Source organism: Haemaphysalis longicornis, unplaced genomic scaffold, assembly GCF_048455015.1.
Source record: "Haemaphysalis longicornis isolate Haplotype H1 unplaced genomic scaffold, Haemaphysalis longicornis Haplotype H1 scaffold_8, whole genome shotgun sequence".
Taxonomy (NCBI): domain Eukaryota; kingdom Metazoa; phylum Arthropoda; class Arachnida; order Ixodida; family Ixodidae; genus Haemaphysalis; species Haemaphysalis longicornis.
The window spans coordinates 930,596-1,002,684 of NW_027526445.1; the positions used below are offsets into that span (position 1 = coordinate 930,596).

The window sequence follows — 72,089 nt, forward strand, 5'->3', positions numbered from 1 at the left end:
ACTTGCACAATGGTACTTTTCTTTATCTATTTTTCTTTCCACCTTTCGTTAAAATTGTTGCGGCACCGCCTTAGTTACAAAGTGTTGCTCATGCCCAAAGTTTCTGGGATACGTGAATGCAATTAAAAATAGTTTCCGTGCAACCAGGTCGTATGTCGTACTTGCAGTGCACCGCCGCCAGCTGAGGGCGTTTGAAAGCACGTGTGTTTTAATTTCTGCGCACGAAGTTTTCCTTCCCCCGCGGCATCCATAAAAGGCTTATAGCAGCACGATAATAGGCCTTTTAGGGCGCGTCCCTTAAAACTACATGTCGACAGCTCCCTGTTCAAGGTGGAGACGGGTTGTATGAATAAAACTTAGACTACAACACATTGCAACCACCTTAAAATTACCTACGCCTATAACGAGCCGCAAAACGTCAAAAATACCTGACCAGAAAGAAATGCGGCCCTTCCTTTGCGAAGGGTAAATGAGCTATGGTTTCTTGCGTCCGACGAACGAGAACTCTGTAAAGCTGAAGCGTCTCTTTGCAGCTATTATAAAGTCACTTCCCAAAAATCAGCTGCACTGTTAGATTGATATAGATCAGTGACGCGCTAAAAAAGTGGGCGATCTACAGCGTATTTTCTTGCGGTTCAAGTTTGAGGTGGCTGAGAGTTTCAGCTTTGCTGCACGAATGAAGTTTATTTAAATGCAGATCATTTGCTTTTTAGGGTGTGCGTGATCTTAGCTTGAGCAGAGGCACAAAACACTCGTTTTATTAGTCTGGAAGCGTTAGATTTGGCCTTCGGTGCTTTCGAGTGCTGTTGGAGCTGGCCTTTGGTCCATCCTTCTGAATCTGTCCTTCTATGTGGGCTTCCTTACCATTCGTCTTGCTGGTGTTTCTTTTTGTTCCCTCACACGGCGTCGGGTTTCTTGACGCTGTGGCGTCTGCGGATATATGCGAACAAATCCTGAGTTTGCAACTCACCTCAGTAATGGATAGCGGCTGGCGATACGAGGGCTGATTGCAGCACATTCAGCAAATGGTTACTCTTCCTCCATTCTCAACGAATGAGGCAGAAGATAGCAGAGGAACCTGTTAAACATATGAAAAGGATAATTCGAGGTGGCCCATGCGCATGAAACTAAAATTTTGATCATATGGGCAGCCCTTCGGCACAGCGATGTCTCGGATCTATCTTTGTTCTCCTGACAAGATTGCGGCTTAAATCCTGCGCTGAAACCTTGCACAGATTATTCTGCGGTAAAAGGTATTTCAGGGGCATTTAAGAGGGGCAGGAATATTCCAGGACTTTCGTGGACTCCGATGTTTGGCGGTCAGCGTGGTTGGAATTTTTTTAATTTTAAGGAAAAAACCCCTAGTCGATTCTATTGATTGACAGAAATCAGTCAGAGCTGCACTGACCGTAGCAAGACACTAGAAAATTGGCCATGTGTTATCTTTTGAGAGCTTTCATAGAAAGAATGAGACCTGCAACTATCCGCGGTGACTGATGTGGGTGGTCCTCTATACCAAGCTTTTAGCGACAACGGCGGGAAAGCGTCTATCGGAATCTTCAATTGACAAAAACGACTTTATCGCAGTGATAAGGAAGTACAAGCATAGGGCCAAATATTAGCGAGGAGAACACAATAACAAAATAGCGCTCTCTTCCTGAGATATGAATACAGCGAACTGAGAAAAAAATTAGTGCCCTTTCCACTCTGTAAAGAAGGATGACCTGCAAAGCTGAACGCAGTCCACGGAGTGCTCGAAACAAAACACGTTTATAGTAATTTTCGATGGAGCATATTTCCTAGCCAATTAGCTGAATGAACCTCTGAAAGATCCAAGCTTTGTTCTTACAGATAAACATGAAACTGCGTGTGTCCCTCCCGCGTCGTAAGCGTCTTACTGTTTGTGTAAGGCCGAGTAAGGACAGTTGCCGCAACTGTCGTAATGACTTTAAAGAATGACGTTATTTCACGTCTCAGCCAACCCAACTTTGTGACATGGCATTTTTTTACGTACATAGACCACGATACGTGTTTTCCGTCGGTAATCTAACATAGCCTAACACACAAACCCAATCCATTCTACCACTAAGAACTCCGTTTAACATCCGCGTTTCAATCTCGTACCAGCGCAACCGACATGTCTCCCATCAGTACGGGCATGAAGCCTATAGCTGCACGTGCTCGCCTCCCTCCTCCCTCCCAATAATCTTCACTACAAACCTGCGCATGCAATAACCGGCACCTCGCCTTCCGGGAACGGCGTCTGTTTATATCCGCGTAACCGAGTGAGTGAACGCGGCAGTGACGAAAGAAATAAACCGGAGAGGAGCATCTAGCGAAGGGTAAAGTGCAGTACGACACGTGCGGCAACGGCGTAATCTCTCACACTGCCTTTCCCTCACACATGTTTCATGTGTCGCCACACAAGAGCTCCCTCCCCCTGATACTTTCCCCAGACGCTGTTTCATGCTCCGTTAATCCAAAACGCGTGACGTTTGCGCGGGAGATTCAAACAGGATTTGCAACATGCTGGCCGGAGGCGGCGGCGCACTGCGAGGTAGTAGAGGTAGTAGCAGAGTAGCGCACGCCGCCGTACGTTCGCCGATCCGCGAGCACTTCCTGACACGCAGCAGAAATGCATCGTGACCAACAAGGCTACAGCTTGCGCTGCGCACAAAATTAATATCAGGAAGTGTAGCAATCATCAGTGCATTTTTATGCCCATCTGTGGTTCAGTTTATTTTTCGCAGCGATCTGATACTCGCATATCGCCGTTAGCTGCCGACTGCGCGACTTACCAAAGGGGCATCGGTGGAGGCGAAGAGAAAATAGTTGAGAAAGAGGTGTCAGTGGTGGTGAGGAGGAGTCCCGGCGCGGCGCCCAGTAACTCGAGGACACCGGAATGAAAACGAGGGGGGGGGGATTAGAGATATACTGCTTTGCAGCAAAAATGGCTGACGGTTACTATACTCCCCAATGAGAATATTTGTGCGCAGCGCGAACTGTCTCGGTGACAGCGCGTAGCTACTGCGTCTCGGGAAGTGATCACGTGATGATCGAACGCACAGCGGTACAAGCTACTCTGCAATCACCTGGCAGCGCGTGGCCTCAGCGGAGAATTTTGTTGTAAATCGCAATTGAACCTCCCACGTAAATGGTACGTATTTCGGATGAGCCTTGCAATGTGGTTGAGAGAGAGAGAGAGTTGCCTAATTGAAAAAGAAAGCTGCAAAGAGGAGGACCACGAACGACATATGTACCGCAACAAATCAAAACTTTACGGAGCAGACAATGGCACTTTTACGGTATTTCTCTTCTGCTAGCAGCCCGTCAAACTACCGCGCACATGCAAGATGTCGTATAGTTACTGCAGTAATAAAAATACGGCATATAGTACCCCGGGATGCCGTGCGGCAGAGCGATAACACAAATTTTCTGCTTTCGTGGTCCGTAATCGTTTTGTATTGGTTGTACGTGCATCCCACCGCGCTCGCTGGGCTTCTGTGGCGCCACTTCGGCATACCGGCCTCCCCCTCACTCTTTCCGCCAAGGTTTTTCTGCTGCCTTCGAGTTTCCTTCGATCGCTCGTTTACGACGTTGAGGAAGCTGCCAATTCCCAACAGCGGACTTGTAAGGTCACTTATGAGATTAGCGGCCAGGCGCCCCGGCAGCGCGTGAGACCCCGCAACTCTGTCTGGTGGCCCAGCACTGTAGACTCTACGCTGCAGCCGTCGCCAATTCGTCACTGCGCGCACGGGCGACGGATTGTCTGGCCCACCGCATACCACAGCGATAATCCCCCATTGAGAAAGCAGATGGCGCCGCCGGATTCCGGGGACCGTCTGCGTGACGCGCGGAGGCGGTGGGATTTCCGGCGTCGAAGCGCGCTCCGCGCAAGACACCATTGTCAACGCGCCCCGGCCGGCACAGTGCACTGTCGCCACCTTTCGCTCTCACCCCGCGGGGTAACACGCACCTGCTCATCTGGGAGCGTGCCTTTGACCCAAAGATGCCGGCACCTCATTGAATATTCCATGGCGTGCTGAGTGACAGCTGTCTACGGTGATTTGGGCACTACTTTACGCGTGTACGAAAGCTACAGGGGCGTTCCCGAGAGAGGGTGATCTCGAGGTTTTAAAGGCCGAACTTGGCCATTGGAACTCGTTCTTGTCTGAGCGCCGAGCTGGGCAGTTCCCGGCGGGACAGGGAGTCTCGACCGTTGAAGCTAGGTTGGGATTTGTGAGCCCCCTTGGTTAGAGGTTAAGATCGTGTCGGAGGTTTAGGGTAAAGCGCCGTACCGGGCAACTAGACGAATCTTGCCGCGAAACAGAGTCTCGGCCGTCGTTTCTCGAGCGGTTTGTGTACGCTCCGAGAACAGAGTTAGACGAACTTAAGGAGCTCGAGTGATTTGTGCGCACTCGGAGCTAGCGTCTAGCTGAAGGTTGAAGTTTTTCCTTTTACTGCTTATGTACCCAGTCATCCTACTGTAAATAGCTGTATATAAACCTTCGTTTCACCTAATCAACCCCAACGCCTCAAGTTCGTCAATTTGACCGCCATCTCCAAGAACTTCAACACCATCGCCCTTCCAGCCTCCTGCCAAATCAACCGGAGCCCAGGCGATTGGGTTCCTGATCGACACCGGACTTCGGGGAAACGAACTACAGGACCATCTTTACTGGCGCAGCCGACAGGATTTGCCAGAAGTAATCACCAGGCCACAGCCAGGGGCAGCAAGCGGACGCAAGCCCGCCCTCATCGGCAGCAACCGAGCTTCGCGCGGAGTGGAATGGCAGAGCCAAGCCAGCGCACGGGGACAACGACGCGGCAGCCGACCACCGAAGGTGCGGGTTAATGGAATTTCTTGCGTTTCGTTGTGGCGGTGTAGGCTGAGTATTAGGGTGCATGGTAGTCACGCGGATCATGCTGGCGAACATGGCGGAAGGAGACGTAAATTGTAAGACACGTGAGGCGCCACCTCGATGAGGCACGATGGCAGAGGGGGTTGCCCAAACAAAATCCGAGGCGTTCATTCTTAGACTAAGGGAACTAGAATCTCAAATACTGAAGCTCCTAGCGACGGAGCGGGAGGGAACAGAAGCACGCGATGCGGCGGAGCCCGAGAGGCGAGAAGTGCGGGAATGGAAGGATCGTGTACAAAAACTGAAGCTCGAATGTCAAGAACGGTTGCGAAAGCATGAGTTGGAGCTGGAGCGGAGGAGGCAGGGCACCGCTGGGTTGGACACCATTGAGCAGAAACAAGGGGGCATGGACCCAGCCAGTTGTATGGCGACAGCGAAGTTGAATGGTTCCGGCCAATGTGTGGAAGTTGAACATTGCGATGACAAAGTAAGCCGCCGTGACTTCTTACCCGAGGCTAGCATTTCCGCCGGTGTCGAACGAGTGGAGACGGATGTTGGGATGAGGAGCGTCGAGGTAAGCGCGTCCGGGTACACCGTAGAGCGGTGTAATGAAGCGATGCTCGATCATGACGAGCAGCCTCGAAAGCAAAGTTTGGGGATGGAGCTGCAGCGCATAAGGCAGAACCCTTCGAGCAGGCCCGGTTATGCACTGACAGCGAAGTTGAATGGGAGCAGCCTGTTTTAAAGCAAAGCTTTTTACCTCTACCCCCCAAGGGTTCTTTCGCGACCGTTGGTGTCACCCGAAAACTCCAGCGAACAAATAAAAGAATTTACTGGCACTGCCGGAAATCGAACCTGGAACTAGAGAGAGAGAGAGCGAGAGAACTCTTTAATGAAGCGAGAGCCCGTTATCGTACCGAGTTAGCTACGAGCCCACACGAAGACGGCGAAGACGGGTGGTGTACTCACCAAGCACATCTACGGGTGTACCCCCGGCGTTCTCGCTGAATGCCACGTGAAAGCGTCACGCGACCACTCACGCCCATCTAGCGGCCCTGTGCTCACCTTGCTCATGTGCTAAGAGTTACAAAAAATCGAACCGGCCGAGAGGAGTTGCGCAAAGCGAGAGAATGGAAAAACATCCCCCTCGTGAGGGGCACGATCAGATGCAGAGCATTTCCGCGGGGGGCGCGCCTGCAAGTCGTATGGATTACTTATTGGTTGTTGTTGTTGTAATTGTTGTCTTCCAGCGTAGACATTGTCGATGAAGTCGATGGTGAAACGTGAAACGTGCCGTGAACCCCCTGCTGCGACAATGACACAACGTGGAGCGGCTATGACGCAACGTGGCGCGGCTCTGACGCAACACCATCCAACACAATCCACTTTAATCCAATCCAATCCAAATCTAAACCAATCCAAGCCAAGCCAAGCCAATCCAAGCTAATCCAATCCAATGCCACTTCGCGAAAGAGTGTTATAGCGCCGAAATCGTGCCACCACACGAACGCGTGATGTTGACGTCACGATCACGCCCCAGATGTTAGCGACTCGAGCGCGCGCGAACGACATATGTGCTTTAAGCACGAACCGACCGCGGCGAGAGAGCGCGATGCGAGCGCCCCCACCTGTTCTTGCGCGCGAACCAACTGTTGCTCAGCGCGAACCCAACGCGGCGAGAGAGGGTGTTGCGCACGTCCCCACCTGTTGTGCGCCCGAACCGAACGCGGCGAGAGATGGCGTTGCGAGCGGAGAGAAGGCGAGGAGGACGCGGGGGAGAGGGCGCACCTGTGGCAGACGGTTGAATGAGTCAAGGATATAAGGCGTGTTCGTAACCTTCCATTCTATGTCGGCTTTGTGGCGCAGTGGGTAGAGCACCATGTACCTTGCGTTCCGCCCGCAGAGTCGTTGGATCGAAACCTGGCGCCGGTAAGTAGTATTTTTTTATATAGTGTAGGGGGAGCGATGCGGACTATGGACGTCAACGCGGGTGACATCGTGAGTTACTGAAATGCTCTGCATTTCAAATTAATGGACGCTCACACCAATGCATGGCATCTCACTTCTAGTACGCCGAAGTGCTAAAGCTTGAGGCCTCAATTCACATAAAAAAGTTCAGCTCCTTGTCGTCCGCCCTCACGCCAAACCAAGCAATACATTCAAATACTCCTTGATGGCCAGGCCATCACTGCAAGCCCCAGCATCAAGATCCTGGGCCTACATCTCGAGGCTAACATCAAGAGTGACGCCTCCTTGCAGTGCCTCAAAAACAGCATTAATCAAATCATACACATGATCAGGCGAGTTGCCACCAAGAAGCGAGGCCTAAAGGAATGCGGTACCTTTCGATTAATTGAAGCTTTTCTCCTCTCGAGAGTCACTTACGTCAACCCCCTGTCTTCTTCTCGACAAGGAAGACATAGAGATGCTTTATATAATGATTAGAAAGGCGGTCGAGCAGACCATTGGTCTTCTCATGAGTGCGCCCACACAGAGGCTGCTTAGCACGGGGCTCCACAACACGGCGGAAGAGCTAATAGAAGGCCATCTTTCTAACCAGAAGGTCCAACTCAGAACTGCTGTGGGTAACCGCATGCTTCCCCAGATTGGCTGGGCAGCCCAGAATGTCACTCCACTTGACGTGCTCTCAGTCTCTTGGCGACTAAAACTAAAAATGCTCTCTTTGCTTAGAAATATGAACCCCTCACATGAAGAGGGCCCCCGAAAAGCACGGGCTCAAGCGCTAAGCACCACCCTCGGTGGGGATCATGCCGTTATCTACACAGACGCCTCCAAACATCGAGGGCAGCAATACGCCATCATCGTGGCTACCTCCAGAACCAACCTCCTTGCGTGTACATCGCTTAGGACCCAAGAAATGACGGCAGCAGAAGAGGCTGCCATCACGTTGGCTCTCACTGCACCAGGGGTTCGGAGGGTAATCACCGATTCGCAGCAAGCCTACTGGAATTACCAGTCTGGTTGGATGTCCTGACGTGCACTGCGCGTGCTAAAAAACCACTCCCCAAACGGTTCCATTCAGCTTATCTGGACACCCCCTCACGCTTCAATGGAGGGCAACAAATACGCCCACACAACAAGCCTGCGCCTTTACCTCCCGTGCTATGGAGCTGCACGAGGACAGTCACCCGCTTGTCACGTTCAGAGAGATAACCCGGCATTATCGCCCTCTGAGACAGACCATACCTTCGCCTTACCCTGACCTTTCCACAGAACATCAAACTAGCCTACGGCTCATACAATCCGGGATCCTTCCCACAACCTACGCGTCTTCACTTAATGTATCCCAATCGCCACGACGCGTAATGCGAATTTCGCTCAGAAGTAGGAACACTCCGCTCCGTAATCGGGGTGTGCGACTCTAGCCCTGAGCACCCTCCTGTCTTTCCGTCAACTACCCAACAAGAGCAATGGGAGATGCTGCTGTCCAGGCCCCCTCTACCTACCCAGCTTCAGCGGGTGGACAGAACACAGGCCGCGCGGACTGCATATTGGCCCCACAGAAGAAGGAATCACTCCCCAGGGTTGCACTCTGTACCTTTCAGAAATCTGAACAGAAGTATTTCTTCCTCCTCCTCCTCCTTCTCTGCCGCAAATCTCGTCGCCTCCGTCCGCGACGCAGAGACGGAGAAGTCAGATCGTCTAACACCGGGTTGGAGCTTACTTAAATTTTATAAAAAAAGTTTGAACTCTTGTGCTACACCTATACAACTCAACCAAACACCGTTCATGCATCATGCAGTGACTTAACCTTACCAAGAATATCTCTTTGAAGTAATAAATGGTGTGGTTAAGTGCATTTCACTCCTCTCTGGTTTTACTATTTGTAGAGCGATGTGAGTGAATTTAGGTGACGTCGCATGGGTATTCGTTATGGGTGCCGTTTACAGCTTTGCTTTCCAACCACATTCAAGGGGTGGATTGGCGCGATTTTTTTCAATTTGAAGCCGCGCGAGAACGAGATAAGCGGCCGTGGCTGCGCACAGGAAGCGAGCGGCTGAGCCGGGAACAGGTACATGGAAAGGGAAGCGAGCATGAGGAGTATTCCAGCGCGCGCGTCCGGTATAAGAGCAGAGTCAAAAGGGAAACCTGTTGTTGCGAGTGTAGGGCCGCAAGTTACGTTTTCACCAGACACTGAGCTAATTCATGCCGAAAGGGCTACCACGGGCAGTACCCAAACTCTAATCCTTGGACCGGAAGAGGCTGGCGTCGCACAGGAAAGTCTTGGGGCCCGCCGCGTTCCAAATTACGCTCGAAAGTTCCACGAGAAAGCGAACTCCGTGTCGGGCGTTCAGGAGCTCGCCCAGAAGAGAAAGGAAATAGAAGACGAGAAAGCATGTGACGAGACGAAGCGAAAAAGAGACTGAGTTGACGATCAGGTTGAGGAAAAGCAGGATGTAAAGGCGGATAAGGGAGCTGAGAAGGTAGACTGGGTTGAACATGTAGAAAATGGAAGAGGAAGTGAGAGAGAACGCGAGAAGACGAAGGATGAGAAGCTCAGAACGTTTGAAGAGGGTAGGAACGATACGGAGATGTCGCGTTGGTTTTGGTAGGCTCGATTGTGAGAGTGTAACCGGGGAGGGCGATGGAGAACACAAAAACGCATGCGTGGAGATTTCAAAACCAAGAATGAGAGCTCCAGAGGAGGCTGCGAAGGAGAGGGAAAAACCATGTGAGGAGGCAGGTACAGTTGAAACAGAGGAACGAGACGCAATCGGCGATCTCGCGAAACCAGTGTCTGAGATAGTTCGTAGCTGTAGTGTTGGTTACGGCAATTACCGAGATTTAGTCGGGAGCCGCGCTGGATGGGTTGACGCACTAAGTTCTGCGACCTGGCAGTGTGGCACAGGCCGTAGTTCTGAGTTGTGCCAGGATGAGTGCATGCTGGGACAGCCGAAAAACTGTCTTTGTCAGGCCGCTGCTCAGAATGCACCTAGCGTGCACGAGCAGTTTGTGGTAATGACAGGTGCTTGTGAGGTTGTTGTCGTGGGGCAATCTGTGCGTAGGGTCAAGAACGATCTCGAGAAGGTCGTCGCATTCCCGGGCCGCCATTACGCTCTAGCATCAACCCTGCGCTGACGCTGAAAGGGGCGCAGCATTGCCTTACGTTGGGGCATTGGAGAGGCATGGCCACTCGGCCTATGGGACAGGAAGCGAAGTCGCATTGTGCGATACCACTCCGTCTTCCCCGTAGTTGTGTTCGCCACATGGGGCTAAATTGTCGAGACTTGCATTGACATTGCAACGCTCCATGGTCGGGGCCAGTTGCAGAGGGTTTGGAAATACGCGAATGCACTACCTAGTTTTCGGAATGTTGCTTGGGGAGGCCACTATTGAATTGCTTCCCAGCCTTAACACCGCCACGACGGACGTGAACGTTCCCGTTCACCCGTACTTTTTCGTTGGCGGTGTGTGTGTGTGTATGCCGTGGTTGTGCGCGACGAGATGCCTTGGGTGCTCGATCCGTGCACCGAATTGATCGATCCGCGCACTGAACTGAACTTTCTGTGCATCGCAAGTGAGCGAAAGCACCACCGAACATTCTTGAAGGAACGTTATCAGGCTACGCCGTCAAGGAGGACATTTGCGTGCGTGTGCATACTGACAATGCAAACTTTCTTAACGTTTTATTTTCGTTGACTGCAAAATTTCCCGTGTTAATTGCCAGTCCTTATTCCTTTTGTTCTTGTTGTCGAGTGCCGGGATGTTTGTGCGTGGTTGCAGTTATAGCGCGCATCAGTGTTATAGGTTGAGTTGTTCCGTTGTTCGTGCCGTTTAAGCGCTCCGGAGACACAACCCAATTTCTTTTTACTCGCACTTGGTGTTTTTAGCATTTTTTGGAGTGTTTCCGGTTTGCTAGAGTATTCCGTCCCGTTTGAACGGCTAGTGAATAGGTTGTGTTTGTAGCTTAGGTGAGAGAGAGTTCGGATAAGCTGAATTGCAGAAATGGAATGGGGCTCATTTGTGGTTATACCTAGCTCCTTCCACCTGTTTTTTTTGTTTGTTTGTTCCGCTGTTATTGCTGAAGGAAAGATGAAACGAGTGGCCCTTTTAAATTATTTTCGGATTGACTGAACCAAGAGGTGCAGTAACTCTCTTAAAGGAGGGAGTTGTGAGGTCAACTTCTGAGATTAGCGGCCAGGCGCCCGGGCTGCGCGTGAGAACCCGCCACTCTGTTTGGTGGCCCAGCACTGTAGACTCTACGCGGCAGCCATCGCCATTTCGTCACGGCACCCACGGGAGACGGATTGTCTGGCGCACCGCATAACAGGGATAATCCCCCATTGAGAAAGCAGACGGCGCCGCCGGATTCCGGGGACCATCTGCGTGACGCGCGGAGGTGGTGGGATTACCAGCGTCGAAGCGCGCGCCGCGCAAGGCAACATTGTTAACGCGCCCCGGCCGGCACAGTGCACTGTCGCCGCCTTTCTCTCTCACCCCGCGGGGTCGCACGCACCTGCTCGTCTGCGAGCGTGCCGTTGACCCAAAGATGGCGGCGCCTCGTTGAATATTCCGCGGAGTGCTGAGTGACAGCTGTCTACGTGAATTTGGGCACTCAATTACGCGTGTACGATAGCTACAGGGGCGTTCCCGAGAGAGGGTGATCTTGAGGTTTTAAAGGACGAACTTGGCCATTGGAACTCGTGCTTGTCTGAGCGCCGAGCTGGGCAGTTCCCGGCTAGACAAGGAGTCTTGACCGTTGAAGCTAGGTTGGGATTAACCCCGCGGTTAGAGGTTAAGATCGCGTCGGAGGTTTAGGGTACAGCGCCGTACCGGGAAACTAGACGGATCTTGTGGCGAGACAGAGTCGTGGCCGTCGTTTCTCGAGCGGTTTGTGTACGCTTCGAGAATAGGAGAGTTAGACGAAGTTGAGGAGATCGAGTGATTTCTGCGCACTCGCACCTAGCGTCTAGCTAAAGGTTGAAATTTTTTCTTTTACTACTCATGTACCCAGTCACCCTACTGTAAATAGCTGTATATAAACCTTAGTTTCACTTAATCAACCCCTACGCCTCGAGTTCGTGAATTTGACCGCCATCTCCAAGAACTTGTACACCATCGCCCTGCCAGCCTCCTGCCAATCAACCGGAGCCTGGGCGATTGAGTTCGTTATCGACACCGGACTTCGGGGAAACGAACTACAACAATCGTTACTGGACTCTTAAATGCTGTACTGTAACAAATTTTAATGATTTTTCAGCGGGAAAATGTCCCAGTAAGCAGTAATTGTAGACGGTGCACAATACGACATTTCCAAAGGTATCCAGCGAGTCTGACCTAACCTCTATATAAATGTCATAGACAGTGCATTGAAGATGAACCTGCATCACCGCATGCCTGGAAGGAGACATCCGTTTTGAGGCTGGAGGGGTTTTGTGTAATGGTGGTCCAAAGACGGTGGTCCTTGCAGATGACGGTGCGCTGTTCCAAATGAAACTACAGGGCATACAGGTAACGTTACCTTTCTACGTACACTAATGTGCTCGTTAGGCCCGTTCAGGTCCCACAACATTCTACAGGACCGCTAAACGACTCTGGTAGCAATTTTCCTACTTTTTCATAATTTTTGCCAAAAAGCAAACATTGGGCAATTTCAGGCAGAAAATCAATACATCAGTGATAACTGCAGTGTATATAATTTAAAAAGACATAACAGCCTACGTTTTACGATAGAACCTAAAGAATACCTCGTGAAAAGCAATGTTTTGACCCAAAATTACAAGTCGCTGTCGTGCTGTCCTCTACTTGCCGCAATCAGAGAAGTCCAACAGTAACAAAAGGTTTCAGCCGAAGGCCCGCGAGAACTGCAACCCGGCAAAGTTGAATTGATTTGAAAGCAAATCTTCTCTGTAAGGGTCTTATGTTCCCGTCATAATTCATGATTGCATGCCTAGACAGGCAACGGGGCAATGACTTCGCGGGCATAGAGTGTACCATGTAGAGTGTACCGTGTACCTCTTGTGTACCATGGTTTGGGCCCTCATTGCAAGACGGAGGCAACCGCGGCTGCTGCTAGGTGGGTGACCGCACTTTGTTGAGCGAAGTTCCACGCTGTGGTCGCAATGCGCAGGCGGGCCGAAGTAAGCGCTAGGTTGAGGGGCGTGTATTGTGGCGCGCGCTTGCACACGGGGTCCGCAACAGTCAGGGGCGTGGGGAGCGCGGTCGGAACGAGCGCGACCTCTTCCCCGAATACGACGTTCCTGCGATTACAAGAGCGCGCGGTTCCGGCAGACCGGGTTGAGTCGTGTTTCGTCGCTGACGGGGTGCCGCGGGTACATAGCGACCAACGGCCTCAAAGCATCTTGTTTGTAAACAACTGTAAAAAGTGTAAACAGAAATGTTTTCGTTTCGTCTCAACGGGTTGTCGCCTTCATCACTGCCGCAGCGCTGCACCAAAACGGTGTGGAGGGTGAGCAGGAACACCAACGGTCATCACCACCGCCCGCCTCACAAGGAGGCGAATTGGAGGAGAACAAACATTACTCTCTCTCCATGTTCAACGGGAAGTGGGGGGGAGCAACAGGGGAGGGGCAAGACCGTGCGAGATAGGTGGGAAGAACCACTGCCATTTTTTTTTTAGCCGAAGTGCGGCGTGACCCGGACGGGTGGTGGTTACGTCATTGTCGACTGGCTGCACACGGTTCTGTAATGGCACTCTGAGTTTTCGCCTCGCAAATTTTCACGTGGTCTTCTCCGTTGATTGCAAAAGGAGAGCGGTGCTATGTTTTTCCTGTTTTACTTTTGAGGAGCCTATTTGTTTACCTTGAGGCACGTGTTCAGGCTGTGTGCTGTTTATTCGCTGTTTTGCCCGTTGCCCCGTTTCGCTATTTTTTCGCCCCGGCCTTCGGCTTATTTCGTTTTGCGCTGTTGGTTGTGACGTTCGCCAGCGTGGCTTTATTGTGGCTTTTGGTCGCGCTTTGCAACAACTGCCGTTGAGCTTCCAAGAGAATATGCGCGAGCTGCCGCTGTTCTGCGATAAAACTCGTTTGGCAGGTGTTCTGAAGAAAAAAATATTCCATGGGTGTTGGCGTAACCTGTGCTCAGGGGAAGCGGGGGGGGGGGGTGGCGGTGCGACCTTCATAGGCCAACGCTTTGCGTTTGTTCTGTTAGACTGAAGGCCAGGCACGTGCCGGAAAACAGGGTTTGAATTGTATTTACTGGCTGTGCGTCGAGTGGGCTTTTTTTATGTATAGGTGCTGTCGAGTACGGGGACCTGACGGCTGCAGTGGGTTCTATCAAAGCCGAATTTAGTGCCTTGCAGCTGGCTGCGTCGCATAAACTCGGTGACGAACTCATGCAAACAAAATATGAAAGCCAGAAATGGTCTGCAAAAAAAAAACAAATCCTGCTTCTCACCCAATTTTTTTACGTTCTGGGAACCTGATTTCCGCCCAGTCATCAGTTTTTAGAGCGCATGGTGAAGGTACCAGCATCGCCTCAAATAAAAGAAAAAAAGCGGACATGTGCGGGGTGGTGTAATCTGGCCGTGGCGTTAAAAACAACACGGTTGGAATACACTAAGCATTTCTTGCGGCGACAGGGGCTAATCGGGTCGGCGCAGGGAATACGAGGTAGGAATTTTGTTCCAACATGTAGGTTTAAAGCAAAGTTTTAACAGATACTTCGCCAACTGAGCAAGCTCTCGCTTGCTCTTGCAGAAAATAGTGTTTAAATGTCATCATTACCAGAAATAAACAGATTTGAGGACCTCGCTAGCTATTAATATTGTTGGTACTAGCAGGTGCTTAGAGTGTGGCGTTGTCTCAACCTTAATTACCCTTTCCCAACACTGATGTGAGGTTTTGAAGACTTCGGACGTTTCGCTGTTATTTGCAGCCAACGTGTTTTGCGCCACAGGAGGTTCACGTTTCAAGGTAAAGGTCGTGGGCTGTCCAAAATTACTGAAGGCGCTTTTCGTAGAATAGATTTCAGCAGAGTTAAAAGGGCCAGTTTGGGCTGATTCACGTTTGATAGCTCTAAGTGTTTAAAAGAGAAGCAGACGAAATTTGCCTCTGCGCAAACGCAATAACATTATCGCAGCGATAGATGATGCTTATTGAAGGCGGCTTGACATCAATAACACGCGTGGATGCATGTTAGCTTCTTTCTATCACCCTCAACAGTACGTATATAACCTCAAGTTTTCGTTAATAAACTGTGCATAGTTTGTGCTTGCCTTGTGTGTACTCCCCAGTGTTCGTCGTCGTCACTTACAAACAGTCCACGCAATGAAACATGAATGTCTCCATGAAACCATTGTCGCATTCTAGTGCAATTTTGATTGTTCATGCGAAACCAATTAGTTGTTCCAGAAGGCTACGCAAATTCCTCCACGTAATATTGATTAGAAGGCATTCGCCTTCAGTGTGGCGTGCTATGAGTGGGGCCTGTAACCAGTTATTTTAACCAAATGACAGTGAGTAGACAAGAAACTAGAAATCAGGTGGTTTAGGCGTAACCATCAGTACGACTTTCCGGGCGCAGTTTGTGAAAAAGCGCCGTTCCCACATCTCATTGCTGCCAAGTGAATGCGAACCTCCAAGACCAAATTACTCTTCACTAGTAACGCGGGCATGCGTCAGTCAAACGCCGCCCCAATTGTTGCCAACATGCCACCTTGCAACGAACGACTGTTCGCGTTTCGTGTAAACTGTATTACGCACTGTCGTACCCAGGCAATCGCCTTAGACTCAATGACGTCCCTATTTGCGATGACCGCAGTATGCGCACTCACGACGTCTCGACATACAGTGTCCAGTCATGCTTCTGAAGCAAAATTTGGGGAATGAGGATGTCGAAATACATTCAGCAGGAGTGCTGGCGCAGTAACTAAATGGGTACCAGTCATTAATGGTCTGGTGTTAGCCCTAACGGCCCCTCCTATTGTCTGAAGTGTTTTCAGGCGTGCCCACCCCTAACTTCTTTGCTGTCTAATTTGTTAAAAACGCACGTTATCCAACTCGTCGAAACCAGCAAGTTAAACGCAACCTCTTATAAAGGTTCTGTTGGCTAATAGCGCGGTTGCATGCTAGTCTACACCGGCATTGTTGTGGAGTGTACATTCGGCTTTGAACGAGAATTTACACGTCAGTGATCTCGGCAAGGCGCCGGCCTTGTCGTACACTAATTTTGGCTAATATGAGAAACTCTTTAGGGTCAATGGTGATGTTACTTAGAGTCACGCGTATACGTAGCATAAACAACGGTGATAACTATTTTAGAAGCAATCATAATGAAGACAGAAAAAGTCCCTAAAGTGATTGTGTGTTTTGTGATGTGATAATCATAGGCACTAAACACCGCTGTAGAAATTTCAGCGACTCTTAACTCAATAACGTGACTTGGCGGTATATTCTAAGCGAGAACTTATCGTAGCGTATTTTATGATCATCAAAAATTTAAGGTGTCCCTCTTAGTTTTTATGATTGATTTGCACTCATACAAGCATTTAGTGAGGAATGCTGGCTCACGTAAATATGCCAAGTGTTGAGACTCTGTCTATGTCGCTAATTTCATGCTAAATTATTTAGGTAATGCTTTCATGCCAGATTATTGGCATGGTATAACGGCTTGGTGTGTGTGATTTCAAATAGGCTTTGAAAATTGAGCTTGATTTAAAGGCTGAGTTCAAGTTCCTTTGTTGCGAGCGGATTAAAATGTGTGTTAAGGCCTTGAGTGCTGACCTTAACTCATTCCTCTACAAGAGGTTACGTTGGCCTGTCCAAAAGGGTAGCTCAGTCAAAATACTGTGTATATGTGCTTCCTGCACACTAAACGTTTTTACAGCAGTATTGACCCAAAAGGGTGTAAAAGTTTTGTACTATGGCACACTATTTTAAAAGGTGTTTGGAATAAAATGGGTGTAAGGATGACGACAAAGTGTGTTTGTGAATACCCTAACTAAGGCTGTGGGAACCGCAGCTACTCGTGGCATGTCGGTCGGCCGGGCTAACAGCAAGACATAGAGATACATTCAACACGCAAAAGTCGCACTAGGACCAGAAATAAGTAAGCAAGAAAGCCAGCAAAACGATCTCGGAGCGCGAGAAAAACTTAGTTACTTTAGAAATATACACGCTCTTCTGGCTTTGATAGCCAGCAGAGGAACGTCCGCTGATAAAGTAGGTGGGCGAGTCGCAAAAATCAAATATTTTAGGGCCATGGCTCGAGTTGTGCATTTTTGTGTCAGCATATGCAAGTGAGCATGGGGGTTTGCGAGAAAGTTTAATCATGAAGCAGGGAGGGAAAAGTATGTAGCTATGTGGAATAAGTGATGGAATTTTATAACTACCAAACACCGATTCCAGAACATTTCAGCTCCCTTGAAAGAGTGTGTTAGTTATTTCACCACGAATTTCTATGTGTAATGAGCGGTTGGCACAACAAAAAACAGGTGCGACCACCTAAGAGAAGATTTCACAGCTTTCGTAGAGGACTAGAATTAAAAAGTGTAGTGTGCTTATTCAAGGAACTCATTTTTGAACACGTTTAAAAATTTTTTTTACTAGTACGATAACGGAGTGAAATCATAAAACCATAGTGACTGAAATTATCGTGTTATTCTACTGCATGTACGACAATGTTTAGTCTTATAAGTAGCAACAAAAAATAATGTTCTGGAGACTAACACTGATTGACGCGTTGTACAATTAGAGCGTAGTAACTAATGTTAGCAAGACGATAATTTTACCCGGGGATACATGGGTGGAATCGAACATTTTGTGCGAGCGGGGGTTGTTTCGTACATCATGGTGTTTAGAGAAATATGAATTGGCAGAAATAATTTGCAACTGATAACCCATTTCACACAATTTCAACGATGAAAAAAATTGAGGCTGCTGACTATGTGTAATCACACACACAACAGAGAAAATGGTGTTGGAAAACAGAGAAGATAGGGGTAACTACCTCATGCCACTCTAATCAAATTGATACAATCTTGATACTTTTCCACAGAAGTGTGCAAAAAGTTTCGGGGGCAACAATAACCAAAAAGGTGCTACCAACGTAAAACCTTTTTCCCCCCTTTTTGGGAGGACTGGGTTATGTCAAGATTGTAGTATGTGCATTCATGGCGGAATTTTTGCACACCTTTCAAGCTAAACTGATTCCCATTGGCAGTATCAAAACATATATACAATATGTAAACCTCTGGTTGTCATTCTGCATGACTGCAGGCCAAATTATTAAGTTCAATAAAAATTAACAAGAACCGAACTTTTAAGGAGACACCACTGCTTGATGTGATACAAATTTTGTGCGGTACTTCTAATGCCTTAATAATATTTTCACCCAAATATGAAGCCAGACCGTACCATATCAGAAGGAGAAGCTACGTCGGTGTACATGAACTTCTTTTTCAATGGGCGAGATAAGATGTTTAAAACTAGGTATCTCACCATAATAATTATCGCTGTAATCAAATAACAAATTCCCATTTCCCAACATTTCAACCCCCAACCCTAAACCCGGGGCTGTGTGCTCGGCCCGCACCAATTTTGACTCGCCGAAACGGTGTAAATCTACACATTAGTGTGGTACAGCCTAAGAAGGATGGTTTAATGACCTCACAACACCCTTAGTATACCTATACTACACCTTTTTTTGGTGATAAGTGGGCAAAAATGTCGAGTGTGTGCAGGAAAGATTGTTTGGCTTCGGCATGGTTGCGTACAACTATCAAGTATTATAATTTTGTTGAAAGTTTTATTTCCCAGTGAACTTCGCACAATCTTGCCGTTTGAGAGTATGGTATCTACACTAATTCACATCCTGTAGCGATTAAAAGAAAGCGAAGAATGGCCTATGATCTTGCTTGTTTTCGATAACCAAGAGTTTCCTCAATTACCTTTTTTTTCAGTATCTTGGGATGATGGCGAAGAGAACATCTCACCGGTTTCTTATCTGCTGCTTGGTGGCAGTTTCAGTAACAATACCCGTTTGCACCTCTCAAGAGTGCCAAGAAACTCCAGATGAGTGTGACCTTACCGAAGTGAGTTTACTATAGGCTACGAAACTTGAAGCGCAATCAAGTGCAAATACGAGGCCAAGTGCCCACAATTCGTAGTTGTGTCGGTTTTTATTGAAAACCTAGAACGCCCTCTTTTTTTATTGCAAAGCTTTGCGGCGACTGCTGCCTTAAAGTAAAAAAAGAAAACCAGACGTTTCCATTGAAGTCGTGCCTGGTACAAGGACTGGCTTAGAAGAATCTTGCAGTTAGCAAAGCTATGGCTTAGCTGGACGGTCTACATCCGATGAAGAATTTTACCACCCATTACACGTGTTTATTGCAGCCTATGCAATATTTTCTTGGCTTGTAACTCGAATGGTGCAGCGGATCAAGTATTGTGCGCACACACAAGAACACCTTGACCCTGCCCAGAGGCTTCATGTTGACCAAAGCGGTCGTTAGTGCAGGGCTTATCGATTAGGCGCTACACCTCTTCGTAGGTGCGGGCACTTTATCTTGACTCAGAAGTTAGGGCGCTCGATCCCGATTCGGGTAAGATGGGCATTAAGTAAATGTTTCAGAGGATGGTTTTGAGCAGGGGCAGTGCAGAGTGGCATTGATATTGCTCACGTGTTTTGCGCGGCACCCCATCATTATGAACACATCGTTTTTTCACCCACGGTGACGCAAGCATTCACTCGGGAAACTCGCCGTAGGGCGAGTGGTACAAGTATCTAGGCGGCATACGCAGAAGACCTCCGTTACTAACGCTCGCACTGAAATTTTGGCTGGGTCCTCACTTGCTAGTGAGCGAAATACTCCTGCTGCCGGCTGCCCTAGCAATTACAGCGATCAGTGCTGGCCAGTAGTCCAACCAACAGTGCAGGTCGCCTAGTCTCCATTTCCGATGACTCGATTCCAGACATGTGTGCACAATTGATTGATTTATTGTAGGGTTTAACGCGCCGACGCAGCGCAGGCGATGTGGAGCGCCGTAGTGGAGGGTTCCGGATTAATTTTGAGCACCTGGGGATCTTTAGCATGCACCGAAATCTCGTACACACGGGCGTTTTTGCTTTTCGTCTCCATCAGAAAAGCGGCCGCCAGGGCCGGGAATCGAACCCGCGACCTAAAGATGTGTACACAAACCAACAGTCAGGCGGCTTTGATTGTATTAGCGTTTCATGGGTAGCACAAAGACACAACGCATACAACGCGCGTAACCAGGCACTCCATTTTAGTTAACATGAGGTTTTGAAGAGAATTACATTTGCCAGTAAAGTTGGGGGTGACGTTCCCGGGAAACAAACGCAGTGGTATGTACGATTCAAGAGTAGCAAACGCACCACCACTCCAGGCGCGGATACTCCGAAGCTGTGTATTAATTTAGAGGCACCTCATGGCATTCGACACTCCATCAAGCTGCATCTATTCCAGCCTAAAGCATTGCTCGCAACTCTTTACCAAATTGCGATACGCAACACGGAATTTTGTGCTCACCGGCCACCGGAAAGATAAGGAGGGATAAAACGGTACAGAGAAGGCTGAACTTTCTGTGGCGTGCAGTTTGTTATTTATTGGTTGAGTTTCTCAAGTTACTTTTGTGAACTGAATTGATTCCCACCCAGCCCCAATTCTCCGCGCCACTCACTTCGGGTTGACCATGTACACTCACTATAGTTCTTCCCCTTCCCCGCAATTGCGTTAATGTCACCTAAGTAACTGCTACCGACCCTCCCTTCTTCTAACCTCTTTGATTTCATTGGTAAAGTCATGCCCGACATTTTAAAAAGAAGATCTGATAGCAAACTCTGATAATAGGACTCGGTTTCATCTCGCCAATCCAATCATTACCCCGAGGACTATAAAAAAATACCTTGCAAAAGTGAATGCAACTTCCGCAATACAAGCGGCTCCACGCGCTGTGCAATCTCAACAGTGTTGTTACTTTTTTTTATGAATAAATGCGACTCTACTTGTGTAATATTCTTCTGGCGGCGAGATAATTTTAGGTTATGTCGTTTCATGACCAGAATTTCTGTTTGTTCGTAAAAGAGCGGGTGAGTTTGCCGGGAAATGAGCGGAGTGGTATGCGCTGTGCAAAAGTGGCAAATACGTCACCACGTCGGTAGGGATTCTGCGAAGCCATGTGTTAATTTGGCGTATATTTGGAAACAATGCTGACTTTGGGAAATGAGGTGCAAAGCGTAAAAATTTGTTTCGTAACTTATGCAAGTCAATCTATCCATTTTCCCACATTTGTCTTTGAGATTTGTTTTGCGTGAAACAATAAGAGTAGCATTAATTTTTGTGTAAAAGCCGTACAGCTGAAACAAGTGATCTTCAAACAAAAGTGCCCGAATGTATCGTTTTTCTAGGTACTCAAAAACATCGAAGTCATCAATGTGCGGGTATCCTCTTCAACAGACCCGCAAAGGCTCTGTCAGCAGTATGTAAAAACGTCGGTAACAGAAGACGGGAAAACTGCTGTGTTCAATTACACGTATCGAAATCCTGGCGACGGCGATTCCCCATAAGTGGCAACATTGCACTGGAAGGACAATTCGGGATAATCGGGAAGCACCGAGAACATAATTTTACCATAACTGTACACCCCAACTGTTGTGCTAAGCTTAACGTACATTTTTATTACCAGTACTTAAGTTACTAGAAAAACGTTTTGCGTGTGAAATGTAAAGTTCAAGGTCAAGCATGTATTGCGTGTTCGGAAGTGTCATTCGAAGGGGTGTGTGATGAACCCGGTATACTTCAGGGTAGAGGATGCACACGACGCGAGAGAAGATGGCAACCAAAGTAACAACACAAAGATGGGGGGACGTTGCACGCGGCAAGAGATGGAGGTTAGCATGCTTATGTGACCTCGTTGCAGGGACTAAGAAAAGGCCCCCTTTGGATGGCGTAAGGCAAAATTTGAACCGTCAGTTTGGAGTGCAAACGTTTCCATTGTATGCTACTGAATGACGGGCGCAATGCCAAAAAGTATGACGAAAGAAAACTTTCACATCCCTCGTACCTACGAATACCAGAGAAATATCTAAGTGTGTTCATTTCTAGTGTTCTTGCACTGACATTGTTTACTCCGTCAATCAAAATGACTCCAAAAAACGCGGTGTCATAAATCGTTGCCAGCGGCAATCAAGTTCGGGTTGTAGTCTTTCAGTACTCTAGATATGTTCGCAATGATTGAATTGATTGAAAAATTTTAGTTAGCACAACAGGACGAACCAAAAGTGCAAAGAAAACGGTGACGTCACAGTTAATTAGTCATTGGTTAGTTGTCTCTCTTGTCATTTTGAAGCAACATATAAAATATTCAGACACATTAGCACGTATGAGATAGTGGTAGTTGATACCAGACGTGTTCACAGAAGAAAAGCGCTTTACGTGTAATATTGTTGGCAACAACACTCGCGGGCTTTTTTGGAAATCTGTCACATAAAGTTAAGTGGAGAACGGAGCGCTAATAATATCAAAATGAACAAAGGCTACAAATTGATAGATGTGACTTTAACATGATACGTGAGCGAACGTATATCATTTAAGCCAAAATTATTATTCCAAAATGTGTGGTATTTTAGGACGTCCTCAGCTTTCCGGGCGCGCAAAAGCTTTGTTTTGTATTTCTAGTGCTATAAATTGGCGATCATATATTATGACGTTTTCTTTTAGAATTCACGATAACGCAACTGTGATGGTCACTAATAACAAACTATTTACGGCCATCTACGGAAGCGGTAAGTAGTGAAAACTTTTCATTGTAAATGCGGTTTCCGCGGAAGCAGGGCGCCAGTTTGAATTTTTCTCCGGGTAAATGACTATGCTTAACGCATACAAACGTGGAAGACTCGTACGTTTCACTTACTGGGCTTTTCCATTACTATATTGTGAATAGCTATTTCTCTGAGGGAGCGTAACAATTTGGTATGATTTGTAGAATGCATACCGCATGCAAAGTACAGACAGATTTCTTGTGGTCTACTCTCGTAGTGCTTGAACTCTGTGTGGTCGTTTGAATAATTCATTATGCATTCCTTGCATACCGTAGCAGTGTTCATAGTAGCATATGTTGCTGTTCATACAGCATTAGCCAAAGCCTCACCTCGGCTCTGTGAAACTTTGTTGGTGTGTATCGCGTTCGTAGCGTAGCAGCAGCAACTGTCGTGCATGTAAAGTTGCGCCTACGCCCACCTACAAGGCCACTTGTCAGCACATGTACGGTCTGTTGGTAAACAAAAGTAAAAATGTGAACCCTTCGACCACTGCCACGATAAGTTACATACGACGATGTTCAGCCACCCCTTCATTGCGCAGGGGTTTGGTGGCCATGACAAATATTGAACGCCTGTTATCCTGCATCTAATTCACGCAACAAGTTGACGCAGAAACGCTGTCTCGTCTTGCGAATACACCTGAAATAGCCATCTAGCTCCCCCGCCAAGCAACAAATTCGCGAAATCCATAATTGTTGGTCCCGCCACAGGAATTGGAACCCTGATTTGAAATGCGGCCGGCACAGTCTTGATAATAACATACTGTTTCAGGCTTTCTTCAACAAGCAGTCTTTATGCTGGAAACACGGCGCTGCATATCCAAAACAACACTCCTATTAAATGCCTAAATATTCACGTCGCGACCATGCTGCCCGATGCGGCAGGCAAGGTACAGAGCCAACACACTTGTTCTGGAACGTACCCCAATGGGTCGAGCTCGTTTCTCGATATCAAGCAGCCCAGCGAGACCAACCTTAAGGCGTTCTGCTGCTAAGCTCAAGGATGTGGAAACCACTTTTCTGATGGGGACGAAAAGCGAAAGCGTCCCCAGTGTATTCGAGAATAAAACGCACACGTGAAAGATCCCGAAAATTAATCCGGAGCACTCTGCTGCGGTGTGGTTCATCGCCTGTGCAGCGCTGTGTTAGTCTACTCCTCTGTTGTCCCGTTCTTTCGCGCTGTTAATCTCAGGAACATATACCAACTGGCCCTCTTACGGTCCGTGTGGAGCGTAGGCGCGCTAAACATCCAAATCAACCAATCAATCAATCAATCAATCAATCAATCAATCAATCAATCAATCAATCAATCAATCAATCAATCAATCAATCAATCAATCAATCAATCAATCAATCAATCAATCAATCAATCAATCAATCAATCAATCAATCAATGGGCAAACAGGCACAATTTTACATAGTGGGCACCGCAGATCCTACATGTATATCTGACCGTTTCATTACATCTCGTCAGCAGCGGCATGCAGAAGGCCTACCCAACTTCCAGTGAGGCTCACTGTCGTCAGGGTAATGCCCCTGACACCGCAACCATTGTTGCTATGACAGAGGCGGCGGGCAATCTACGACGCCCTGGTTTCCCTATTGTAAGCTCAGACCCACCGCTACCAATTCTTGCAAAACTGGTCAATAAAGCACTGAGCCATTGTAAGCCCGATGGTCCCAACCTATCCGCCACACAGTGAACCAGCCGTACAGTCTGACGGCGAGGAGCCGACGGTGTACCGCGGTTTTCTTTGTGAATACCATACCGGAGAATGGCATGGCCGACGTAGAGTCGCGTGAGCTGCCTGCCGATGGCGGTGTCCCCGGCATTATTACCGAGGTGTCGGTGCTCGCGCAACCATTTGCAGCGCACAAGTCATTATGCGAGGACAGTGTTTACCGAGCCTCTTGTTGGTGGCAATATATGAAGTTGCCTGCTCAGCCGACTGTGTATTCATGACTCCTGGATGACTGGATGGATGTCCTCGACGTTTAATCTACTTTATTCACGGTATCACACGATGGACTATGGCGTGGTTTACTGCCACGCGTTTTTTCTGAAATGCCGAATAATTGTGGCATCTACGAAGTAGGCAGCATACCCCATTATTTTAAAATCGTAAGTGGCTCTCTCTTTTGAAATTAAAGCCGCTGGCTCAATATTGCCACCTGTCAAATGACCTTCCTTGGGGCCTTGCCCAAGTGGGTAGGAAGAACCGACCTGCAAAAAGCCTGAAACGCAGCTGGCCCACGATGGTGTCTGCTGCTTGCAGCATCTGATATAGATACCACGCTACTGGCAAATACATTGCTTTTCGGATAACTAAGAAGCCGCTCACCAGATTCCCTGGACACTAACTCAATATTTCAAGGGGTACCATAACCACTTCCAAAAATCTGGATGCTAGCGCTGAAAATGCCCTACAGGCCACCGGGGCCGACCAAGTGTCTTTTGCTCCCGTCGTCTACTCATGACAATCTTAAGCGCTCGATTAAAAAGCAATTGGCGCATCCTCCCACTGGTTGCGTGAAGGCTGGGCAAGCCCAGAAGCTGGTGGCTCCCCATAGCCTTATTCTTGGTACGGCTAAGCTTTCTGCGTTACTTCAAGAGACCGTCAAGTGTTCGGTGTGCTGTCGTCGTTAGGCCCCCAAACAGCAATGATCACCCGGCCACTAAAGCATTTAAAATGTACCCGGGCCATCTGTTGTGCGGCGAAGCTCCAAGAGTGGAGCAGGGTGCTGCGTGACCAGCGTTGGCTCAAAACTTTTGAACTCGTTCGGTGTTAACCATTCGGCATGCGTAGACTGGCGTATGAGATAATAATTCAGAAATTTATTAATGGCATCCCTTGTGGGCCTTTTGGTGTCTTTTATTTGATACTAAATCTTCTGTTTGAACCGTCAATGTACAGCACTCGTCGCCACAAGCGATAGAGCGAGCCCCCGCGCTAGGCGTTTCCAAAGGCGTGCTTCTACCAGTTGTATCGCGCATCCGATAAGTGGCGACACGACTCCCGCATCAGCGCGACGAGGGAACAGCACGGTAAAGCTGCGGTGCGGGCGCGCGCGGTGGCTTTATCGCTCAGCGAGGTTTTCTTGCGCACGTTTCGCTGTCTAACCATTGGTGTAAGCAGCATCTCTGTTTTGTGCTACAGTCAGGAAGAAGTGGCATTCGCAACTGCTTCAAACACCAACCAGAGCTTTTTTGGTGCGATACAAACTTTGGATTTTTGGTACACATAACAGCGAAAAAAAAATGCTTGTTTGGGAACTCACTTGTTGGGAACTCGGTTTGTAAGCGCAGTTTTCTTTCCTCTGTCGAAGCTTGCGCTCGCTGATCTGGCACGTGTCATTTTTGTCATCCTTGCTGAATATACCGGGCTCTGAACTCGATCAAGGTTCATTTCGCTGAAATAGTTGCTGACATGTTATGATGGTTCTAACTTTTAGGGCTATCAAGTTTGACTTTCCATCCTCGAAGTTTACGTGGTCAGAGCACATGCAAGCTGTTACTCGCCCATCTACTACAACGAAAAAAATTAAACAAGCTGCTGCATTTCATATGATGTCTGTAAAGCCGTTCTTATGAGCCAAAAGCTCATTTCAACCAGAGAAAGCACCGCTAAGTGAACGCGATAAGGTATCGCTGGTGCCGATGTGTTCCCAGAAAGCGTTAGTAACGCGACCGTAGGAGAAGATTTGCAGGACTTAACTCGTCTACTGTGCAGTTGCGTAGCCAGGGGGGGGGGGGGGGGTTCGGGGTTCAAACCCACACGAAATTGTCACGGAACCCCGTCCCCCTCCTCACCCCGTAGTTTTTAAAGAACCATAATCTGCCCACAGCACCGCGCATAGTGCCTCCTTCTCACCAAATTGGCGAACTAGGCTCGGAGCAAGGGATAATTATGAATGACGGCGATTTTCTAGCGACTTTCGGAGCCCCCGAAAAAAGAGAAAGACTGGTAGCAAAGCGCTTTCTTCCGTGGCGCGTTTCGCCCCTCTAGCCTGACTAGTCCACTCGGTACAAGCCTTGTTAAGATCGTCCAACAAGGGCCTGGGAAAAATTCCTCGCAAGCTCTCTACCGGGGTGTACGTGGATGAGTCACCTGAACGCACGCGGCGTAGCCAGGTGTGTGTGTGGGGGGGGGGGGGGGGGAGGGGGGGCTGACCGGGCTTCAGCCCCTACCCCCTCGCTGAAATTTTTCCGGCCCACGCCGTGCTGCCTGTTATGGCTAAAGCCCTATAAAAACAGCGGCTTTAGTCATGTCTAGTACGTCGCCCGTGAACAAAGGCGCACAACCTTTGGACGTGCCACTATTAAAAACATTCACGACTCAATACCTGTCCTAAAGCACTGGTTCTTACACAACATGAAGCTCCCGCCTCAGGATAATTGCAGAAGGGTGCAGCTCCAAACGCGATGGCGCCCTCGGGTAAGCTCAGCCCATGGGACGCTAAAGGCGTGCGTTGTGTCCCTTTGTGTGTGGCATGTCGCCACACAGAATAATTGGCACGCTGAGTCGTTCTCTGTAGAGGAGATTGACTCATCACGGTATGGACGAGGAAGCAAGGAGTGATCCCCACTAACTGGCAGCGTAGAAAAAGAGAGACCACCGAGCCATTGATGGGTGAAGACCGGTACGATGAAGGGAGGAAAGGGAAAAGACGATCTTTGTGTGTGTAACCAGAACCACGTTCAAGCGGCGGTGGCAGACAGTTAATACTCCTGAACGTTAACTGAAGAAAGCGATGGGTACCTATTAGGTATTAGGCGAAATGTGTGCTTTAGCTTAATGCGGTAAAGTATGCCCCTTTTATGTGTGTCCCCCTTCATTTTTTCGTTTTCGCGTTTCTGTGGGGCCCGAAAGGGTGTTGACGCGGGATGATTCCTTGGTATCAGCTTGAGCGCACTGCGTGTCCCCTTCTGAAAGCGGTCTTGCAGACAGTCATATTCTGCGGCACGCTGCGGCGCGCCGCCCGAGTTCCCGGCTTCCTAAACTTGAAGGCACGACGGTCACCAGCCCTGCAGACGGCGGTCGCAACAGTAACAAATACCCGATGACCATCTTCGACCTCGGTCACAACTAAAGCCCCTCCATTGCGTCCGCGGTCGCTTTTTGCCTGGGCGGCGGCTGCCCAGAGCAGTGTATATTCAGGGGCCGGAGTCAGAACGGCGATATGACAGAACGGCGCAAGGACAGCAGCGCCCTGGCTTTGGGAAGTCCCAACCCACAACAGAGACCCCAGTTGTGTCATTTTCTTCCCCTGACCATAGATTTATCCTTGCGGTATTCCTGCAGTCCTTTAATATTTAAATAATCGCGTCCTAATATTTACACGATGTCACAGTACCTTTATGTCTGTGAGCCAAAAAATTTGTATCTGGTTTTATTTCAAATGCAATATTTGCGTTTGAATTGGTTGTTGAAAGGAGCGCCCACGATGAAGCGGATAGGTAACTTTGAACGAGGGAAAACGTAAATTCAACTCATATCCGCCTGAATATCCTATAATGCACGAAAATTGGCGAGGGTTACTCAGTGAGTATCGGGACAGCGTTACGTACATGAAGAGTTACCACTGTCCATGAAGTACATGAAGAGTTAAAGTACATGAAGAGTTAAAATATATATTTGTTCTAGCTGCAGTTCTAGTATAGTTTGCTTCATTTACAGGCACGCGACTCCATGTAACATAGCCGCTGTAGCATGGTGTGCCCGTCATCGCGACCTTTGTTGTCCCGTTACATACGGACGCGTGCATCCACTGCTACACCCAATTTTAAAATGATCATAGCAGTGTGCGCAAGTGAAGGGCCTTCGTACTGGTGGCGAAGAAACGAACGTGCCTTTCTAATAGAATTTTCCTTGCCCTCTTTCTGGCCTTTCTTTGAAGTTTTGTGGGCTCAAGAGTATCGTTCTTTCAATGTTCAATCGATTTGGCATGATGAACGAATGTAGTCATTTTAAAAAGCAGGCTACAGACCACAGCCCCTTTCAAGAACACCAGCACACTAACGCGCTCACCCCCCCCTCCCTCTTCCCCCACATACGGGTGCGCGCTGATGTGATTCTGCCTGGATTTTGAGCAATAGTCAGCATTACTTAAGTAACCAAAATGACCGAGGAATCATCACTGTAAACAGAAATTATCTCCGCAAACTTTGTTCGGTATCATTGCTATCCAGATAATGGAGTAAATTTAATGAACTAAACGTGTATTTTGTCTTCTTAACCTTTAGGAGCGCTTACAAACTACCCCGATTTTTGTTCTGTAAAGGGCGGAGGGGGGGAGAGGATGGGGGAGGCTTGAGAACAACTTTAATCCCCCCCCCCCTTCGGAAAAAAATCCTGGCTACGCGCCTGCTACTGTGTATGCCATCCGGGGGTTGAGGTGCTCAAGCCGTACTAAGCGGAAAGAGCTGGTTCTGTGTTCGCTCTAGATATATTTGTAGTACTCAGTTCCCTATGGCTGCACCATGTTCTCCCCACGGTATCGCGATGAAAGATGTCTGCAGTTCACGTTCATGTTAGGTTCGCGAAGGCATCGCTCGCTGCTTGTGAGGGTGGATACTTTTTCCGCATGGGTGCCAATCTCTTCGTAGAATTCTGTTTACACAACGTCTAGGGTGCTCGGAAACTTTCGTCATTTATGTGCATTCGTAATACCCTTATTCGGCTACCCTACTAACTACCTGAAGTGACCTAGAAATATATTCATGAATACTGAAGTAAATTGTTCGGTTACATCAGGCTTAGTAATTATTATAATGTACGGCCATGTGGTTGAGAAGCAGGTTGAAGCCATTTCTGTGGAAATGCATTCAGGGGTCACCCACGGCGTTGTCAAACACTGGCCCCGCAAGAAGTCTGAATAACTACTTCACCCCACGGAATTTGGAATTTTCTTACCTCCTAACTGGTTAGCATTCTAGTGGTTGTTTCAGACCATCTATTGTGTCTGTCTTTCTCGTCTTATTTACGACAAGAGAGTACGGTTCAAATCTTTTTTATTTACCTCCACACTTATTGCGTCTTTGCAATATATCCCAATCTCCTGGAATGCCGCGGATGTCATGTAATAATTTTTTCTGCCACATTTTCAACTCGTAATATGCTTTTTCAGATGACAAACGTACAGATAGACTCACTGATTCGTCGCATGCCAAGCGAAAAGCTGGACCTATACACTTGAATATTAAGGAGCACAATAACATTATGGCGTAGGTAGAAATAAGTTTGGGTTTTGGATTATTCTACTCCAATTTCACGGAAAATGGGGATTTTGCTTTCTCACATTTTACTGTCCCAACTGGTCCGCCCGCTTAGGTATCAAGGGGATTTTCGGTGATATATGCACCCCATAAAAGAACCTCAAATAGTGTTTCCGGGTTTCCTCCTCACCAACCCATCTGGTGCGAATATGCACTGCAAAATATACTTTTGGCTTTACAATTACTTTGGATATGTGTACGCCCAATTCTCATATCGATAGAATTTTGCAGAAAAATGGTACCCATACAATTGCGAAAAAGATATATTACGATTTTGAACTCAGCCGCAGTAAAAAGGCGGGAAGGATCATTGAAATTACCGACATATCAGAGCGAAAACGACCAAACACGTGATATTAAAGCACATCTAAACTGTTGGACTAGCTGCATCAAGTTACAAGATTGTAATCATATTAGGCTGTAAAATCTGAACATTGCTGATATTTGAAAAAAATTCTGCACTTTTAAACTAAGCAGCACAAAAATATGTTTTTCAGGAATTTTTTTCTTTATCGCAGACCAGATGCCATATTGGCAGGAGTTTAGTTACGTTGGTAACAAACACTAACGTCTATAATCTGTTTAAGATGGTGCTCTACCTGACACCTTTTTTTGGAAAATATGAAGTTGGGGCAACCTACGCGTTCTTATAAATATATGAGTAGCTATTGAAACTGCAGGTATATTTTATTGGTTATTGCATAAAAACGCTACCCAAACAAGTGCACAGAAACTTATTTCAGGATTTTGTTCTAAGAAACACATCGACGAGTGAGCGGGATCTTTTGAGTTACAGTATATATAAAGTGAAATTTTATTAAACATTCTCGCGTTGGACTAGCTCCTGTGCCATCTGCTGGCACAGCGCAAATCGTTTTCGGGAACCAGATGCCAGCTATGGTAGTCCATTTTATTTCTCTTAAAGCTGTGACAGATTTCTATCCCTGAAACAGAGATACACCTGCCCCCACGTACGCGTCATTACAGCTCCACAAAAGCGTACAGTTACTTTCGGGATTGTTCAAAGGAAACGCGAGTCGTGCTAGCTTTCTATAACCGCGCTTTCGGTTAGAGCCCAGGTATTGATAGTAGGTAAATATTTCTAGGTGTATACGACGCCACGGTGAAATAATTGGGAAAAGTAGCAAAAACTCCTGATGTGTTCCACTCTTCGGTAACATGGCATAGCTGGGCATCATTTGGTACAAGAGCTGGTTCTCCATATTTCCTACATTTGATTTATAACTGCGAAGACGTCATGTGCTTTAAAAACGCTTCCTTGTAGGTTTTTTCTTTCACAGGTGAACTTTTCACCATGTTTTGCAGAGGCTCAGATATGATGACTCACAAATTTGCCTATCGCTTATTCTCAATGTTCTCATAAAAACCGAATGAAAGAGCATCAAAACAAGGCTTATGCATAACAGATATTTCGTAGAATGTTGGGAAGCGAGAAAAACGCATCATCAAATCTTTCATGGGTTGGCACATAATTTCGAGTAGGAATTTATTGATATATATCCCAAGTTCGTAGATGTGTTACGGGTCTTACGCACCATTACAAGTATTACGCATAATTTAGAATATTAGATAAAAGCAGAACCAAGTAAGCATCAGTTTCAACCAAAAGGGAGCATCAAGCGACAGTTGACCTTCTCATTTCCAACAGTCCACTGTAGCGTGCGAGTAGTTAATTTAAAAAGTGTTCCTATGCGGAGAAAAATTATAACTTGCTATTAGAACTAAAATTCGAATTTTGGTGTTTAACGCGCGGCACCTACACCGGGGTTATGAGGCACGCCGTAGGTGAGGGCTTGCCTTTATTTCGACCACACGGAATATTTAACATGCGTAGCAAATTTTGACTCACGGTTGTTTCCGTTGTTTGCCTCTAATAGAAAAGCCGCCACAGTGATCGCGATTGCGCGCGCCGCTAGGCTCAGCAGCGCAACGCCTTAGCCACTGAGCCAACGCGGCCAGTACGATTTTAATTCTACCACTCCAGTTCTACGTGGGCATGTTCATTACTGATGGCTTGGAGAAAAACGCTCTTGACGTTCGCTGTTATTGTTTTTCCTCTACAACCTTTCGACCAGAGCTCGGAGGCAAACTTTTGGACGGGGACTCCTATGTAAAGAAAAGTGAGGAATGATGGATTCTCAAATCCGCTTAGCTAGAGATTTTCGCGGGCACGCAGCTGAACGAATGGCGCCACCACTGGGCGCTCCTCTCGTTACTCGAATGGGCCGGCGCATTGGTCTAAGCAGCCTTTCGTGATTTTTGTCGTCCTTACTTCGGTGTTTTAATGTTTACGTGCTGTTGCAAGCGGATATGTACTGTGAAACAAAGTCTAGGACGATGTGTTGAGCTCTTATATGCACTAACGGCTACGCAAACTCATACGGTACTTCTAAAGTTGGGTATGGGGCTCATTGACACGAGCGCTTTTTGCAGCGCTGTACGTTTGGCTCCACCCGATTTGAGTACGAATGAAACTATCAATACTAGTGTTTATTGCTACCCGTTTAAATTATTTTGGCTGGGTTCAATGATCAAGGTTTCCACACTACCTTTAACGATGGGATACCTCGATACCTGTGCTTTGATGAGAAAGACACGTAAGAGTTATATTACCGCTTGGCCGTAGAAATGTAACAACAGTTTACACTTTCCTTCTGTAACCGTGAGCATTCTGCCTTCTGTATTTATGAGTGACAGCACGGGAGGCTGAGAGCTGAACTGCAACTCCCGAGATTGTAGCGGCTATTTTATCGAGAACGAATATAGTTCAACCACCCAACAGCCCAAGCTACATGTGTTGCTCCCTTTCTCCAGTTTACCCCCTGAGTGGAATACAGGTCATCACCGACAGGCTGCCAAGGCGTTAAAAATGCGGCACAGTGGTAACGTCTGCCGGTGTTTTTTATTGCGCAAACATTCTCTGCCGAGTACCTCAACGCATACTGTGTATTGCCTTGTACAAAAACCAAAACTGCACGACTACTTGCCTCTTATATAGGTGCGTGACGACAATTCCTCCAGTTGAGACGCATTCCCAAGGCGCTCGAATGTGTTTGGATTTTGATAGGTGTTCATGGACGTGCAAACGCAAACAGAAAAATCAGCCAGCCCTCCGTTTAATGACAACGGTGGTTGAACTCAGAGATTTCTTCGTGAGAAAAAGAATGGGGAAGGGTCAAAGTCAAAGCCGCTTGGATGAAGAGACCAGGCTGCATGCCGGTCAAATTCAAAGCTCAACAGGTCAGTCCATACCCAGACAAAAAACAAGGAAACCCTCAAGGGAAAGGTTTGCGTTAAACCATCGTTCTCTTGTGACGGAGGAGACCATGCTTTTTCTAGCGTAGGTGGTAGCCTATCGTAAAACGCGGTTGCAGCAAGCATTTATGAAGATGAGGGGACGGTTTTGGCACCCTTCTCTCTTTTGTAGTTGAGCCACGAGTGATTGTGTTTTGAAAAACCAATAACCAACTAGGCAGCAACAATTGCAATCCTTATTTAAGGCCTAAAACAAGGTTTTAGCACGGAACTCAAAAAAGTTGTACCGTCATGGAGTATTTATTCCGAAAAACGATTTCTGATGGCCGATGTAAACGTATTTCTGTGATACTAAACACGTTTCTACCGTAAATAATGAAGTGACGTAGCGTCATCCCTCAGCACTTTTGTTTTAAGATAAATCTCAGAAGGAATCCCCCCCCCCATTTGTCTTTCGCTGATGCACGACGCTGTTTCGACATCAACTGCCAAAGGCCAGCGCCGGAGCATTGTTGAATCGGGTGGCCACGCCCGCTTTCCAGGACCATTTCACTGCAGTATATTCCTCCACACGCCAAACTGCACTCAGGCTACACTACTGCCGAAAACATTTGCACGAAACAGCGGACTTACCCTTCGAGCTCGATATCTTGGCGCATTGGGCTTTTTCTGCTAATTGCAATTACAAAGTATGCGCGTAAATTCTGCACATGGCATGCCTTGCAAAGGTTTATCCTACTATTAAGATTTAACGATCTGAAAAACGCAATTGCCCTTATAATCTACGCTTTGAAAGCCACACCGCAGCAGAACGACAGGAAGCCATGCTCAAACACGCCGCGCTTACCGCCACCACAATTTAACTAACGAGCGGGTCGCCACGGGCGGCGCTGTTCGCTGAAGTGACGGTGGTGCCATACAGCGGCCGCTTGGTCCCTATAAAAAGATTTCCCGATCTCAAACATCACGGAGAAGTTACAGGAAGATGCCCCAATTTTTTACAGACTCCCCTCAACTGACGTATAAAATGGTGGACAAGGGTGAAGACGTAAACTGAGTATATCTCGATAGGGCCTTAGAAAGCTATTGCGTTGCGAACCGTAACCGAGGGGATTACGAAGAACCTTTGTCTTGGATAGCTGGTCGTATCTGCAGAGCAGGTTTTAGCACTAACAATACGAACGTAGCAGAGGTCAGCAAAAAATCATTGTTACACCTCCCGTGTTCTTGCGATTGACAAAAACTTGGAACCAGTAATTTTATTGCTGTTTATCCGCTTTATCGATTTCAGATCCTAACACAGTCATTGAAAATCAAGTTCTCTTCCTAAATGGAGCGTATTGCAACGTCGTGAAAACAAACGCTGCTGACAAGCGTAAGCATATATTTGGACTTTGTAAATACAGCATTTGCAAACACTATGGGTTATGTTCAGGCCGTTTGACAGGCCATTTAAGAGAAAAGCGTTATTAAAAATTTATGAAGTTGGAACTTTTTTTCTAGCTAAGAGGTGAAGGAAGGGTGTACTTAAAACTCTTCTCATACTCGAAGACCTGTAGTAAGCGGCGCCATAGTTGTGCCAATATTCCATTCCGGTGAACTATTGCTATCACTTAGCCAGGGTAGTTCAATTGGTAAAATAGAGTTTGAAAAATATTTTTGTGTAGCCAATGTCTACGCTAACAATGAGGAGTACTTATCTCAATGAACTTGTAATTTCCGCATAACAGGGTAGCGATGTGTCATCGTTTGTAGCAGTATGGATCTTCGGTAGAGCTTGCCACTAGCGGTTACAATTTAGATTTATGATTTATAAAAAAAAACACCACTTGTGCAAGAGCGGTGTTTCTGCATTTTTTACCCTTTCGCTTTCGGCCATAGTACCATGCCTGGGTTCTTGGCTTTGGTGCTCAGGTGCAAACAATAATAAAATTGCCTCCATCTCCCCGTGAGGGAACCCTGGTGTGATGCGGCGCATCTGGGGGTTCAATTGGCGTTTCCATTGGGTTAAAGGAGAGGGCACCGCGGAGGAGAGTCGCGCATGCGCACACATGCGCATCGGAGCAGCTGTTAAAGCAGCGTTACCGCAGCGAAGCGCGCGCCAACCAAGCGCGCCAGCTGTCGTTATGCTAATGCGCCGGAGTGAGAGTGTTGCACGCAGCTGTGGGAGAGGCGAACGTAGGAGGGCTGCGGACGGACGCCGCCGCCGCCGTCGACGACGCAGGAGGGACATGCCTCAGAGCAAGAGATGCGCCGCATCTAAAAATAACATTTACTAGTCAAACAGAAGTCATGTACTAAATCAGGCCTCATAAGCCGCAACGGGCTTGTCTGACAGAAACCGGCAGGCGACAAATGCTATTCAAAAAGAAAAAAAAAAACATTACAACACAGAGTACTAACCAAGAACGGATAACCATGCGGTATTCACAAAGTCTGTAAACAGCATGCGCTGTAACGCATGCGCTTTAAAACCTTTTTCAGTTTATATTTCGAAGCATGGGCACAAAAGACAGATGGCAAAGTGTTAAATATAGCTAGCACATAATAATAGCGTATTCTTTTTTCGTACCTTGTGGAACAACGAGGAATTCCGTAACGTTGCTTTGGTCTCAGAGACCGAATTCTTTCGGTATTGGCATTACGGAAATTTGTAATGGTCTACTCGCTCATTGTTAAAGCACTCTCAGAAAATTTGTCGGCTAGATCCGGTTTCCTTTAAAAGCAAACTCGAAGGACTGCAAGAGCAGCTATAAGATTGATAACAAAACTTATACATCTTTATGGCCATTATTATTTGCTCACACAGACAGTTAACGTTACCTTCCATCCAAAAGGGCAGAACGTGACGATTTGTTCAGCAAGAAACATAAATTACCCATTTTTCTTGGGTGTTTGACGCTGATTGTGAGATATTCTAGCAACTCCTGGGACAGCAATTATTAATATTATTTGTTTGGCCAATGAAACAATAAAATAACGAATATTTTTGTTTTCTGCCTGTTCATTCGTTCTTTTTCAGCCTATTTACTGTTCGACAATCCAGATGCACCACTCGAGGAGTACTTCAAGTGCCTGGATAAAATCAACACGTACTCGAATGGTAGCATCGTCTTTGTACGGGACATGTACACGTGTGATAAAATACCAGAGAAGCCGTAAACACTACTGCCGGAAAGTCATTGCAATTTTAAGCTTACTCACAGGGGAATTTTTGTGGGCTGCACAGAAGCTTTGTTGCTATTGATACTTATTTTTTTTTACTATGACTGTGTAACTAACCGGCCTCGATTTCAGTATTCACATACTTGAGAAGTTGTAGTCTAGAACTTATTTTAACATCAAAATATAAACCAGCTGTTATTCTGGCGAGATTGACTTGTATTGTTAAAGAATAAAGCAATTTCTTTTAAAAAATATGCATGTACCCATTGTATCGGTACCATATTAGGGTTTGTTTTCTTACATAATAATATTATTATCTCCGCTTGCACTGGAGGAAACAATATACCTCTTTATTGCATGTCACAAAAAGGAAATATTACTCTCTCATCATTTTGCAAGCGTTCGCATCAAATACTTTGCGTTCCTGATATGTAGGAAGCACATATTCGGGACGTAAAGCCGGATATACAAAATGGCTAGAAGTTTAACAGGTCTCAACGTGGTTAGCACGTTCGAATGACTAAAAACAATGCTCACGGCGTTTGCTGATCGTACGCCTTTGGTCGAGATTTCAGAAACAATATGTGGTGTAGCGCGTCAAAGCCACACCTGAGCTGCAAAGGGTGCCGTGGTGGAGGTCTCTAAATTATTTTTGACCACACCGGGGCCATTACCGTGCGCCGCAATGTATGCAAACATGGCGTTGTAGCTCACGCGTCTATCTGTAAAGCCGAGACCGAGATCGAATCCGGGTCCTTCGCATCAGCAACACAACGCCTTAGCCACAGACCCAACACGACGGGTAATTTATATTCCGCAGCCTGTCGTATAGGTATATCGACTGGATGACTGAATTCATCCCATTGCTTGTGCTTAAAGGCGCTCTCCGACAGTCCAATCAGCGCGCCAGTGTTGGCGAGACTGAGGGACCAAGCGTCGGCAAAGTAGCCATTACAGCGGCGCTTACTCACACGGTTGTCTTGCGCTCGAGGGTACGCAAGTACGAAAGAGCTCACACTGACCGATCAAGCATCCGCGAAGCAGCTATTCCGCCCTAGCTTTAGTAATGTGGCATCACAGTGAAGATGCTCCGGGCAGGCTAAGCGATAAGAAAGAAAGGCGCAGCGTGCGCACCGGCGGCTGATGCTTACTTGCGACGCGATGAATGACAGAAAAATGTAGCGTAGCAGGGCTTCCGCTCTAAAAAAGCGAATAAATACGTTATCTTTACAGTGTTGTGTCAGTGTTACATCGGAAGAAGGCTAGTCAAATTACAGCTATTTGCTGATAGAGATTTCCATTTCTTATGTTTTACTCCGTTCTAACTTTGGTGTATGCATACGCTATACTGGGTCATTCAGAAAAAAACATTGGGCATTGCTGTAAATATGTGCAGTAGTGAACTTAGTACGTTAGGAAACTTCGAAGTCTTGCTTTTACAGGCGAGCGGAAATAAAGCGGTTGGAATAATAGAAGATTAGGAAAAGTTTTCAAGACATCTGGAGGCGATCTTGAAGACATCTTAGGAGGCGATCAGGAAAAGTCTCTTGGCTGACCGCACTTTCCCTGTTCCTTAGTGCATGTGTTTTTTTTACTGTCGCAGTGAAAACAGCCTGAGAGATTAAAACCTCCGAAAATCCTCCTTCGCGCTCCTTAGCCAACAGATATAAGATTGGTTGCGCCGCAGTGTGTTCCTATTGCACAGAATAGTTCTCACTACTCTCATACGTCGTCATTGTCGAGCTAGGCTCTGCAATATTTTCTGCATACCACATCTTATTCCTAGGATAATTGCCCATGTAATCCCTGATATAAATAGGGGCGCGTAAGCAAGATGGAAACGGGAAACGTAAATGCAAAAACGTGATTTGTGTGTCTGCTTCCAATATATTTCGGAATAATGTGGCATTGTGCACTGTAGCTACGTCCCACAAATGATTCCTTGCACAATAACAGCGGGAATAAGTATTCTTACATCTATGTTGTAATTTCAGTTCCAGAATTGGAATTTAGCACGGCTTTTTCGACTTCCCGGAGAGATTTCTTCATGTCCTAGGTTTCTTGTAGCCACTCATCGCATCTTGTATAACTAACTGCCTGCAAAGCCGAATTAGGCATAAACAACAACTGAACACGTTCCGGAACATCATCCTGTAACTCTATCCTACGATTGCTTGAGCCTAGTACGCTCTATTGTGAGGGCGATGGGGGAGGATTCGGTACTCTCTCGCTGATTTCTCGTATCAATTGTGAAAGCGGAAAGAAACGAAACGGCAGATTAAAATGTTCTAGAGCTGCAAATGCTCTCCATTAAAAGAAATTCTCAATTTGACCCACTTTTTCACAAGATTGAAGCCAGATATCAGTCTAGCTATTAGCCCTGGAGACCACAGGCTGGTCTTACAATTATCACGGGAAATAAACACAAAACATAAGGTGTGCGGGACGGGGAAAATAAGCGGTGCCGCTAAGAACGTTAGGTTGGCTCATATTCGATATTTCAGGCTGCGAAAAAGCTGGCGGTTTCTCCACATTGAATACGAGACGCATATTTTTATTCCCCTCATTTAAAACAGCCAAAATGTTACTGTGAAAAAATCACAACTAACCAACCTCTGCATGCTGATGATAACGCATTTCAAAACACCTCTTCAAACAAACTTTCATACTTTTCAAAATCTCGAAGACCAGGATCGCCTTTCCATATGATTAACCTGATCGAGTACCTTCGATAAAGTGTTGATCATATTTAGTTTCTTTCACCTCTTTTCTGTTGTGCTGTAATGGGCGAGGACAGCTGCGAAGGAATAATCAGTACATTCAATCGGTCGTTCCTGTCTTAGATGCATATAAACTCTTTGACGCTAGGGGGGGGGGGGGGGGCGGGAGGTGCGGGTTAAGCGTTGTGAGAGGTAACTGGTGCCGGACTTTTAAAGACAATAGTCTTTCTTGGGCTACTTAAACCTAAAAACTTCGTTCTGTCCGTATCTTTGTCTCTCTGTGACTCGATTCTGTCACCCGGTCAAAGTGAAACAAAGTCTGAGCAATATTCTTATATACTCCCAGCGAAATTTAAACGTCTACGTCACGTTGATATGTTGCTACTTGTCAACATTGTTCACAAAGAACAAGTTATTGCGCAAATTTAATACCGAAAATATTACGCAAGGGTATTTGCAGTGTTCATTTATCAAAAAATTCAAGATGCTTGATTTTTGCGAAATTGTATACTACATCTACTGCAGAAAAAATATTGACACTTTCGCCGGCTGTCGCCCGCAACACTACAGCTTCTGGAGGTATTTTACGAATTCAAGCGGCAACACTTGCCACAGGTTCCACTAGATAGTTTTCACGTTCTGCTTGGAACGCACGTGGGCTAATACAACGTCATTCTATAAACGTTGAAGTAAAGCACCTCGATTCACGCGCGTCTCCGCCATATGGCAGCGCTGGCATCGAGGAACCCGGCCTGGAGAAGTGGAACGCGGTAAATCTAAATTGACTTACCAAACAATTATCGTGTTTACCTTTGGAGTAACGCGACGCAAGAGGGACAACTTGAGAGGTGAGCGGGAAAGCGAAGGGAGCCATTTACTTGAGAAATGTCTACAAGGGCTATCGTCTTTTGTCGATGTTTGCGAAGAAAAGAGCAGATACGCGGCCATTTTTTTTTATTTAGGCTCATGGGCGTTTTCTAGAGAAATGTTGTTTTTCGCGGTAAAAGTAAGCTTCGCTTTTCCCAAATAACGCAAAATTTTACAACGCCGGTGTTATACTCATTTCGAAAAATATGTTATCATACCTCAGCTACTGCAAGGGGCTTGCAGCCTCCTACAAGCTATTTAACTAATTTAAATTTAGTTTAAAACGAGTGAGGCGTTTTTTTAAATATACGTCAGATACAGAAACAGAAACTAATCCAGAATAAACGGCGGTTACCAGAAAGAACTCCCCTAATTTTCCCAAACATTAGGTGCCGAGAAAACAGGTGATCTAGCGCCGCGCAAACGTGTACGCAGTTAGTAGTTCCCATCAAAAATGAGACAGATTCTGCTGTAACAAGGCTATAAATGAGCCAAATTTATTTTGCAAATGGGGAATTGCTTGTGCAATAATTGTTAGACTGTTTTATGGGTGTTTCCAGAAGTTTCTTTTTTTATTTTCGTAGCTGGCTTATAATGAGCTCAGGTGATAATTAGGTGATCCCCAGATGTCAACCACGAAGCGAACGAAATGAAACTGAGAGATGCCATTCCTACGGAGTAACTCTGGTTCTATTTATTTTTTCTACTCCCATATTTACCGCTTTAGTACCTAAATAAATAGCGACCACCTACCAGCCCTGGCACATCCGTCCACACCTGATATACGAACCACTTCACTAAGGGGAAGAAGAAGCTATGAGTAGCCTCTTGAGAAGCGTTTTGAAATATTCATGGCAAAAAAAAACTCAGGTTTATTCAAAAAGAGCTTTCATAGGAATGTCGCATCAAGTTCAGTGTTTCCATTGAATATGAGCCTAGTCCAAGCTTATCATCCAAATATTACTCAAATCCACCGCATAATTTTATTACTTGTGGCCATAAACTTGCTAGCTGACCCGGAAAACATATCACCTATTGGCTTTGACAGCGTTGCGTTTAGGTCCGGTAACAAACTTCGCCCTTTTTTTTGGAAGTTCGCTTCAGGTGGATTTGGGACCTTTCGGAAAAACACGCCTTAAATATTTTAATGCATTACCATTACTGAACCATTACCTGAATAACTGACAAAAAATGCGCACCCCATATTCTCCAATCCAAAAAGTACAGCCAAGAAACTACCCCAACTATTTTAATAGGCTCTTACTTGCATATGCGCCGGCCTTATGTCCCACTTGCGGTGACGCATCACTTTCAGACAAAGGAGGGTTTGCAGTGCCTGTGAACCTTGGTACCCGGCGGCCCAACGTTGTGATTGCTTGTAAACGCGGGTATTTTCCTGCCTTGTAGCCCTATGCACACAACCTGGCCGCCTAGGTGTTCCTCACACTCTCCTCTTTTTCGCACTGTACTTGAATATTTCAGGTAAGGCTGAAAGTCGGGCTAGTTGTTGTTGACTTAGAACCATTTAGCCAGCGAAAAACGACCCACCGCGGTGGCTCAGTGGCTAAGGCGTTGCACTGTTGAGCACAAGGTCGCGGGCTCGATTCCCGGCCGTGGCGGCCGCTTTTCTGATGGAGGTGAAAAACAAAAACGCCCGTGTGTACGAGATTTCGGTGCACGTTAAATATCTCCAGGTGGTAAAAATTTATGCAGAGCCCTCCACTACGGCGCGCCTCATCGACTGCATTGCGTCGGCGCGTTAAACACTACAATCAATCAATCAATCAATCAATCAATCAATCAATCAATCAATCAATCAATCAATCAATCAATCAATCAATCAATCAATCAATCAATCAATCAATCAATCAATCAATCAATCAATCAATCAATCAATCAATCAATCAATCAACCAGCGAAAAACGGACAGGGACCTAGAAAGACGTAGACGGGACAATTGCTAGACTTCAACTGAACATGTATTACTTGAGACATGTAATATGTAAAAACGCTAACAGACGGGGCTAAAAAGATAACACTTACAAATGATAAAAACTGATGAGAAACCATCTACAATCATAGATGCGCACTACCCACACGGCCAAGCTACGTCCCCCGCATGCGCCCTTGCAAGAAGCTTCGCTCTTTAGCCGTAAGAGCAATGGAAGGCACGCTGATAACATTATCTGCCTCCCTGTGAATATGGAAGGCCTCAGAAATTTCTTGTTTCACTTGGTCGTGCACGCTGCCTAAGGCACGTGTGGCACCAGATACTGGGACACAACCAGGACACCAATTGCAATGGTCGGCCAAGTGCCCCCCGCGGCAAGCGATGACACTGCAGCCCGATGCTCCCTCAGACGGTAATTTATGCGGCACCCTGTCTTCCCTACATAGCATTTGCCGCAGGACAAGGGAATTCTGTAAATAACGCCAATTGTACAGGTGACAAACCCGATGGCGTGTTTTTTTGTGAAGCCCTGCCTCTTATCCTCATTGACGGCAGGGCACATCCGCATCAGCTTCCCAGGAGCAATTGTCAATACATCGACACCGCAATTTTTGCCAACTTTTTTTCAATCGGTGTGTGAGCTGCTCTGCAGAATGAGAGTTTAGTTTTGGCTTCAGTGTTCAGAGTGTTTCATGGGTGTTTTCGTAAGTTTGTTTTCAGTTTCGGAGCTGGCTATAATGAATACAGACTGCAATTAGGAGATCGGCGAAAGATGTATCCCCAGATGTCCACGACGAAGTGGACGCAAGATGTGAACGAAATGAAAGAGAGATGTGAAACAATGATTTCATTTTGTCCCCCATTCCTACAAAATGTCAGAATATATTAAATTTTTACTCCCATATTTACCAACTCAGGACTCAACTAAATAGGCACCCCTTACAAGCCCTAAGAAATCCCCCCCCCCCTGGCCCCCTCTTAGAAGGAGCCACTTCACCAAGGTGAAAAATAAGACAGCAGAATCCGCCTTGTGAAGCGCTTTGAAAATTCATGGCAAAGTAATGAAGAGCTCGCTTACTTCGTAAGGGACTTGAGGCATGCCAATGATAATTATCCTACGGTAGAAATCGAAAATAGCAGCTAATGATGATAAGAGGACTCACCTGTTCTCCATGTATAGTTGTACAGTTTTTGAGGCGCCGTTGCATATTGTAAGTCTTTTTCACCGAAACTCAATCTCGCAATGCTTAAAAATCAATTTAAACAAAGTTTTCATAAAAATACAGCAGCAACTTGAGTATTTCAATTGAATAGGAGCCAAATCAAAACTTATCATCCCAATATTGCTCAAATTGCCTGCACTATTTTCAATTATTTATTGCCATTAACTTCCCTAGCTGACATGTAAAATATATCATATAATGGTTTTGACGGCACTCTATTTATTTCCGGTAAAAAAGTTGCCCTTGTTTCTCAAACTCGCGTTAGGTGGATCTGACTCATTTAAAAAAAAAAACCCTCATATGTTCGTTTGCGGAATCATGACAGTTCACTCAAGGTAGTGCCTTCAGGCCATCTTTTCACCCGTTCCAAAGATCGTGGTTGTACGCCGTTCCTTCATCATGCAAGTGTACTAGTCGGACACGGTTACCAAATAACGAGAGAAGTAGTCGAAGCGTATGAAATTCAAAAAATGCGTGACTCGTGTGTTAGCGCACCGTCTTTGTCGCTTTTACATCTGGATTCGCGTATCTTGATGAGAGCGGTGGATGGGAACGTGCGACTGCGTTGTAGCTTTGAGTGGGCTCATGTCTAATGTTTTTGTCCTTGTTTAATATGTCGGTGGCTTTATATTTGTGTCTCTTCAATAAAATTGTTTTGATTTTTGGTTCAGTGCTTTTCCAGTGTGTTCCTCCCTTTGTCCCGTAATTTTGGCGATGTGAAGATGAATCGGCCGTATTGAGCCCGCGCTTTGCACTCCTACCTCAAGTTTTCATATATTCTACCTATGACTGCTTTATTCGTGTAAAAACCAGGACGAATGTAGGGATGGACTCACTTCCCTAATACGCCCCGTATGCAGCCCGTGGAGAGCACGGATCAGTATTGAGGGCCGTGGAATTGCATGTGGAAGTCAAATACTGTGAAATACCTACAAAATCCCGATTGTCCTGGGGACGTACATTCACCTATGTGTACGTTTACGCTTGTGCAAAATGTTTTAATATACCGTCTTTGGTAAAGCATTGGCTTGGTGATAGCAAGCGTTACCCAGTTTATGTTTAGTAGACCAAGAGTGAAAAAAGTGGAATACCTTGGGAAGAAAGTAGCATCCACGATCAGTAAGCAATTGTCCAGGGGTGCACTGAGAAGGAAAAGCGCCATAAACGAGAAATTACGCCACATCGCCGTTGCAGCTGGTTGGTAGGGTTCACGCAATAGCACGTCCAGAACACTTGGTGGCAGAAGTGAACGTAAGGAATGGACAAAGGGGGTCAAGTCCAGTGAGAAAAAGTGGCTCCTCGGAGATATCGGATGATTGAAGAGGCTGTCTAAAAGTAAAAAACGTTGTTTTGCGAGGCTTCCACATATCGCAAGCCTATACATAGCGTTTGAGGGAATGATATACGCCTGGCCAAAACGAGCCGTCTGACCCGATCACGGTTGTGCCGGTAACCAGAGCACGTCCACCTACTGGGTGGTCATGGAGCTGTGAAAGGACGAAAGAAATGATGTGCTTTGTTCGACGGGTTGAAACTACAGTCGTCGGAACCGATATTCCGGTGGTATAAGGCCGAGTACCACAACACATAAAGTCCGATAGATGAATCATGGTTCTGAAATTAAAAGCGAAAGAAGTTGCCATCGCGTTATTCATCACTACGTGCAGCAAATGAGTTATGAACCGAATGACGTCGCCGATATTACGTCTTCGTACTCGACGGCATTGGCTGTACCCGTTTTATACCGACAATTACGTCATCCTACTCTCGCTGATTCGCCAGGTTTGCGCATGTATCATCGGTACCGCTGGTTGTAACCTCTTGAATAAGCGCCAAGAAATGAAGCCTTTTTCAAAGCTTCAAGCATTCGCTTCGTTCAACGTACCCGATGCAAAAAAATTACGACCGCCCCCCCCTCGCGGGAACCCTGGTGTGATGTGACGCTGAAGGGGGTTCCGTTGGGTGTTTTCGTTGGGTCGATTAGCCTAATTGCGTGAAACGCGTAGTGAACGTGAATTGCGTTTCAATCACATCGTTGGGTTCCACGCGAGAAGATGCGTGCGTAATTTTGAGCATAATGAGAGACGTTGTTGTTGTTGTCGTTTAGACGGAGGCTTTATTAAAGGAACCGTCGCATCAAGCAATCGTCAGTACTGCGAGAGAGCAAGCGCAAGCACAAGCGCAAGCGTGGGCGACCATCGACTGAGAGACCGGCCGGAGCGCGGCACGCACCCGAAGGAGACGAGACGGCGGAGAGAGAGAGTACTGCACATGCGCACAGCGCGCAGTGCCGCGCGCAGCGCCGCCTACCGGCGGAGTGAGAGTGCGCTCCGCCACGCGCCCGTTGTTGGGCGAGAGTGTTCGCTATCGGAGAGAGGAGAGGAGTCAGCGGAGGAGAAACGCAGCTCTGCGGACGCGGACGACGGACGCACGCAGGACAGGGCCGCCGGCAAGAGATGCTGCTCTCAGCGTCGCATCTAATAAAGCTATGTACCCAAGAGAATATGCATACTAGGGACAACATTAGGGTCACGAGTGGTTTCATTAACTTCTCCCTCTCATGAACCTCAAATATGTGCTGGTACCGCACGAGCGCTCTATGGCAATACGGCGCCCTTAGCTTGAAACCTTGTGATTGTAAGTATACAGGATTTGATTCCATCCCAAGTTTTCCGGCTCACACCTAGTTCACGCAGCGGCCACCAGGTGCTCAGAAACGAGCGGACCTCGATGGGCTGCGACATTTTCATCAGGATTACAGATAATGCCCGAAATGTTCTGGGATATTTTTGATGATGTTATCTTCAGAGTGAAAACTACGTGTGTATAAAATATAGCTTCAGCACATTGGGTTACCTAGGTTCTTGAGTGGTTTAAATTGTTAGTACTGTGGAGAAGCTTCAAATATTGCGAAAAAAGCTTCTGTCGTCCCCGGAGCAGACAACGGGTTGCTGAATTGGTGGGCACTCCCCTCGTCATTGTATCAGTCCGGGTTCCAAATCAGTCAGTTTCTGAGCCTACGCGCATTACTGGGGCGTTGAAATAGGAATGGATGATGTGGGCCTAATGCAAAGCGGCGGTGTGCGTGCGTGTGCGTGCGTGCGTGCGTGCGTGCGTGCGTGCGTGCGTGCGTGCGTGCGTGTGTGTGTGTGTGTGTGTGTGTGTGTGTGTGTGTGTGTGTGTGTGTGTGTGTGTGTGTGTGTGTGTGTGTGTGTGTGTGTGTGTGTGTGTGTGTGTGTGTGTCGTATTTTGTCGCATAGTCCTTTAAACGGAAGAGGAAAACCACTTGCGGTGGTCACGTTGCTTTGAGAAAACGCGGTGGCCAGAAGCATCTCGAGCCACTGTTCATGGTGGCTTCGTCTGACTCATGGCGTCTCCGGCTCTTCTAGGCGTCTCCAGCTAGGGCATTTACGCTTGCGTCGCGCATCGCGTTCCAGGCTCACTTTCAGAACGTCACTCTGCCCGTTGAGGTTGTCCTGCTGCAAGCACGGTAGTCTGCCACTGCCTCTATCATCACTGATCTCTACTCGCCATTCACAGTGTGGGTCTTCTTCCTTCGTCACTAGAAACGTAGGCAACTCCGCTGAAGGCCACTCCGACACCACGCCACCAGGAATTAAAGAATTTCATCCCTTGGGCGCCGTCGCCAATGTAACCGTGCACTGCCTTTTTTAGAAACGTTCGCATTACCCCGTTTACCCCGTCCATTCGGGACGGTTACCGACGTGACGTTATGTCTATACCTCTGTGTGCCATTAAAAACGAGCCCTGTTGTGTACATTGAGTTGCCCGAATTATTCGCGCTCAATGTGAAACACAGCATGGGCTAACATGTAGGTAGACCCCAGCTTTTGGAGCTTTGGTACTTCCGCTAGAAACCATTAGTTAGAAATGGTAGGGTGAGCCAATTTTATGGCCGTGCAGTGCTCTAGTGGCGCATGCAAGGTAGAGCTCGAAAGGCCGATACCTCTGTGCAAAATTTGCGTTCGAGAGGGCGAAACTGGGGCGCTTACGAGATTGCTCTAATTTGTGCGGTGTTTAAGGGTTCAGAATATTGGAGAATTTAATTATTCATGTTTGTTATTGGGGCACTACATTGTGGTGAGCTCGTCCTATCTGATGTACGTGCTTTCATTACTTGGTGTTCTGCTCTCCATTGTTCGATACTTCATATTTCACTGCTCCTGCTGTCTATCGAGAAAAGAGCAAGGTTGCGCGACGACGGAAACGTAGCTGTTCATTCGGCTAACGTAATCCAAAAATTCTAAAATTACTCTATAAGCCCAAACGTCAATTAAATTCAAGTTTTCCACCCGTTTGTCGTCTGTTTCTACGGTAAATTTTACAGGAACGTTTTAATTATATTTTTATGACGGCATGGGAGCAGTCAAACCCGACTACCTGCAACCCGTCCAACCGTTTCTGCTCACTGAATAGCCATACTCACTTTTAATGGTTGATAGCGACTCTGGCTAATCAGAGAAGGGTTGCCCATGGTAAAATCAAGACGGAGTGGTTACTCACGGATGTGGAACACCAGGGTGTATTATTCTACTGAATAGAAGTATTCTTTCCTAACTTTAATTAAACGCCAAACCGCTTCCCCTCACTGACTAGCGAGAGAGACTATCAATATTTGACAGTATACGACTATTCAGCGAGTGAAGCGGCTTTGCGGTTTGGACCATGATGCAACACTGATGAGAATTTTCTTATATTTTTTTAGGTAAGTCGCGTCACTTTAAAAAGATATATGTATTTATGTATATAAGCACAGCTTATATTCCAGAATTGCAAGCGTTTCATTTACAGTAATGAGTACCGTAAACTGACGTGATCATCGTAGCAAATGTAAATATTTGTAACTCTTGCTCGAAACTATAAAACATCTCTGTATTCTGTGAAGTGATTGAGGAAACTTTTTATAACTTGTCTTTTCAAATATTACTCTTGGTTGCCTACATTACTGTTTCCACAAGCGTTTGCGATTGCTTCAATAACAATTGTTTCGAGTGTGCACTGACGTTTAGGTAGATAAGTACGAGAGCAGTCATATTCTGCATTTTGCAATTCCAACTGCAGTCACGCCCAGCCATGCTCTTAGCTACTGTTCAGCGCGTACATTGACAAAAAATGCGCTGGAACGTGAAATAAAAACGGTACGCCCCATCGCCATCAACGACAAGCTCCGAACAGGGCGCCGAAATCTTATGCACAGTACACGCCATGCATTCTTAGCGGGTTGAGAGAATGATGGCACGGCACGAGCGATAAAGCACCCACCGCAGGCGCAAAGCAACAGCCATTGTATGTTCACTTTACGGTCAGTGACGGTCAACCGCACTTGTTTAGGCACAAACAACCTCTGTAGCAGCAGCGGTCGAGAAATGCGAACCGAGACAGATTGTTCGTACTGTGGGGCCGCGCATGCATGCGCAGATGCAGGCTACACACGCCGTTTCCTACAGACCTCAGCGGGGAATCCCTCGGCAAAGAAGACGTCTGTGAAGTCTAAAAATATAGCCTTCATTGTTCGAATACCCCGTCATAGACAACAAAAGACGATTAATTGTGCTACACAAGCTGTTGACGAAAGTAGCCATGTCGATGCGCTAGACATCGTTACTGGGATTTGCCTACATGTTATACGCCCCAGCGAAACATTTGTCTTGTGTCTTCACCTTCTTCTATTCGCGCAGTTTCCGCCTGTCATTAAGTGCTAATAAATGTTTCGCAACCCGTCACGCTTCTACCACCCATCACGCTCTTCGCCTCCCTGTCTCACTCCTCTCTTGATTAATTGAACGGAGGTTTGTCCAATGCAACCCAAATTTCTTCCTTAGCAGTGCTCGCGCGCCCCCTGCCTCGAACAGCGCGAGCGTGAGTTCTGTTCTTTTTGCAGCAAAGCTTTATACTTGCGTTGGTGGGAAAATGTCGTGGCATCAACGCAAAACGCACTGCAGGAAAGTCAACTTTTACTGGCGATGGTGATGATAGTGGGTGAATAGAAGAAAAAATGGTTCCCGTGTTCGGATTCGAACCTAGGACTTTCGCGATATGTAGCCGCCGTCAATACGATTGCGCCATTCCGATACGGCCGAAGCAGTTGGTATTTGGAGAGGGGTACATAGACGTACCAATTAGTTAAACATGAATATGCACCCCTCAGTCCAATGACGATGATGGTTTAAAATTTGTTCAATAAGCATGAAACCGCATATAATGGATGACAAGTCTCATGTACTGCGCTCCGTCAAGCCCCAAGCAGAGTAGTACCGCCACCAGGTGGGGCCCACTTCACTAGTGACTCCCGTGACATAGATTGCTGGGGCCGAGAGTGGCAGTGCGCGCTCAAGCATGGACGATGGCGGTCACCTCCTGGCTAGTTCCTAATAAAGTACCTTCCTTTGTGTTCTATCAGTGCGTCCACGAGTCCTGCATTTTCACCTCGGAATACCGAACTCCTGTAACAAACAATAAAGTCCTGTGAACAATGGGAACATCCTCGCACGCGTTCCCGCTAAAGGCTATGTTGCAGCTGCTCTCAAAAGGGCCGTTTGACGTCATTCGAAACCCTCGTTTGAAATGCAAACCGCATAATTGTTCATAACCACGCCTGCGGCAACTGGAGCACGCTCCTTAAATCTGCGCACTGTGTTTCCCGGTTGCGTAAGAATGTAGCAAAAAATGGTCGCCTAACCAATCACGCTCTACCACAGCCACCACAAAGTGAGTATCACTAACATTACTCTAAAGTAATAATACAGATACCCGCCATCAGAATGTACGGTGTTTTATACAGCTACGCTGGACATTCATTTTCGCAGGGCGGGATGTCGGCCAATTTTTTTGCTTGCATTTATGTCGCAGGTGTGGGTGGTTTACTGCGCCATTTGGAACGCGTCGTTCTTGGCGGTGAATTTTTTCGCTTACAATCATAAAACCAACACAAGGGGCCTTCAAAGTAAGTCGACGCGTGGGAATCCTGTTATATATAAAAATGTGGCTTCATATCTACCTGTACTTTTATTAGCGATAAACAAGGGGATATGTATGACAAGCGCCAGCGGGTGCGCAGTTTTCAAAGGTTATGACCACGGAGAAAGATCTCGCTCCGTGGTTATGACTATGTAAACTGCTTGTTTTTCTCAAGCGAGTCACGGGCTCTACTTGGGCCCGTTATCTTGCGGCGGCGCCTCATTCCGGCAGCCGGAGGTCGTCGTAGCTCGTGATAGTAAACAAGCTACGATGACAAAGCGAACGAGCTACGAAAACAAGGCCTGCCCTGAAGTGTTCTGCAATAAAAAGGGCAGCATTGGCTTATGCCGTCGAAAAGAATTCCGTGGCATACCGATGATGCCGTGCCTACCATGTTACATTAAAGGGACCCTGCAACACTCTTTGAGCAGTGCAAGTAAACCTGCGCGACGTTTAACTTACACTGCCAGGAATACCTCAGCCAAATATTTACACGTGCACGCGAAGCGATGAGCGCGCAAATCGCTGTAAAAGACGCGGAAAAATCAACCGCGCTCTCTTCAGTTCTCCTCATTATGCACCCCTAGCAAGGCCTATACGACGTCATTCGGGCCAAGGCTGTCCACTGGCTGTCACAGGTCAACTTTGCGACTTGTTTCTCGCATTTCCTGTGACGATCCGCCATCGTCGGCACTGTGTGCGAAGCTCTGGTATGCCTGAGCCTGTAGGCACAGTATTGCCGTTTCTAAGAATAACAATAAGAATACTTTATTCCAACCCAGGGGGGCTGGGGTGTGCTTGAAAGGCCAAGGGCCCATACCGAAGGGCCCAGCACACCGACTTTTTTGCTTTTGAGCTTTGAGTGCACGCGGAGTTTGAGTGATGAGGTCAATGCTTCCCTTTCAACCAGACCACTCGAGAACAACCCCTTACTGCTTCAAAAACGCCCTACCAGTCCGAGCGCTGGTTTGCACCCATGCTTGCTTTTTTGTGGCACCAGACCAGAAATAAACCCCTCCACGTTGCGGAGAAAAGGAAAAAACTCCCCGGCGTCTGATATATCGGAGGCCGCGGAAGAAAACTCCGTGAGCCAGCCCTATCTCCGGGAGAGAGCGCGCAGCTTTCGTTGTGTTGTCCGCGGTCGGGTTTAGAGGGAAAGATTATGCGCGATTTCTCGTTGCGCGTAGTTTTGGGTGATAGTGGACGGATTTTCACACTTCTTGCTGTAGGCGATTGTTGGTACAATAGACTTTACCCCAAAATACATTCCTAGTAGTCGATGGTAAGTGCTGCAGGGCCTCTTTCAAGTTTCGAGCCGTACCTCGGGGTCTTTTTGTCGCAAAAGCAGGCTCACGGGTGTAAAGGTCACTGTGTTGCTGCTAATGGCGTCTAGGTCACATAAGCGTGGTGGTTGCGTGCTGGCGCGTACTCTTGTTGAATCGCAGTCGACCTCGGCATCTTTCACCATGTGACCTTGCGAGAGAGAGACAGAGAGGAAAAAAAAATACCTTTAGTGAAAAGCAGCGATGTTAGCAGAGCCGTCCGGCTGGCTTGCTTCGCTAGATGAGAGAAGAAAAAGAAAAAGGAAAACACAAGCGAAAAAAATTTGAAAACGAAAAGATGTCGTTTCATGCGCCCAAAATTTTCAATCATAAAACTGTGCCCAGTTCTGTGCTCCGAAGAAACTCCACGAGAGCCTTAATTGCTCGTGCATCCCAAGTGAGACCCGACCAAGGACACAAAACAGCCCTCTGCTCAAGTCCCGCACCAAGCTGCCTGCACAAAAATATAATAGGGTTTCCGTCTGTGCACGGTGCACTTTCGACACACGCATATAACATGATAAATATCTTCTCGTGAGTCACATCCGGAACAAAGAGCTGAAGATGCCTGCTGAATTTTGTACAGGTAATGTCCCGTTTAGGCCACATTCAAATGCTGCCTAGGCAGAATGGCTTCCTCGCGATTGCAAATTCCAGATGCCATTCTGAAGGTGCCGTTGGGATAAATCGCATGGAGAGGTACGTATTGCTGCCTTGCATCAGTGCAGACAGACATTTCCGCTTTCCATGTGGTTGATGAGGCGAGTATTGCCGCATCCTTTCTCGTAAATGGGATTGGAAGAGATTGAGTTATGCATGTGCTACACGGTAACTTTCAATTCTCAATTAAACTCTCCCCCACAACTGCTCCCTATGTACTTAGAATGGGGCACTCGATAGCAATCAGTTCAACGGCTTTCTGGAGGCCTTTGAAACGACCGTCTAGCAAAGGTATTAAGAGACTCCGGGCAGATGAGGCGGCTTTGTCTGCTGCGTCGTTGTCGGCAGCTCCGTAGTCGGCGGAAAGCCACTGCAGACCTACCCTGTGTCCCCTTTGTATGGCTTGTAAGTGCAAAGTAAGTGCAATATTGATTTCTTAAGCTAGCTGTTCTTTAAAAAGCAACCGTACAGCGTCAAACTAGGGAGCAGGAAGCACTTTTCAGCGCTGGGTGAACACGTACAGCGGCCAGCAGCACGAGCACACATCTGCGAACGATCTTCCGTCTACGAAATGCAATTGCTAGACATGAGATATCGTGGAAATTTTGGGGGCTAATACTGCACGAGCGCTTTGCAACAAATAGTCACCTAAGCTGTTTGAAACGCTAAAACCTAATAAAAGTGTCAAATGGTTCTCCATTATATGCATTATATTCGCAGCGCCCGCAGTGCTGGCCTGTGGCCGAGTGGTCTGTAGCGCAAGGCATCTTATTTTGCAAGTCTCAAGTTCGAATCCCCGAGGGTACTTTCTTTGTTTTTTGTAAGTTCATTTCTTTGTTTTCGGCCGATGTTTTCTATACTAAGTTCACCATTTTTGGCCGTAACGTTTACATTGCCACCAACCAGTTTGCAGAACGCGCACAGACTGACACTGACGCGCTAGCAAGTTCTCGTTGGCGGGCATTTGCCATAAACCCAGACTGCATGCGGGCCGTGGCAAAGGCCAGAATCAGCATACCCTTGGCCTGGTGCGAACACGCCTTTTACGATACAGGCAAAAGTGAGCGAAGCTGCATATATGGGAGAAAAGCGCATGGCACTTGAGCGTCTGTGTTGACGCGGAGGGCGTTCATCTACTGCGTACGAGTCGGCAGGGATTGCTACGATTCTAAGCCGTCCTGGGAGGCATTTCGTAGGCATTTTACAGCCGACAAGATGGCAGAAGTGCGGCTTGATGATTAGTGAGACATTGAAAATTCCCATGCAACGATAACTTCGGATGTGAAGCATGTTGTCTTGCAGAACCGAAACCGAAACTTCTTTGAATGCTAAACTTGGACATCGTCCAATCCCGGTGCCCCTCCTCCCGACGTCACAGCCTTTAGGTGCGGCCGCCGCCGACCGCGCATGGTAGTTTTTCTTCGTCCGGGCTTCATAAAATTATTACCGAATTATCAACCGGATAAGCGATGAAAAGTGTGGTAATTTGTGGCAGTCTACGCAGTGCAAAAAAAAAAAAAAACTGGAGCTTCCAAAATTCACTTCAGCGTCGCTTTAAGGTGATCTGCTGTGAGCCCAAGGATGTGCAGGCCTCTTTTCTGATGGACGCTGAAAGCGAAAACACCCCCAGTGAATTCGAGAATAAAACGCACGCGTGAAAGATCCTCAGGTGGTTAAAATAATCGGTGCCCTCTACAATGGTGTGGCTCATCACCTGTGTAGCGTAGGTGCGCTAAAGCTGCCAATCAATCAATATATCAATCAATCAATCATCAATCAATCAATCAATCAATCAATCAATCAATCAATCAATGGCCAAACAGGCACAATTTGACATAGTGGACACCGCAGTTTGTACATGTATATCTCACCATTTAATTTTATCCCGCCAGCGGCGGCATGCAGAAGGCCCACATAAGTTCCAGTGATGCTCAATGTCATCAGGGTAACACCACTAAGACCGCAACCTTTGTTGCTATGCGGAGGCGGCAGCCAGTGTACGACGCCCTGGTTTCACAATTGGCGGCACGGACCCACCGCTACCATTTCTTGCAAAACTGGTCATGAGAGCAGTGAGCCGTTCTAAGCCCGGTGTTCCTTACGTGTCCGTGACGCAGCGAACCAGCCGTGCAGTGTTACGGCAAAGAGCCGATTTTGTAGAGCGGTTCGCTTTCTGAATACCATGCCAGAGAACAGCATGGCGGACGTAGAGTCGCTTGAGCTGCCTGCCGATGGCGGTGTCGTTGGCATTATTACCGAGGTGTCGGTGCTACCGCAAGCACTTGTAGAGCACAATTCATTCTGCGAGGACAGTGTTGAGCGAACCCTTTGTTGGTAAACATATAAGCAGTTATATCCTCACCTGATTGTGCATCCATGACTCCTGGATGACTCGATGGATGTCCTTGATGTTTAGTCTACTTTATTTACGGTACCACACGATTGACTATGGCGGGGTTCACTGCCACGCGTTTAATATGAAGTGCAGATTACTAGTTGCATCTAGGAAGTAGGCAGCATACCACATTATTTTAAAATCGGAGGTGGGTCTCGCTTTTGAAATTAAAACCGATGGCTCAGTGTTGCCACCTGTCAAACGACCTTCCTTGGGGCCTTGCATAAGTAGGTAGGAAGAACCGACCTGCAAAAAGTCTAAATCACAGCCGGGCCACGATGGTGTCCATCACACGCGTCTATCATATGCACTGCACGGACGCCGATGGCGGTGTCTGGCTACTGACGATCGATTTTCAGCCTTTTGGCAAGATTTCTTACTTAAGCCGGATAACGTGGGCTGGTAGGTGAGTGCCTGCATAGTGACAGGTTTTCAGTATCGGATTCGGTCAATTTTTTTATTGTTATGCATTCCAACTGAAAATGTGGTTCAACTTTGTCTCTCCATGGCTTCGCTGCCTGCTCACAATATTGGTTAGTCATAAGCAACGATTACTTAAGTTTTCAACTTCAGTGACATGCAACGAATGAACTTCGTGAATCGGAGATTCCTCTGGCGTTATTTTGATGTTTGGTGCAAGCCCTGGTTCGGGAAAGCTTCTTAGGGATTCACCCTTAAAGAAGTCTGGAAGGACGGACTCGAATTCGCATGGTGGTTGCCGAGTGAACGTTTCCAGACAGGCTTGTGCTATTTGAAACTTCTCACGAACTGTTTGTGCTACCCAAAGGTTTACGGAGAACGTAATTTTGCGGGTACCGCATTTAGACGCGCGCAGCTAAGGCGGTAGTGACATTTCTGCGGCGCTCATGTTAGTTGGAGGTACGTGTGAAGCTTTTGTGGTTTTTTCAGCAGAACCACGTTGACTACGATAATTGCTATATTGCCTTAAAGCTCGATCAATGTGTTTTTGGCTAATAAGTATTAGAATTCTCTTGTGGTAACGAAGACTTACCAAGAGAGTATTCTAGATATTATTGAGAAAACTCCTGTGTATTCGGCAATAGAAGGGAGTGCTCATTCTAAAAAGCAGAGAGTGAAGCGATCGCTTGCCATAAATACTGCTCAATGTGCTCTTCAATCATGTTCAAATAGGTTGATCAAACTATGCAAATGTTTTGTTTGTTTAAAGCTGGTTATTCAAGCTAGATGTTAGTTTTTCAATGTGGGGTGGTGGCGACGTAAATATCTGGCATGCATCGTTCCAAATAATTTGTACTTAGGGACTGGCATGGTTTTGCAGCCCTCAAAAAGAGTCCAGCTCACTACTTTGGTATTCGGGAGTAGAGCGGTTACTGCCAAGCTTGCTGCACTGGTCGTGAAGTCTACTGACTTCGTCGAATATACATTGCTTTGGTTTGCGTGGTGGTTGCACACGGGATGTCAACCCACATAGTCGAGAGATTACGGCGATAGAGTGGATTGGGCGTTAAAACAAGCCGACGACTTCGGCTAATTATGCCCAGAGATGACGTGGCCAGGCTGCAGGCATGTCGGGCATTTGACTGTCGATTGTAACACATTCTGACGCGTGTGGACCAGCGTCCCCTACAGATAGCACCGCAGTTCTGGTGTCTCCTGGTAACTCATCTCCCCCCTTCCCACCAAGAAACGGACTTCATCTAGGCGTTTCCCGAAGTTGTAAACACGTAAAGAGTGCACGTGGATAACAGCAAAACACATGTGCAGTTGCGCGTTTATATGCCTAATGGAGCATGCACTAACCTGTGCTTGGTTGACACACACTCAAATAAAATATACTTTAAGTATGAAGTGTGCTATCAGATATTTTGAAACTTCAGTGACAGTGATGTCAACAACTAGCATTAGAACTATTCGACATTATCCGCTGTGCGCCAGCGGGGTGGTAAATATCAACGGTATGAAATTATTGGGAAAGCACTTTGTGACTTTTGTACGGTATTGAACAGTTCATTCAACTATTGTTAACACTGTGAACAAAATAGGCGGGGATAGAGGTCACACGGAGTAGCACTGATCCATTGCTCATGCCATGGAATACAAATTTGCCGAAACTGTCATGTTGAAAAGGTGAAATGACAATATGAAAATTATGTGATTTGTGTAACTGCCGAACTTTAAATCCTATATGTACGCTTGCAAAAGCCGCAATACCACACGTGTTCAGGGCACACGACCACACTTACTCATAACCGACTGCTGTCGTCAGAACAAATTGTCTGTAGTTGAGAGTGCCCATTTTCACACTTTTCATGCACCCGAGAATATTTAACGCTGGTGCCACTTCTTGGAACCATCAAGACTAAGGATGTTGAAGCGACCCTTCATTACAGAAAGCCTGCCGTGCTTTGATATAGATTTTGTTACACTACGCTAGGCTCTAGCCATAAATGTCATTTTGGGGAAATTAAGTGAGACCTTGGGAGCAGGCTTTTGAAAGCCCTCAATTGCATCGCGGAAGTTTGTTACAAGAAATGACTCGTTTTCTAACTTCGACGAGGGTGTTATAAACGGGCGATGACGTAGGGAAACGACAATTTCAATATTTGCGCACTTTGGGACGCTGCGTTAATTTCTTGGCAGGGAGATGCGTACTTCTTTTGAGCTTACTGGACTAATGGCTGCAAAATGCAACTATAAAAGTGTCATTGCCATACAAAACTGATTCATAAATGCGTCAAACACGCGGGAGTTCACATTGCTGTAGCGCACGCCTTAGAAAGGACGGGGAAACTTCGATCGTGCTTTTTCCGTGGTGTAACGCGTTCAAAGTTGAAAGACAATAACTTGGCTTCGCTACACGTCGGCGCCACTTACGCAATTTTGGTGCAATATATTCAGGCTGCACCTACTTTTCTAGCATATTCTTGGCATCAACAATTTGTAGTATTGCCCAGGCTTGTTCACTTTACTGTAGTGTCATACTATTTTACTATGTTACTTTTAACTTTTTATTTTCCCGTTTCGTTGAACTAGTTGCGCCCTCCTCTCAGTTGCGAAGTGTTACTCATGCTCAAATTGTGTGGGATGCTTGAATGTATTGAAAAATAGTTTCCCTGCAACCAGCTCGCACGTCGTACCCGCATGGTGCGCCGCCAGCTGCGTGGCGTTTGAATGCGCGTGTGGTTTAATTTCCGCGCACAATGTTTCCCTTCCCCGCGATATCCATGCGAGGCTTATAGCAGCAAGATGGTGACGCCTCACCACGGGTTCCTTAAAACCCCATGCCCGCAATACTGTTGAGTGTTGGGAAGTGTTGTGGTAATGAAACGTAGACTAAAACCAATGGCAATAGTCTACAAAATTACGCACACTTAAGCAGCATTTACTAGTTTAATGAGCCACAAACAGACGTGAACTAAACACCAAAAATATTTGGCCGGAGAGAAACGCGGTAAATCAGCTATGCTTTGTTCGTTCAATGAACGGGACCATTGTGAAGCTGCAGCGTCTATTTGCCGCAATTATACAGTCAGTGTGTCAGAAACAAGCTGCACTGTTGGATTGATATGGATCAATGGGGTGCTAACAAAGGGGGCGACCTACAACGTATTTTCTTGCGTTTAAAGTTTGAGGTGGCTGAAAGTTTCACCTTGGCTGCTCCAATGAAGTTAATTTCTGAAATACACGCATTTGGTTTGTGGGGTGCGTGTGATCTTCTTTTTGCGTAGCTGCACAAAATGCTTGTTTCGCAAGTCCTAAAGCGTAATAAATGACATTCGGTGTTTTCGAGTATTGGTGGAGCTGACCCATATAGTCTGTCCTTATTAATCGGTATCTTTTTATGCCCGCTTCCTCACACAGCGCCGTTTTACTTGATGTTGTGGCGTCTGCGGCGATATCAGAACGCATACTGAGGTTTCAACTAATTTCAGTAACAGATAGCGGCTGGCAGTACAAGGGCTCATGGCAATGCAATGAGCAAATGGTCGAAGCTTCCTCAAACCTCACCGAATTGGGCAGAGGTTTGCGAAGGAACCTCTTAAACACATCAAATTTGTCATTCGAAGTACCCGACCTACATGATAATAAAATTTCGATGATTTGGGCAGTCATTCGGGACAGCCGCGTCTCTGGTCTACATTTGTGTTTGGAATGAGATTGCGGCATAAATTTTGCGCGGCAACCTTGCACAGACAATGCTGCGCTAAAGGGTATTTCAGAGTAATTTCAAAAGGAGGGGAATGTTCCAGAACTTTCGTGCAGCGTGGGTTCTGCAGCGCGGGTTTTCTTCTGTGGCGCCACCTCCGTATACGCCTCGAGCGCGGCGTGTAGGGGCGCCACTGAAATCCCCCTAGCGGCCCGTTTCGAAAGCAGGCGCGGGAGTATCCGTCCTGCTCCCCACTGTCGCCGCTGCTTTTGCGGCTTGTTCACGAGTGAGATTTAGCGTTTGCGGGCGTTGGAAATCCAGGAGCATTCACTTCGTTCGCAAATGGGGTGTCTTTCCGAGAGTGTAAATGTTTCTGACGCGATCTTAGTGTGGTATATTCGGTCTGTATAAACGCCAGGTGTGTGTCACAGGCCAGCGTCGCGGAACCGGCGTATGCATGGACGTGATTGTAGTTACACTGCCCTGAATTTACAAGCAGTGTCTCCGTAACCACTGGTTCCTCAGATGTCCATGCTACGGGTATACACTACGATGTAAATCAGTTTCGTGCGCTTACATATTCAGTGGAACACTCATACCTGACAGCACGCCAGTTACTTTTGCCAATAATATACCTCACATTATGATTACCACCATTTACAAGCCAGTGTGTGTTCATTTCGGGAATATTCGACGTACGTACGACGGATAGTGCAGAATCATACTCGGGGACCAGCACAAGACAAAGAGTAGTCGTCTTGTCATGAGGTGAGCGCCCGCAAACATTCCTCTGCTACATAAATCCTCTGCGAGCAGCGCGCAGACGGGCTTAGAATATAATCGGCGTCCACTAAACGCTTCTTCGAAATATCGTCACATGGCACAAGGAGCCTGCAGAATAAAGGAGAAAATGAAATCAGAGGGCCTTATTACGTACCACACTCTTCCAACGACACCTTTCATCGCTTGTGAACTGCCTACCCTGTATACTTCCAAAAATGCGTCCGCCGAACGATCAGCTGTTCGTTGCAGTCGAAAAACAAAACAAAAGTGAACGCGAGATTGTGTGTGTGATTACTAAAACGTTCATTGCTTGATTCCGCCCCGCATTTGTACGCAGCGTCCGCCTCCCCTGCCCCCCCCCCCCCCCCCAATGTCTCGCGAAATATCAGTGCATTTCCCATATAGTTGGTCTGGTGAGCCCTACCTGGCTGAAGTTTCAACGGTCGTCTTTAGCATGTGAGAAGCTGCAACGTATTTTTTTTTCCATTTCCGTTAGAGCTATTATGTTTCTTCCGCCCTTGCACAACATGTATTTTCCTGTGGTTTCATATAAGGCATGTGTGGGCACATATTTAACGACGTACAGGCTTGGAATATACTTAATAGTTTCGCATGGTTTATATTCGTATAAAAAGCAGAAGTTATTGTTCGGGATTGGCTATATAATCACCTCCCCGAAAAATATTTTTCTGCGGCGTATATATTCGAAACGAAGCCACATTCGTTGACCACGCGGCAAAATGAAGCCACCCTCTCACTGTGCCAGTATCAGGTCTAAACAAAGTGACAGTAGAATTCATTTGTGCCTAATGTATTTGGAGGTGACAGGGGTGATATAATGCTGCTACAGTCGCCGACGCCCGGAAGAGCGGCGACGATGCGCGCAGAACCGCGTCCTGGGGTAGCTCTTACAGGGGATCGCGTGCTCTACGAAGATGCAGCTGCTTTTTAAGTGACCTAAACGTACTCTGCTTACAGACATCACCATAACACGTTTTTTTAGGGCGCGGAAAGGCGAAAAGAAGCGAAACAGAACCAAAACACTGCACGAACCCCTACCAGCCACGCAGCGCACATCCCGTCAACGCCGCGGAGAAGCGGCGGCAGGCGGCGCAGCGATCGCGAAGCTCGAGGCGTATACCGCCCTCCAATTTACCCTTTCCTCCTCCATTTTCTTTCTGTCTTCTCTGTTTCCTTCGTTGGCTCGGTTCGCAGACGACGGTGCACTGGTCCAAATGAAACCGCAGGGAATAGCAGTACCGTCACCTCCTCAGGTCGACTTAAGCGCTCGTTAGACCCGTGTTGGTACTACATTCTGCACTACCGCTGAACACCTCTGGTGGCAATGCTCGTACATTTCATCATTGTTGAGGAAAATGTGAACAGTGCGTAATTTTAGGCAGAACATCGAGACATAAGTGATATCTGCAGCTTTATTTTATTGAAAAGCACATGACAGCCTGAATGTTGCGATAGAAAATGAACGATACATCTTGAAGAGAATGTTTTGATCCAGTTGCAGGACGCGCTCGCGCTGCCCGCTGTTTTCCGCGTTCTGAGAAGTCCGACAGCAACAAAAGTTTTAATTCTGAGGCGCTCGACCAATGTAACGCGGCGAAGTTTATTGGTTTGAGCAAAAGTACACCAGGTTTAACGGGAGCGGGAAAGCAAGACGGGAGGGAAAGAGCTCGAGGAATGGGCGGGAAGGAGATGAGAGGGATTTAAACCGCAGGGGGGGCAGGAGACTCCCGCCTTTCGAGGACATTTGCAGGGAAGGGACCCCATACACGTCCACGGTTTTTTTGTTGCAATATCCGTGGTACGGGTTGACCCCGACGGGTGGGGTCCCCGTGATCGTCGACTGGCTGAACACGTGTCTGTAGCAGCACTTTGAGCTTCCACCCGGCTCATTTTCACTCGGTCTTCTCCGTTGACTGCAAAAGTTGAGCTTTGCTGTTTTTTTTGTTTTACTTCTAGAAGTCTATTGTTTGACTTTGGGCGCGTGTTCAGGTTGTGTCCTATTTATTCTCAGTTTGTCTCGTTTCCCCCTGTCACTATTTCTCTCTCCGGGATTCTTCGGCTCATTGCTGTTTGCGCTGATTGTTGTGGCACGTTCACCAGCGTGGTTTTATTGCCCCTGTTGCCTCGCATTGCAACACCTGCCGATGCTCTTACAGCACAAATTGTGCGAACTGCCCCTGTTAGGCGTAAAGCGTCCTTGGTAAGTGTTTAAAAAAATTCGGTGTTGGCGTACCCTTTGTGCAGAGCGCGAGTGTGTGGGGGGTTGCTAATTTGCGACCTTTACAGGTCGATGCTGCAGTGTTTGTTTTGTTTAAATGTAGGGCGCACACGAGCTAGAAAACAGCGTGTAAATTGTGTTTACTGCCCACCAAAGACAATCCTGCTTCTCGCCCCACATTTTTTACATTCTCGGAGCCTGATGTCCGCTCAGCCAGCAGTTCGTTACAGCGCACAGTGAAAGTACAACCATAACTGAAAATCAAAGAAAGAAAGCAGACCTGTGCGAAGTGTTATTATCTTGCCGTGGCGTTAAAACAACTCGATTGGATTACATTGGGCATTTCTCGCTACGACAGACCCTAACAAAAATTTCTGTCGTGGTGGTTTTGAAAGTTTATTGAATTTTGTCGAAAGAACCTAACGATTTCTTTTTAACTTTCTATTGACTCTGCATACAGAGTTTCGAAAGATATTTGGGCACAGCGTTCCTATTGGAATGGGGCAAAGTTTCAATAGACTTTTTCTACCATGTAGTTGTTAAAACTCCATAGAACAAGTTCATTGAGCTTCTAATAAAGTTACGTAACGAGTCTAAAAACTTTTATTCAGTTTCAAAAGACTTTTTTCTATCGAGTACATATCGAAACCTCATAGATTAACTCTGTTAAGTTTCAAAACAATTTTTGTATTGAGTACCAATTGAAACTGGATAGATGAATTCTCCGAGTTTATATATAGGTTGCCTATACAGTTTAAAGTGATTATACTTTGCACGTTTTATAGAGTTTAGCAATAATTTCTATCAAGTACTAATTCAGACACAATAAAGGTAATTAACCAAACTCGAAGGTAAATAAATATCGGTACAGGGCACAGCTTTATTCGTGTGTGTGGGAAGAAACGGGAAAAATAATTATTGAAGGTGTGTATTTCATCTCTGTGATAAAACATGCCCACAAATTTCACGTGGCCACGGTTTTTAGGATACACAGAATTACTTTATTTTTGCTATCGGTGACATGTAGTTGTGACTCACTGCAGCAGGCTTACTCTATCTCCCGAGACAGAAGGGATGACTTACTCGCCTTCAGTCTTATGGGGTCGGCTTTGTTCTCTGTGCGGCTATATTCTGCAAAATAAAAGAATTTAATAAACGTCACAAAATTGGCATGGACTTGAACAGATAATTGCAACAGTAAATTTGTGGTTAACTACAAGCGCTGAATTTCTCTGCCTACCAATGCGCACCAGTATTTTTTGACGAGAAGTTTTCTATGGGTGACTTGTGCATCGTCATCGTTTGCCAAAACCCCTCTGTTTCCTCCCCCTCTCCTGTAGCTGGTGTCCACTACAACAAGTTGTGCCCTAAATCACTCTGTACTCCCAACCAGTCACAGGCGCTCCTTCCCTCTATAGAAGGGAAGTTGAGCTCGCTCCGCATAGCACAATGTTTCACAGAAAAACAAAAAAACAAAAATGGAAAAGAAATGAGATTAGAGAACACAATAAACGGCCGGCAGCAGCACTTGTGAACTGCAACGAAGATAAGTGACGGAAATAAAATATCAGCACAATTACTATAAACAGGGATGCACAGCCAGTAAAACACATGCCTATAACACTCGAGCGGGCTGCTCGGGACTGCACGCGCAACATCTGCTAATAGTGCCTTGTTTGAGACCGGTAGCATGTAGTATGTACGGCCCAATAAACACGTCTGTGTTCTCATTTCTTGCTTTGCTGGTCGCCTTGGCTTCGGCACCTACTATCACCGAGAGAAGTGCTGTGTATGGTGCCGGGCCTTGAAGCAAAAAAAACCAATGTAGGGACATCGTGCTGACCAATCATTTGGGTCATTTCTAGAGGCAGAAAGACTGCCACAAGTAGTTGCGCAGGCGCGGTGCCCTTGGTCGCGAACGGCATTGGCTCCGGTTGCTCTCAGCTGCCGCGAGATACTAGTGCGGACCGTCAAAAGCGGTCAGCTGAACCTCTAATGATGGCACGGCACGAGCGATAAAGCACCAACAGCACGAGCAAAGCAGCGGCTGGTCTACGTTCACTGCATGGTCAGCCACGGCCAACAGCGCTTGTTTAGGCTCAAACACCCGCTGTAGCAGAGGCGGTCAAGAAATGTGAAACGAGACAAAGGGTCCGCGGCCGCGAATGCATGCGCAGGTGCAGGTCATACACGTCATTTCCTACAGATATCACCTGGGCAGCCCTCTGCTTGCGACGCCTGTTAAGACTAGAAAAATTGGCATTCTCATCTACAATACCACGTCATATTAAAAGACGAGTAATTGCTGTCATAAGCTAATGAAAAAAGTACACATGTCGAAGCGCCAGACATCTTTGCTAGCATACGTCTACATTTTAAACATCGGAGGAAAAAAAATGTGTCTTGTGTCATCCTCCTCACCGTCCCTTCAAATTTGGCATTGGAACTGTCGCTTCTTTCGCAGGAAAAAATCATCCCTCCACCAGCTTATCGCCCCTAACCCCCCAGCAGTACTCGCCTTACAAGAAGTAGAATTCACCAATCCCTCTCTCCGAGACTACACCACATTTCAAAATCCCAACTCGCTGCGGACCGCCACGTTCCTGCACAATACCTACCCAGCGCAACATCATCCGCTGAGCACTGCAATTGACTGCATACTAGTAGAACTCTTACCTGCCAGCAAGAAGGAACCAAGTGTTTTTATTCTCAACGTCTATTCCCCTCCCTCTGGCAGCCTCCAGGAACTTCCTGTACTCCTCCGGAATGTCATTAAATAGCTAAATACCACCGATTAGTAGCCCTCGGCGACTTTAATGCACCGCACACTGCATGGGGTTTTGCGCGCAATGCGAAATCAGGAACTACCCTCTGGGATGCAGCACACCGTCACGGCTTTACTCTTTGCAACATGCCCCTCATCCCGACACGCCTCAGCTCCAGCGTCACCCGGGATACCACCCCAGACCTAACATTTGTTCGTAACGTCTCTTAATACACATGGCGATGCCTCCCCCATACTCTCGGAAGGGATCACGGCATCGTTCACCTCACCATTTCGGGCATAACCAAGACCCAACTAGGCGTCGCCGCCTCACAGATTGGAAAGCCTTCCGCGATACTCTACAAGCTACCCCAGCCGCCAATTCGGTCCTCGATGAATGGACGACCACCATTGAACGTGCTCTTCAAAAACACACCAAACCAATCCCGCTCACGACCGAGCACCCCGCTGTAGATCCCCACCTCGATCACCTTTGGGCAGCCAGGTACAGCCTGGTAACACTCTGGAAACGTAACAAAACAAACCGGCGCCGGAAATTACGCATAGCTCGCCTCACAAAGCAAGCGGAAGACTAGGCCCAACAACTAAGTCAGCAGAATTGGCTCCAATTTTGCACCCATTCACAAGGAACGCTTAGTACGCGCAAAACCTGGCACCTACTTCGATCCCTAATGGGTACCCGAGAGAAGAATACCACCAATCAACATAACATTCGCCGACTCATGCATGCCTTCCCAGGAGATGAACAAGGCCTCCTCAACACCTTACGACAAAGGTACGAACTTTCTGCACAGACTCTTTTGCCTTCTTATTCAGACTATACTGGTGACCCTAACGCGACGCTGGACCCGCATTTCACCTACGAAGAACTCGAGGCAGCGATCCGCAACCTCACAGGCAACACAGCCCCAGGTCATGACAAAATCACGAATCGTTTAATACGCAACCTTCCTCCTGCCAGCCTCGACGAGCTCCTGAATCTTATCAATGATCATTGGACACAAGGGACGCTTCCGCCTGCCTGGAAACACGCTGACATCTCACTGATCCCCAAACCTGCCAAACCAATCGAGATACCCAACCTGCGTCCTACCTCCCTTACTTTATGCCTCGGGAAACTGCTTGAACACATGGTTTACAATCGCCTTACGGCGTACATAGAAGACAACAACCTCTTCCCCACGACGATGTACGGCTTTCGGCCTCACCTGTCTACCCAAGACGTCCTCCTGCAGCTCACGGAATACCTTCTCAATAACCTTACGAAGCATCACAAACACTGTATCCTCGCTCTCGACATCAAGAGCGCGTTCGATAACGTTTCCCACGACGCCTTACTAAACAGCCTGGCCACTCTCCATGTTGGGACAGGACTATACAACTATGTGAGAGCCTTCCTTACCAACCACACCGCTATAGTGGGGATCTCCCATTTACGCACACCCTCCTTCCCAGCGCTTCCCCGAGTAACATCACAAGGCTCCGTCATTTCTCCTTTGCTTTTTAACATAGCTCTCAAAGACCTGCCTCCGCTACTGGACACCGTCCCATCCCTCCACCATGCCCTATATGCCGACGACCTTACGATATGGACCAACTCAGGTTCCATGGGCGAACAACAAGAATCGCTTCAACGAGCCATCGGCATCACTACCATATATCTCTTTAAATGTGGTCTGACCTGCTCCCCGGAAAAATCCGCACTGCTAACCCTTCAGCAGAGAACTCGGGGACGACAGACGGCGCCGACGCCGGACCCGGCTCTTACTATAGAGACTCGCCCCGTTCCTGTAGTAACCCATCTCAGGGTACTCGGACTCACAATCCCACGAGATGGCTCCGGCTCGCACACCATCCTTGCACTTCAACGCACAGTTACTCAATTGGTACATCTAGTTAAGCGCATCACCCACCTGAAGCTGAAGCTGCCCGTCTGGTTCAAGCTTTCCTCATCTGTCGCCTTACATACGGAGCTCCTTACCTGTCCCTCAAACCAGCAGAGCACAAGAAACATGACATTTTAATTAGGCAAGCATACAAAACTGCACTCGGCCTCCCCACTAACATCTCTACTGACTTGTTTTTACGCTTGGGAATACATAATACTTAGACAGAGCTGTGCGAAGGTCACCAAACTTCGCAATTTCCACGCCATAAGCTTACACCCACTGCCTGTAGTACCTTAGCTCGCCTGGGATATCCGCCCCCGACTCAGCCTCACCGCCTGGCACGTCTTCCCCCCTACTACGCGCTCGCATTAAAGTGGCCCCGCTACCCCGGAACATGCACCCAGACATACACGATGGTCGTCGCACCGCGCGAACCAACTACATCCGCACCCACTACCAGCATCTGCCTGACACGATTTGCGTCGATGCATCCCCTTACCCCAACCGATCGACTTACGCCGTCGCGACAGTAGATAGTCAAAAACATACCGTCGCCACTGCCTCCACGGGAGCCTTAACACAAACTGAAGCGGAAGAGATAGCCATTGCGCTGTCCCTTACCTCCACTCGTCGCGACTACGTGACAGTAATCATGGACTCGCAGGAAGCCTGCCGACACCTTCAAAAAGGTCTACTCCCTCGCACTGCCCTACGCATCATCGAACACCCCCTTTACTCCCCGAGGAGTGCCACATTTTATGGACCCCTGGCCATTGTGGGCTAACCGGCAATGAAGCGGCGCACGACGCGGCCCGAGAAGTGGCACACCGGGCCATTGCTCCCGACCCCCCTCCTACCACCCTGGATGCCCACCCCCTACTCACCTACAATGACATACTCACACACTACAAGCTCTCTCGTCGCACCTTCCCTCCACCTCACCCGTCTCTAACAAAAGCCGATGAAATCACTCTCCGTCCACTTCAAACCCGGACTTTCCCTCACAATACACTTTGGCATTTGATTTTCCCCACCTCTGACTCACCACAGTGCAAGTTTTGCCCCGAAAGGGGTACATTGTATCACATCGTATGAGAATGCTCCCACACACCCGACCTCCCTCCCAATCCCCACCCCTCCCATTCACAGTGGGCTGCGCAGCTGTCCAGCTCTGAACCCGGCTCCCAGCTTAACCTGGTGAGACGGGCCCGGACTGCCAGCCAGAGCCAGGGACTCCTGGACTAAGGAGTCTCCCCACTGGTCTGCCTCCACACATGGAGTCGGATTGGGCCTCAATAAAAGTTTATTCCTCCTCCTTGTGTCATCCTGTTGTCCTTTTGACACAGTTCTCGCCTGCCATTACGTTGTAATAAATGTTCTGAAGAAACCTATCGCGCTTCTACCACCCATCTAGGTCTTGCCTCATTCTGTCAATCTTCTCTTGATGAATTGAACAAAGGTTTGTACAATGCAACCCGAATTTACCCCCTTTGCAGTGCTCGCGCACCCAATGCCTGGAAAGGCGCGAGCGGGAGTTGAGTTCTTTTTGTGCTTGCTTTCATGTCGCGCGGGCCTGTGCCTTACTGCGCCATTTGGAACGCGTTTTTGTCGGGGATTTTTTTCGCTTACTATAGTAAAACCAAAACAACAGGCGTTCAAACGAAATGGACGCGTGGGATACCGGTTATATACACATATTTTGGTTCAGATGTACCTGCAGTTTTCTTAGCGCTAAATAACAGGGAGATTGTGACAAGCGTCAGCGGTTCAGCAGTTTTGAACGGGTATGTCTATATGTATATATTGCCGCGAACCATATACGGGTTTGTTTATTTATTGTTTGTTTTTAATGCCCGGCAGCACCCGGATCTGTTATCTGTGTCCCATGCGAGGCGCGTGTTCCATTGTTTATTTTTATGTAATTCAGATAAGCAGAGAGTCAGATAGCCCAGAATAATCTTCTGTGATCTACAATGTTCTGGATGTGAATCGACGGTTCCAGAAACTCTCGCGCCGAAAGATAAAAGCCTGCACAGCAGACGCCGCGGCATTCGATTCTGCGACGCTCGCCGACGCAAGTCACTTTGTTGACCGCTGCTTCACCGCCTCTGTATTCTTTTGAGTGGTTAGGGGAGAACAAGTTCACTCCAATAAACTTGTTTCTCCTTCAAGACAACTGCGTCGTCCTTGGCTTCGTGACATCTGGTGGAGGTGCGGGGTACGCACCCTTTATGACGACCTCTGCAAGCCGCCAGCCCAGTCCAACTAGAGCCAGCCTCCGACAGCAAGGATTGCCACCCGAGCTCGGTATTATGCCAGAAGGGCCCAAGAGAAGGAACGCTGCAACCAACACCATGGTGCAAGAACGAGCGTCGCCAATCGTCCTGCAGCAGCCCCGGGAACCACCATCGTTCCACGGATCCCCCGGAGAAGATCCTGAGGACTGGTTGGAGAAAGTGGAGCGCGTTCGCATCTTTAACTGGTGGGATGACACAGAAACCTTCCGCCATGTTTTCTTCTATGTAGAAGATACGACCCGAACGTGGTTTGAGAACCATGAAAGCTCCCTAACCAACTAGACTCTCTTTTAGAGCGAATTCCTCAAAACATTCGCTACCATCGTGCGAAAAGAACGAACCGCCCTCTTGTTGGAAACGCGTAGGCAACACCCCAACGAAGGGGTTGTGATCTTCGTTGAGGAGATGAAGCAACTATTTCGCCGCGCGGACCTCGATATGAAGGAAGAAAAGAAGCTACGCTTCTTAAAGCGCGGTGTAAAGGAGGAACTGTTTCCTGGACTTGTCCGAAACCCGCCCAAAACTGTCGCCAAATTTGTGACCGAAGCCACTACAATTGAGAAGGCCCTCTAAATGCGTGCTAAGCAGTACGAGCGGAACTTTGTTGGCGCGGCTAATGCGAACTACATCGACAACATGCAGATTCCGGCTGAAAGCCTACGCGAGACCATCCGCGCAGTAGTGAGAGAGGAGCTGCAGAAATTTCTACCCACGCCGCCGCAGCCCCAAGTCGCTATCCTTACCGACGTGATTAGAGAAGAAGTGCAACAAGCGTTGGGAACTTCTACGCCATCCGAAGTACCTCGAGAGCCACAAGCTATGACATATTCTGCGGCTGTTCGTCGGCCCCGCCCTGCTCCAACACGCCGTCAAGAGGTCCCGCCGTACCGCCGCCCACTGTCACCCGCCGGACCCCCGGTAGCCCGAAACCCGACGCCGAGGAAGACGGACGTATGGCGAACTCCCGATAATCGTCCTATGTGGTACCACTGCGGAGAGGCCGACCATATCTACCGTCGCTGCCCATACAAGAGACTCGGACTGCGTGGTTTCTCCGTCGACGCACCTCGCCCTCTCCCTGGCCAAAGACCACGTGAGATCGACGAGTATCTAGCTGAAACCAGCCTTGGCCCAGCGCGTTTCAACCGTTCGCCGTCGCCCTACCCATACCAATCGCCGAACCGCCGTAGCAACGCTGAGTTCGCCTGTGAAAGGTCCCCCAGCCCACGCGGGGAAACTAAAAGCAGCAACTTCTGGAGGTGAAGTTGCTCTACGGCGAAAAACCGGAAACCCTCCAACGACGCAAGGACGCACCGAAGATAGTGATTCACGACATGCCCTCATCCCGACGACCAGACCTAACCCTGACCAGGCTCCTGAACACGACGACAGCTATAGGGCGCGACGCGTACCCGACCTGACCGAGACGTCCGCTGAGAAGACGATGGCAACGACGACGCACAGTACCCGACCGTCAACGCAATCACAAGCCGAGATGCGACGCCCCGACGCACCCGGAACTCGAGAAAGGCGGCATCCGACGTCAAGGTGTCCATCGACGGCTTTGATGTAGGCGCCCTCGTAGACACGGGAGCCGACTACTCCGTAATGAGCGGACCATTTGAGTCTAAGCTGAAGAAAGGTATGGCCAGATGGGACGGTCCGCACATACGCACAGCAGGAGGCCACCTCGTGACGACAAGTGGAACGTGCACATCGCGCGTCACCATAGACCACACGACGTACCCTGCAGTGTTCGTCGTTTTGCCCAACTGCTCCCGCGACGTAATTCCCGGAATGGACTTTTTGACAGACAACGGCGCAATAATTGATCTGCAGAACAAGTCGATAACGTTTTCCACCGATCACTCTATGACGCCGGAAGCGAACCTCGAACACCGTGCAGCTCTAAGGATCACCGATGATCATGTCACCCTGCCACCCCGCGCAAGCTTGATGATCACCGTCTACTGTGAAGGTGCTGCTCCTGATGCCGACGCTATCTTGGAGAGTGACCAAAGGTTGCTTCTCGACCGCGGTGTGCCTGTCGCCAGAGGCATTGTGTGGTTTAAGCAACGCAAATCCCACGTTCTGGTCACCAATTTCACCGAGGAGTGCCAGCATTTAGGCAAGGCCGCTGCCATTGCATTCCTCGAAGAAACGCAACAAGCAAGTGACGTGATCGCAGTCGCCGACATTGAACGCGCACCAGAAGATACCTTCAGGTTTCCGCATTCTTTCGACGTGAATCCGGCCCTACCGTAAGAACAACGGAACAAACTATTGGCTTTGCTGCGGCGCTATAGCGAGTGTTTTTCGTCGAACTCGAAACTACGTCAGACACCTCTGGCGAAGCACCGGATAATAACCGAAGATGGAGCACGACCTACCTGACAGTCACCGTACCGCGTCTCTTCCCACGAGCGGGAAGCCATCCGGACTCAAGTCGACGACATGCTCAGCGACGACATAATACAGCCATCGAAAAGTCCGTGGGCTGCGCCGGTCGTACTCGTGAAGAAAAAGGATGGCACTTCAAGGTTCTGCGTTCACTACCGGAGACTGAACAAAATCACCAAAAAGGACGGGTACCCCCTGCCACGAATCGACGACGCCCTCGATCACCTATGCCACGCGAAGTACTTCTCATCGATGCATCTGAAGACCGGCTACTGGCAAATTGAATTGGATGAGAGAGACCGAGAGAAGACTGCATTTATACCCCCGGACGGTCTCTACGAGTTCAAGGTGATGCCGTTTGGGCTGTGCACGGCGCCAGCAACGTTTCAAAGAGTCATGGACACTGTGCTCGGTGGCCTGAAATGGCACACCTGCCTCGTCTACCTCGACGACGTTGTGGTATTCGCCCGGACTTTCGATGAACACCTTGCAAGGTTGGAGTCTGTACTCGAGGCTATTCGCTCGTCGGAGTTAACGCTGAAGCCCGAAAAGTGCAGCTTCGCTCACGAGGAACTCAAGTTTTTGGGACACGTTGTCAACGCCGCGAGAGTCCTGCCTGGCCCACCGAAAACATCAGCCATAGCGAACTTCCCAAGACCGAAAGACAAAAAGAGCGTGCGAAGATTTCTCCGACTATGCGCATACTACAAGCGCTTCGTCGCAAGCTTCGCACGCATCGCAGAGCCACTCACGCACCTGACAAATGATAGCACCCCTTTCGCCTGGGAAAACGCTCAAGAAAAACCATTCTGCGAGCTGAAACGACGCCTGCAAAACCCGCCTTTACTCGCTCATTTCGACGATAACGCCGTAACGGAATTGCACACGGACGCCAGCGATATAGGTTTGGGGACCGTCCTAGTCCAAAAGCAAAGCGGGTGCGAAAAGGTAATCGCCTATGCAAGCCGTGGTCTGTCGAAGGAGGCGAAAAACTACTCTGCCTCCGAAAAAGAGTGCCTGGCAATCATATGGGCCATTTGAAAATTTGGCCCATACGTGTATGGTAGACCGTTCAAGGTTTTGACAGACCACCATGGGCTGTGTTGGCTC

General features: G+C 47.6%; 1 protein-coding gene across 3 annotated transcripts; it reads left to right on the plus strand.

The window, feature by feature from the left end:
- The first annotated feature begins 14,334 nt into the window (after positions 1 to 14,334).
- LOC144148966 (uncharacterized) lies at positions 14,335 to 37,294 on the plus strand. 3 transcript variants are annotated; one of them, XM_077680483.1, is made up of 5 exons: positions 14,335 to 14,455; positions 18,745 to 18,876; positions 22,525 to 22,589; positions 34,468 to 34,551; positions 36,199 to 36,845. In XM_077680483.1, the coding sequence occupies exons 2-5, from the start codon at positions 18,857 to 18,859 to the stop codon at positions 36,336 to 36,338; spliced, it is 309 nt and encodes a 102-aa protein (XP_077536609.1). In that variant the 5' UTR covers positions 14,335 to 14,455; positions 18,745 to 18,856; the 3' UTR covers positions 36,339 to 36,845. The 3 variants fall into 3 exon arrangements, 2 of the variants coding, with proteins under 2 accessions (XP_077536609.1, XP_077536611.1); XM_077680485.1 differs by lacking the exon at positions 14,335 to 14,455 and adding an exon at positions 14,592 to 14,758 and having other exon boundaries at positions 36,199 to 37,294; XR_013318127.1 differs by lacking the exons at positions 22,525 to 22,589; positions 34,468 to 34,551; positions 36,199 to 36,845 and adding an exon at positions 21,213 to 21,363.
- The last annotated feature ends 34,795 nt before the right edge of the window (positions 37,295 to 72,089 follow it).

Coding starts and splice junctions, on each gene's coding strand:
- LOC144148966 (XM_077680483.1), top strand. CDS start 18,857: ATGAGTGTGACCTTACCGAA. Junction 22,590..34,467: donor TACGGCCATCTACGGAAGCG/GTAAGTAGTGAA, acceptor TATCGATTTCAG/ATCCTAACACAGTCATTGAA. Junction 34,552..36,198: donor AACAAACGCTGCTGACAAGC/GTAAGCATATAT, acceptor GTTCTTTTTCAG/CCTATTTACTGTTCGACAAT.